Source organism: Pteropus alecto, unplaced genomic scaffold (genome assembly GCF_000325575.1).
Source record: "Pteropus alecto unplaced genomic scaffold, ASM32557v1 scaffold24, whole genome shotgun sequence".
NCBI classification, from domain to species: domain Eukaryota; kingdom Metazoa; phylum Chordata; class Mammalia; order Chiroptera; family Pteropodidae; genus Pteropus; species Pteropus alecto.
Genome location: NW_006439192.1, coordinates 14,002,184 through 14,074,272, shown reverse-complemented (window position 1 = coordinate 14,074,272; position 72,089 = coordinate 14,002,184). Strand labels below are relative to the sequence as shown.

General features: G+C 35.8%; 1 protein-coding gene across 3 annotated transcripts; it reads right to left on the bottom strand.

Annotated features, from left to right (window-relative positions):
- Positions 1-16,314: 16,314 nt before the first annotated feature.
- On the bottom strand, positions 16,315-60,045 carry NEIL3 (nei like DNA glycosylase 3). Of its 3 annotated transcripts, XM_025049929.1 has the most exons (11): positions 59,767-60,045; positions 48,056-48,180; positions 39,338-39,472; positions 38,757-38,970; positions 37,223-37,297; positions 35,535-35,701; positions 28,170-28,336; positions 26,289-26,709; positions 20,422-20,596; positions 18,963-19,071; positions 16,315-17,244 (listed from the first exon to the last, which is right to left on the bottom strand). In XM_025049929.1, exons 1-11 carry the CDS (start codon positions 59,920-59,922, stop codon positions 17,234-17,236), a joined length of 1,755 nt encoding a protein of 584 aa, XP_024905697.1. In that variant the 5' UTR covers positions 59,923-60,045; the 3' UTR covers positions 16,315-17,233. The 3 variants fall into 3 exon arrangements, with proteins under 3 accessions (XP_024905697.1, XP_006916422.1, XP_024905698.1); XM_006916360.3 differs by lacking the exon at positions 16,315-17,244 and having other exon boundaries at positions 18,626-19,071; XM_025049930.1 differs by lacking the exons at positions 16,315-17,244; positions 18,963-19,071; positions 20,422-20,596 and adding an exon at positions 23,397-24,353.
- Between the last annotated feature and the right edge of the window lie 12,044 nt (positions 60,046-72,089).

Genomic DNA, 72,089 nt, shown 5'->3' with positions numbered 1-72,089 from the left:
TTAAATAGAGAACTATAACAAATATCAAATTTTTAGGAAATCTCCAAATTATAAATGTGCTAATTATTTCTAATTCATCTAGAATGTTAATATGATATGATCGACTCTTAAAGGTTTTTTGGAGGAAAAAAAACTGAATAAAATAATTCCATAATTTATCTGGAAGAACCAAATGCAATAACATTAAAAGATTTAGATTTTTTAGTAATAGATATTTAATACATACCCTATAAAAACAGCAAGATATTTTTTAGAACTAGGAAATTGAATCCAAAATTTTATTGGAAAAATATATCAATGTTAAAATAATTAACATTTTTATATCAAGCATGAATAAATATTGAGATCACAGGAATAGAAAAAAATTCCACAAATATTTCAAAATATACTGAAACTTATTATGTGGTAACAATGGCATATCATTGAGGAAAAAGAAGAATAACCAATAAATGATGACCATCGAAGATCATCGCACCTTCAAATGAGTAGATTCCTAATTGATAAAATATTAATATATAAGTAATGAAACCGTATTATTAAAAATAATTTCAAAGGTCAAGGCTTTTCTAAATATGACACAAAAAAAGGTTATACATTATAAAGGGTTATATTTGAATACATTAAAGTAGAAAAGTGCTACATTACAAAAGCCTTATATGCAATAATGAAAGACACAGACAAAATTGGAGAATTTTTTTCCAACCCATAATAACACCATGGGCTAATTAATCTGATACAGAGAGAGCTTTTACATCAAAAGAAAATGCAAGTAAATAAATAAACAAGTATAGAAAATGGGTATAAAAACTCACCTAAAAGAATATATAAATTTTTATCATGGACAATAGACTAGTGGTTACCAGTGGATAGTGGGGAGTGGTGGGGAAAGTAGACAGGGTCATAGGGGTCAAATATGTGATGACAGAAAGAAATCTAACTATGGAAGGTGAACACACAATATAAATATATATATGCCTTATCGTTAAAATGTACAGCTGAGACTTATCAGATTTCGTTAACCAATATCACCATAAAAAATAAATTAATTAATTTAAAAAATGAATATATAAATTTTAAACATGAAAATACACTGAGCATTACGGATCATAAGAGAAATGCAAATTAAAATTAAACATCTATTAGATTGGCAATGATCAAAATGTTTGAAAACATGCTATTTTTATGAGGATGCAGGAAAAGTTGTCATTTTATTTTTGCTGGTAGAAGTGTAAATTGGTGTAACTTTTAAGGAAGGCTATATCGCAATCTCTATCTAAATTAAGAATATACACACATTAGATCGAATCATTCTACTTAAATTTATCCTACATTTATTTTCACTTGTACTTATGTAAAGGGTAATTCATTGCAAGCTTCATGTATATTAATAAGATATAGACTATACAAATCCCTACTATGGCATATTACATAGTTGCATAAAAATGATGGAGCAGAATAATGTATGCATATTTGCCTATGTATTTATAACATATTTTTGTAAGGATATACACACAAAAACATACACACACATCCCAAATACACACTGATTGTCTCTGAAAGAGGAAACTATCTGCTGGAAACCAATAGAGTGGAGACTTCTAACTGGATTTTTTAAAAATAAATACTGGAAATGTATTTTCCTTGCGATTTTTATAATATTTTCATTTTTCTAGGTTACTTTAAGAATACAGTATATAATACATATACAAAATATGTGTCAATTGACTGTTTATGTTACTGGTAAGCTTTTAGTCAACAGTTTATTTTTTAGCAGTTAAATTTTGTGGGTGTTAAAAGCTATATGAGAATTATTGACGTGAGGAGAGGAGGTCAGCACCCCTAACCCCCTGTGTTGTTTAAGGGTCATCTTTATTGGTCTTAAAACTCTTCTACCTATTTCTTTTATTCTTTAGTTTGACTCTGTTATCTTCTTGAACTTTAATGTCATTTCAGTCTTCATTCTTTAAAGAATGCAGTCTACTTTCTAGTCATGCAAGACAGTAATTTGGTTTTGCTCTGTTTCCTCCAAATTTTCTCATTTTATATTGTTCCCAAGGCCGCAAATAGTTCAGTTATCCTTGACTTGAACTTAGCATTTCCACTTCTGCCTTTTCATCTGCAATCCACTCCTGAACATTTCTAATGCATGCCCTTACCAGAGTCTTATCTACTCTGAGATTCTTATTTATATCTTTATCATTTTCTACATCAAATACCACTTCTACCTCATTTATAGCCTTCTTAAATCTTTAATCTGTGAGTTTCAGAAGATCTAGAATTCGGCAGCTACACCATGTTACCTCTGCATTTTTCAAAACTCTATATTCTTGACCTTTTTCTATAATCTTTGATGGCTTCTTTATCCATTTTTTTAAACTCTCAGTTACCAGCTCACTTGCTTTCTTCTTGATATCTTTTTAACTTTCTCATATTGTTCTCTTGAAATAGCTCTATTAAAAAAATCACAATCAATGTACCTAATTTCCAGTGTATTCTATGAAATTCATTTTCACAGTATCATTCGACATGTAACAGTTGAATTCTTGTAATCTGTGCCAGAAACTGTGTCGGGCACTGAATAGAGAATGTTATTCTGTCTACAGGGAATCTATCATTAAGTATTTACTGAATTGGTGACTCAGTGTCATCATTATGAACATAAATTACTCTTCTGTGCCATAATAGAGGATTTAATGAGATAGGACGGCCCCTTACATTTCGAATTATTGATCTCTACTTGATGCAGTTTCCTGCATGTCTGTGTTTTCTTACTTTCATCAGCGTGTATACCAATAAGCAACCTCTCTCCCTACCTGCTCTTTCTGCTTTTGTCTCCTGAGGTCTGGAATAATATGATTATTGTGGAAATAAGGCACAAGGAGTAAATAGGCTCACAACCTGATCCTCACCTTTAAAGTGGTAGTAGTTCATCCTGAGAATAAGTTGTGGAAACTTAGCGCCTGGACTCAGGGACCCGTATTTCATCTCCTCTAAAACATACTTTGCTTACCCCACAGTGTTCTACCTGTATGTGACTGTTGGATACATGGGTTCAAAGAAATGTGTTGTTAAACCTGTCGGTGAGGTATCTAAAGGTATGCTGAATTTTATTCCACCTCTAAAGAGCATGTAATGTGACCATGCATTTAGATGAAGAGAATAACTTGAAACTTTTTGAGAATGAAGATGTTCAATATCAGAAAAGTGATTTTTGAAATTAAAAAAAATATAGAGAGAGCTATTTGTAGTTCTGTTTTTCCCTTTCAAGTAAAATTCTTTAGGTTATGTGTTGAGAGATTACATTTCCTGTAGGTTGGATGTATAAGGAAATAAAACAAAAGTGTGTCTGTATATATTTAATTTTGTAAACTTGCATCTCTCTCGTCTCTTCAAAGTAATTCCAGGTAGGCCTGGAGACAGACATGGGGGTGGATCTGACTGTATAATGAGAGTGATACCAGAAATGCTGGAAAACTAGGACTCCCAAGCTTTATACTAATTTAACAGTGTGAAGGACTATAAGGCCTTCACAGACTAAAGGAATTTCAGCCAGTAATATTTACTACAAGGTCCTTCATACTCTATTGAATCTTTTGGGGTGGGGAGAGAGGGGAGGGAATTTTTTTTGACAATGCCTAACTAGAATATAATATTTCTGGAGGAGCCATAGGAAAGTCTCTGATATTTGATTTCTTGGAATACCAAGAGAAATCTTTCCACCGTTCATCCAAAGGAGAAGTTTCCATAAAATCATATATATAAATGAACACGACCTACTCCACTGCTCTGTTGACTTCCTGAAACGGCCTCAAACCGGAGGGCTGCTGAGCTCTGTCTCTGAACTGTTGTCTCCATGGTTCGGAGAGTTGGATGGAGATGTATTAAGAACGATCACCTGACCCCACCACACTTTGGAAAAAGTGAGGCTGAATGGGTTGGATAGAAACTTTTTTTTTTTTTAATGTGTAACACTGAGCAGTCAGAAACTTTTTATTATTATTATTTTTAACAAACTGTACTTCTGCCTGCTCTGCTCCTCTTATATATAAAAGACATTGACCTAAATTTAGATTCCAGTCTGCTAATGAAAAATTCATGACAAGCTTTCTTACATGTTTGGAGTTATACATGAGTCATTCTCCACCACCACTCCTCTGTGATGAAGGAACAGACATTAGGAAAGGAAAAGAAAGAGACTGGCTTATTGCCTCGACAAGCCGAAGGAGTTATAGACCAGTCTTAGTTAGTACTTGATGAGGGCAGGAGAGTTACCCCAAGATTTTGAAATAAAGTTGCTCCGAAAGAATAAAATCAGGAAGATTCAAAACCTAGTGGCTGAGATTAGTTATCCGTAGAAATGACATACCCCAAGGAAGAGCCAAAAAGATTATGTGAAGAAATTTAGAAACACCCTGAGGAATTTGACAATAGCTGAAGCTTGATTGTATCCATATATTTCCAGCAACAATCTAATCAAAGTAAATGGATGAAGCGGTAACACGATCAAGCGATAACTTAATCGGTTATAGTGAATAGATTAAGTACTTTAATCACAATCAATTGCATTGTAACCCACCTGAAGAAAGAATGTACTAACTGAAGGTGGGGTGTCTGTAAGGAAATGGGGAGTCAGAATTTGTCTTTGACTCCAGCTCCCCCCAGTGTGAGAAGCACAGCCTCAGAGCTCCACTTAGCAAACAGGTAGAACCTGGGTTGTTACCATGGTAATTTGGATCCAAAGGCTTATTCACATGTAGATTTGCCTAGGAGGAGAGCTGCACCTCTCTGCAAAGCAGCAACCCTTATCAGTTTTGAGGCCAAAGGACTGCATTTTTTGAATTATAATAACAGCCAAAGAGCAGTCTGTGAAATTAATAAGGTAGTAGGATAATATTAACGAGGATTTATGGAATTCCTGCTATATTCAAGCCACTGGCCCAGGAGCTGAGGATTCAGTGTCGAATAACAGAAAATCCATATCCATATGCAGCATTCATTTTAAAAGGGAGACAGATAAGCATTAAACAACAAATTGTACAATAAATTATTTTGTTACAATTGTAATTATTTCTAGGAAGAAAATACAAAGGATTTACATAAACAGAAAAAAAAAATCACAGAGGCCCCTGAACTGATTTGAGATTTAGAGAGCTTTTTGAGGGTTTCTTTGGTTGATTTTTATGCATATCTTATAAAAGGAAAAGAGATGGAGAAAGACAAAAATAAATACAAGTTGAGGGAGTAAAATTAGACTAATACTGTGAATAGTGGGCTGCAATAAGTAGCTCAAATATGGTCTGTGATGAAACCATTATCCACATAGACTAAAAAGACTATTACTAATGCTCCTTTAAAAGTGGCACCAAGAGACTTACATAGAAATTCATATTCCACAGATGATGTACTATTTAGAAATAAACTCCTTCCAATATTTTAGAACAGGAAACAGCTTTGAAGATTTTACCCCACTGAAGTTGATCATGGATCAAAGTTATCTACGTTCGCTCCCCAAACAAAATAAGAGTGCTGGATACGTGTTATGGCTGCAGCCCCATAGTAAAGCACTGGACTATGAGTTATAGCAGATCGGACCAATTTGGGGATGCAAGACCATTAGGCATGAAGGTGGAATGATTGTAAAGTGATGCTGAAATAGAGCATTCTCCTGTAATTTCCTATCCCAGGCAGAGAAGGGTTATTGAAAAGTTTTAGATCAACCATGCACATGCTCTAAGTGGGTCTCAAGGGCACTCAGGCAGAAGCTGCATTACCCAGGGCCGTGTTAGGAGTGGAGTGCCAGGACATAAAATATGGAGTGCTAAAACACCGCACCGTGTAAGATAGAAGGAAAGTGCTGGCATATGTTAGCTCCCCTGTCACAGATCATAACAGAAAGGGAGCAGGAGCAGTTGAAGCAGCAAATAGGTGAATTGGAAAACTGTACCTCCTTGCAAAACTACAGGTAAAATATTTTGGGAAGAAGCTCCTGTGATTGTAAAGAAAACCAATTTATTGACTGTGACCCAGGTTATAAGGCATTAAGCATTGATTCATTAAGCATGTATTCCTTAAGCTTTTACTGAGAAATTAATTGTTTGGGGTGTTATGCTAAATGCTACGGTGGGGGAGATGGAGGTTGGCCAAATCCTTCCTTTTGGAATTTTACAGTTTAACATATGCAAGATTTAATGACAAAGCAATCCAACAGAAAGAAAACGAGCACACAAAATCTCGATTAGAGGGAAAGGAGGAAGGAAGGTGAAGGAGAAAAATTCTACGGTACTGCGTACAGGAAGGGAAGGGTTAATACTTTTCCTGGGTCTCTTGCTTCTGAAATCTTAACTTCAGTGAAACGTAGTTTTCTTCTTAGTTCCCATCCCCTGTGAATTGTTCATTTGACATTCAAGACAGGATGTTTCACACTCTGAGATGAGTGCTATTTGTTTTGTTTTCATCTAAAAGTCTATTGGGGAGTTTTAATCAAGGAGTCTTCGCAGGAGTTAACATGTATAAAAAGTAAGAGTATCCCATTTTAAACAATTGTGTGTAGTGAACCAATCACTGACCCAAAAGAGGAAAGGAAGAAAGAAAAGCAGATTTAAAACTGATGAACAGCCAAGAGTGAAGGTAGGACCGCTTTCAAAAACAGAAGCAAAAACAATTGAAGGTAATTTGCTAAAGTAAGATGGGTAAATTCAAATAATTAATGTTATTTAATTAATGTTAAAATTTATTTTAGACTTGGAAAGGGGTTTTAGAAATCTCTCAATACATCTTCCTTATTTTATGACTGAAGACTCTGAAGTCCAAGAGAAGTGCAGTATCTCAGCAGAATGACAGTTTATTTAGTGGCAATTATTATTATTATTTAGTGGCAGGAATAGAATTAGATACCAAGTTGCCTAATTCCCAGTCCATTCATTGCTCTTTTCTCAACTTTACATTCCCATTTCACTTTGAATTGATTTACTTACTGTTGCAACACATTTCAAAAATATATATATATTTATTCTAATATAGTAGATTAAAATGATTTCTAAAACACATGCAAATGCTCTTCTCCAGAACAGTGGCTCACAAACTCCATTTTGCAGACGGGTTACCTGGAAGGGTTATTAAATCAACATTCCTGGTCTTTAATCCTGGAAAATCTACCAAGCTCCGATGTGATGCCAATTTGCTAGTCCATGTTTTTATTAGCACTTTTACTAGCAGCACTGCTCTAGGAAAGATAGTAGTTATAGTAAGCCCCTCTTGGAAATTTGAGTGAGAGCAATTAATAATTTGCAATGCATGAGAATGATTACCACTAAGCTGAGGTGGCTGATTTTAGCTCGTTATCTTTCATAGGTATAATGCAATAGCCTCCTTCCATGCCAAATAGCCTTTTACAAACCCCTCTCTACATATAGGCTCCTGCTAAACTCTACCTGGCAAACTCTTCATTTTCAGCCTTACCTCCTATGTGAACCCTTCCTGGTGTCTTTCAGGTGGCCTTTTCTTATTTTTCCTTTGCATCCTATATCTATTTCTCCACTACAGCTCTTGTCACATTGAACTGTAACTGTAATTGTTGTTTTAAATGCTTACTTCACCACAAATACTTTACATTCTTTGAGGCACTGTTCTTCATCTATACTTTTAGGCTAGCACAGCCACAGCAGGCACATAGATATCTGTTGAATGAATGCTTATAAAAACGAGGATAACTAGAGAGGAAACAATATAAAATACCTATAATAGAACTAATTCTCTGAGTGAAATTCATGGTTCTTAATTATATGTATATTTTCATCTAGCTATCTATCTATTGATCTATCATCTATCATCCATCCATCCATTTATCCATCCATCCATCCATCTATCCATCCATCCATCCATCCATCCATCCATCCATCCATCCATCCATCCATCCATCCATCCATCCTATCTACCTAGCTATCCATTTCCTCCTTGGTAGGTCCATAAATAAAATGAAAACTCACTTCTGTCCCTCTTTCATCCCCCTGCAAAATGTGTCAAATGTAATTTCACATGAAACAAAAATCTTCAGTGCAAGTATTGAGAAAGTACCACCCAAAAGTTTAGCACTATCAGTGATGCTTTATTCATTGTATGGCAGCATTTAAAAAGTTGTTTTCTGAACCATCTCCTTTAGAGGTTTAGTTTCTAGAATTTTACCACAGGGAGACTTTTGATAGAACTTGAGGTCTGTTCTAACCATATCCACCCTTGGAGGAGGTTGGTCACTGAATTTATTTGACGACATCCCTGGCAGGACCTAAGCACCTCACATTGTACCCATTTCGGTTTTAAGAACTCTAATTTTTGAATTTTTTTAAAAATTAAACCTATGTCTCTTAGTTCTGTTTTTCTGGACCTGTATAAAATAAATATAATTATTTCTTTTTCATATCAGCCCCCTCATATTTCTAAAGATCATCATGTTCTGTCCAGCATGTTTTCTTTAGTAAAAAAAAGGGATAGAAAAAAAGGAGGCTGTATTTTTTAATTTAAGAATTACTTATCAAGTACATTTATTAATTCAAATGCAACTATAAATTTACTATATATGTCATCATTCAGATATATGTCTGAATACAGACTCATTCAGAAGGGATATATGGGAATGTACAAATCAAATTTGAACTAAAAATACAAACAAGTATGAATGGTAAATATTCATTAAGGGAACTTTATTAACTGATTTCTGTATTATCTATTTCAATTTTCAAATTTACAAGAGATTTTTGGTCATTGGTAATATCCTTTGCTTTCGTATTTTCACTTATATTACTATATTTATGTGAACATTAGGAGTATTATCAGAAGAAAATTTATTGAACATTAGAATCTGTCCCTAAATTTGTTTCATGGTGACACTCACACCCGGTTCAAGACATAGCTGATAAACTTCCCTTCCACTTGGAGTCTCCATGTTTGACAAAAAAAAAAAAAAAAAATGGAATACTCGAGTTTATGCAGCTGTTCAAGAGCTAATTATCTGCAATCATTTCTGATTACTTAATAGGGCCATGGTAGGATGTGTATTCGCTGCTATGTTGAGTTTACACATTAGGCTTTAATGCGCTGATATGGTTAATTGTTGTCTCACTGCCGCCTGCTAATAGACCATTCCTGAAAATGAGACCATATCTCAACGGAATTTGCTTGTTTATTTTAAATAAGTAATAACTACCAACTCAGATCCTAGATCCAATGTTTACCATTTTAAGAATGCACTTTTTAATGCCGTATCATTTCTAATGCATTTAAATTATTCAAGTTTAGAGAAAACGAGTTATTAAACTAATGAGTCAATAACCAACTCAAATACTTAGATTTAACATTTTTCTTGCTCTGTACAGTTTTCTAAATTGTTTTCTGCCATTGATAGCAAAATAAATTCTTTTTAAATGCTGCCAAACAAGCTGAATGTAATAACATAATAATGAGAAAAATATACATGCATATTAAAAGCAGACAAGTATTTATTAATATGTAAACAAAGATGCCAAAACTAGTGCCTGGGAGTGACACAGGGATGTTAATATGGAAGGTAGATGTGGAATTGTTGTAATGAGACTGCTAATTTGCTTGGCAGTTTTGGATTTTATGATAGCATTTACTCCAAAAAGCTAGTGTGTAGCTTTAAAAATTTAGAAGGCTGGTCTTTTGTTGACTCTACATATATTTGTGTTTCTGGTGACCAAAAATGGATATAAAGTGTCCGTGTAGATACTTCAGGTGGTTCTCTTCATCTTTCCCTTTTTGTTCACATGATCTATTTTATTTTCTATCATCATTTTTCATTTCTTCATCTCTTTTAAACTTCTTGCCTTTTTTCTTCCTCGCCACCCTTTTATTATAGAAGCCAATAGGTTTTAAATAATAAATAGAAAATATTCGATCCCCCAAAAGCGTTGGCTTTCATTCTTCAACTTTTAAGAACAGTAGAGTTCTTGCATTCTCTGTGTGCTCCAAGCCTTGATCTGCCTTTTTTAAGCATTAGATTCACCCCTTTTAAGGTAGATTTTAAAGTAGATTTTAAGGTAGATTTCAATGAATGGGATCCTGTGGACTGCTTGGGCCCGTCACTCCAGGGGAAATTGTGCTTACCCAGAAACACTTTATATGCAGCGTTTCCATGCTCTTAAAGTCATAATCTCTTCTGCAGTCAAAGAAATAGGGAGGTTGTTGGGATTAGAGTAATTGTAATTAATACTAATTATACTCATTATTGGGAGAAATGATTTCTGTCTAGAATGTATGCCTAGATTACTCTGAATATTGGATCACTTAATTCTTCATGAATTAAGGCTTTTAGTAGTTCTTTCATGTTTCCTATTTCAAAGTTTTGAGGTGTCACTGGAAACATAAAACTCACCCCAGCATCTTCTTCCTAGTATCTTCTTTCTTAAAGTTCAGGGCTCTCTGTTCCCCAAACACAACATGTATTTCCTTATGCACCCATGTTTTCCTCATACTTTCCTCCTCAACCCTTCATCCTTTCTTTGTCTGTGGTGAAATTCAAGTCCTTCTTTAAGGTTGCTGCCATTGCTATCTCCTCTCTGAAACCTCACATGGTAACAGTTGTGACTGTAATAGGAGGAGGAGTACTATGAATAATAAAGATAACAAAAAACAACTCAAGTGTTTTAACTAACAGGGATTGTGCTAAGTCCTTTAAATGGATTCACTTTATGCTCACATCAGCGTTGTGAGATGGTACCACTGAACCAATGAAGTAACTAAGAGCATACAGCAGCCAAAGCTTAATAAAATATTGTGTCCAAGGTCACATCATCAAGGTCAAAGTAAGGGGTGGGGCAGGTCTTTGAACTAGCTGTCCAACTCCAGAACTCAATGTTATTCTAGAATCTGACCATTCTGACAACACTGGCAGAATAGATTCCTTTTTCCCTTTGTTCAAAAGACCTTTTGTTTGCATCATTAATCTAGTATAGATGCCCGTGTGCTTTGGCTTGCTTCTCTGCCTATGGGCTTTTTAAGGAGAAAGTGTGACTTATTTGCTTTTATATGCTCAGAACAAAGAACTGGCCTTTCTCAGGAACTCCATTTGTAGGAGCAAAATGAAATTGATTCTTCCTTTAGAGATTTTTCTTCCTATATTTTCTTTGATCTGGCTAAGCAGGACTATTAGCTATTCCCCACACATTGCCTACACTGTTGCTCTTAGATATCTTCACTTACACTGTGCCCACTGCCTGAAATGCCCTTTTACATATGTAAATTCATGCCAAGGTGAAATTCCAACTGCTATCTTTCCTGAATCTCTATTCACGAATCAAATATGAGCTCTCCTTCCTGTCACCTTCCACACTTCACTTATAGGGCTATTGTCCCTTATCATTTTCTACTTCATTTATATATTGTCAAGATCTTCTTTAAAAATACCTAGCATTGAATTTTTCATATGGTAGGTGCTCAATAGAGACTAAGTGAATGAAAAACCAAGAAGTTATTTAAACCTGTTGACTTGGTTTCTTATAAAATGAAGAAGTTCAAACTTGTGGAGGTTGTGAGGAATAGTTACATTTTCCCTTCTCTTTGTTATTAAACACAGAGTAGCAGTAAGGCAGAGTTATTTTTATAACTTCTTCCCTTTTCAGTGAAGGCATACTCTTTGATCTGATTAGTTTTGGCCTGTCCGTTTGTAAGCAAATTTCTGTAAAACTCCAAAAAGGAGACTTGAATTTAAATTACTAGAAAGATTTAACAGCTTTTAGACACGAAGCAATGTCTTTCTCTTTTATAACAAACCAGCAACACTCTTGCAATGACATTTAAGTACATTCATGTTTGAATAGTAGTAACAAGGTTAAAAATGTTCAATAGACTGATATTATATTAAATCTTCATCTATTAAATTCAACAAATGTTTACCAAGTTTCTACTATGTGCAAAGACACAATACTTGGTAAGATTCTATGAAGAACAAAGAAGAGTTCTCCACAATACCTTAAGGAGCTGAACATCAGGAAATGCAGATAGGATGAATAACATAAGGCAGACTATAGTATATGCTCTAGAAGAGCTGTAAAGATATAAAGAAAAAAAGGTTACATCTTTGGGGAAACTCATTAGAATATTTATTCTTTCATTTCACAAACTAACTTACTAGTAATAATGATCTAGAATATGCAATGACAGATATTGTTAGAAAGTACATGAAAATAATGGATTTAAAAATATTTATTGAAAGTTAAAAAGATAAAAGCAATGGAAAGTAATGGAAAGTTAAATTTATAGGAAATTTAACACTGCATAACTATGTATGGTATCAGATGGGTATTAGACTTGTTAGGGTGATCACTTCATAAGTTATATAAATGTGTAATCACTATGATGTACACCTGAAACTAATATAATATTGTATGTCAATTATAATTGAAAAAAATTTTTTTAATTTAACATGACAAATTTTAGAGAAAAAATTACCATAATCATATCAACATACCACAATTATTTTTATGTTTATGTTAGATATTTGTACATATCAAAGGCATACAATTTTGGGTACAGTCACTTTTCTTTCATACATGGAAAAGAGAACAGCTTATTCAAGTGTGGCCTTTAAAGCTATGCAAACTGAGTTCAAGCCATAGCCTATGTGACACAGGCATATTTCTTACCTAACCTACATAAAGGCAGGTTTCATAAACTGGAAAATTAGAAATAACAACAACAATAAAAATCCAATTTCATGGGCATTCAAGAGGATTAAATGCAATAACTATGAAAAGTGTCAGCAGGTGTCACTAAATAACAGCTCAAGAAACAATGGCTCAGAGACCAGTCAAAATGGCGTAGAAGGTAGAGCTGTGCACGCTTCCTCTTGTGACCACACCAAAATTATAATGAAACTATAGAGCAACCAGCACGCAGAGTCACTGAGGTCTGGCTGAAGAGAAGCCCTATAACTAGGGATAAAAATAACAGGTCACCTCAAACTGGTAGGAGGGGCAGAGATGTGAAACAGCCCAGTCCCACAATCACTATCGAGAATCAAGAGGGTTATTTGGCTGCAGAGCCCCCTCCTCTACCTGAGGAGCAAGTGGTTCCGGCCCCACACTGGGATCCCCAGCCCAGGGTTCCATTGCTGGGAAGAGAAGTCTCCACAACCTCTGGCTGTGAAAACCAGTGGAGGTTGCAACTGAGTAGGATGGAGGGCTGCAGAAGTTGCAGACGTTCCTCTTAAAGGGCCACACACAAACTTACTTGCTAATAGACTCGCTCATTCTGAGCTCCAGCCTTGGGGCAGCTGCTTGAGGAGCTCCAGGGACATATGGAGAGACACTGAGTTGTCAGGCTTCAGGGCGAGGGCTGGAGGGGCGGCTTTCTGCACCTTGAGGCAGAAGCTATTTTTCCTTTGTTGAGCCCTCTCCCCTCCCAGTGTGCAGACACAGGCGCTGCAATAGCTGAGTTGCCATCAAACTGGATAACACAGGTCACTCTGCCTCTCCCAACTTGTGGGCTCACCCAAGCTGCTTCTAATTGTTTATTCCATACAAATAGCCTATCTTGGTTGCTGCTGAGAAGTTTCCTAAAATCTCTGAAAGGCTCACAAAACCTAAAGAAGCAGTCTCTGGCCTCATCGTGTCCCGTACCTCTTGCTGAACAGCCCCAAGCCCTTCACTAGTGGCAGCCAGCCTTCGTTTTTTGCTTGGCCTCTGGAGGCATCTATAAGTCTAGCATGGATGGCAGCCATCTGTGGATTGTTTGGTGGCTTCTACCAGGTGGCCCCAGATATGCATAGGCTGCAGTTGAACTTGGCCTGCAGCTGAACTTGGCCTGCAGCTGGATCCCTTCTGGGACTGTACCACTGGGCCCCACAAGACACCTACTACATAAAGGCACTCTACTAAGACCAAGAGACTTAGGAGCCCTACCTAATACATAGAAACAGACACAGGGAGGCAGCCCAAGTGGGGAGACAAAGAAGCATGTCTCACATAAAAGAACAGAACAAAGCTCCAGAAAAAGAACTCAACAAAATGGAGACAAGCAATCTACCAGGTGCAGAGTTCAAATCACTGGTTATAAGGATGTTCAATGAACTTAGGGGAAGAGTAAATAAACTCATGAGAACTTTAACAAAGAGATAAAAAACATAAAAATGGAAATGGAAAACATAAAAAGGGACTAGTCAGAAATGAAGAACACAATAACTGAATTGAAGATAACATCACAAGGAATCAACAGTAGATTGGATAACAGAGGATCGAATCAGTGCTTTAGAAGATAAGGTAGTAGAAAACACCCAATCAGAACAGCAACGAGAAAAAAAAAAAAAACGAAAATAAATAAATAAATAAATGAGGATAGTTTAAGGGGCCTTTGGGACAACATCAAGCATACTAACATTTGCACATAGGGGTACCAGAATGAGAAGAGAGAGAGAGCAAGGAATTGAAAATCTATTTCAAGAAATAATGACTGAAGCTTTCCCTAACCTGGTGAAGGAACTAGACATATAAGCTCAGGAAGCACAGAGTCCCAAACAAGATGATCTCAAAGAGGCCCACACCAAGACACATCATAATTAAAATGCCAAGGTTTAAAGACAAAGAGAGAATCTTAAATGCAGCAAGGGAAAAACAATGTCACATACAAGGGAGCTCCCATAAAATTGTCAGCTGAATTCTCAACAGAAATTTTGCAGGTCAGAAGGGCTTAGCACAAAATATTCAAAGTGATGAAAAGCTAGGACTTACAACCAAGATTACTTTACCTAGCAAAGGTATCATTTAGAATTGAAGGACAGATAAAGAGCTTTCCAGACAAGAAAAACCTAAAGGAGTTCATCACCACCAAGCCAGGATTATAGGAAATGTTGGAGGGACTTTTTTAAAAAGAAAAACAATATATATCAAAAATATGAATAAAGAATGAAAATAACTACATATCTATCAAACAAATACTTCAAATGTAAAAGAATTAAATGCCCCAATCAAAAGATAGGGTGTCTGAATGGATAAGAAAATAAGACCGTTGCATAGGCTGCCTATAAGAAACTCCTTCAGGTTAAGACACACAGAGACTGAAAGTAAAGGGATGGAAAAAGATATTTCATGATGGACCTAGAGAGTATTGTGTTGAGCAGAGTAAGTCAGATAAAGACACATATGATTTCACATACATGTGGAATCTAAAGAACAAAACAAACAAACAAACAAACAAAAAACAGAAATAAACTCATAGATACAGAGAACATTTTGAGGGTTATCAGATGAAAGAGGGGCTGGCGGTCCAGTGAAAAAGGAGGAAGGGATAGTTACAAAATAGTCATGGAGATATAAAGTATAACATAAGGAATATAGTCAATAATATTGTAATAACTACGTATGGTGTCAGAGGGGTACTAGACTTATTGGGGCGATTATTTTGAGAGTTATATTGATGTCTAATCACTATGTTGTACACCTGAAACTAATGTAATATTGTATGGCAATTATAATTGAAAAATAATAAAATATTAGTTAAAAAAATAGTGGCTTTTAAAATCATCATCTTCCTAATTTCACTTTCTATCTCATTCTTGATTTTCCTCCCCATGATTAAAAGCCTTTATAGTCATATGATATTGGTTTGAAATATCAAGAAATAGGCAGATAAACTTCGAAGAGATGAATACTAGCAGACTACACAGCATCGTTAAAAAATTCAGTACAAAGATGAACAGATGACAGCCCTGTCCTGGTCCTGCTGCTGTGGGACGATGACAATACCTGCTTCCTTCTACTTAGTGTCAGAAGGAGACACAGGCACAGTAACTTCTGTCTACACTCCCTTGCACAAGGTGGTCTAGAGGCACCAGGAAGCCCAGGGAATCAACTTTGCTACCTGCAGACAGCTTAAGAGGGACTGACGAGGAGCCACGGCAAGACCAGAATGAAACAGACAGCAGCTGATTGCCAGGGCTCTGAAAACTAAACCCACTGGTACTAAAGCCCATAATGTAAGACAGAATCTATACCCTCAACCGAAACAGAGTGATTATTGCTAAACGGAAGATTTCGATAGGATCTAGAGTCTCATATCATAATAACCAAATATTCAGCGTATAATCAAAGATCACCCATCATGCTCTAAACCAGGAAAATCATAACTGAAGGAAAAAAAAAAAGACACTCAATTGATGACAGTACCGATATTAATCAAATATTAGAATTATCTGACCAGGATTTTGAAGCAGTCATCTTAAAAGTGCTTCCAGAATCAATTATAAATTCTCTCAAACCAATTAAAAAAATAGAAAATCTAAACAAAGAAATAGAAGTTATAATAAAAAAACAGGTGTTGATTATAGGACTGAAAAATACAAACAATAAAATTTAAAAAAAAGGCTAGATGGTCTCAATAGTAGAGTGAAGATGACAGAGAAGTCAGCAGTGAATGTAAAGGCAGATCAATAAAATTTACTCAATCTGAACTAGAGAGAGGTGGGGGAGGGGAAAAATGAATAGAGTTTCGGGATCTGTAGGACAATAACGATCTAATGATCTAATATTGTATCACTGGACTTTCATAAGGAGTGGAGGAAGAGTGTGAGACTGAGAAAATGTTTGAAGAAATAGTGGTTGAAAACTTCCAAATCTGGTAATAGGTGTTACACCTACATACTTAGCTCTGTTATAACTAGCATTCTTGAAGATTTGATTTTCAGTCTGCTACCATTTCCCTTTACCATTTACTTCAATGAACATAGCTATAGTAGCTGCTTTAAAATCCTTGTTTGCTAATTCCAACATCTTGGTCATCTTGGGGTGGGGTTTGGTTGTTTGTCTTTTCTCTGAAATTGGGCCACATTATTTTGGTTTTTCTTACATTGCATAATTTGCTATGACTCCTGAATGTTGTGGATATAATGTGGTAGAGACTGGATTTGGTATATTCCTCTAGAGTGTCAATGTTTTTGTCTTGGCAATTAATTTGGTTGGATTCAAACTGTGAATTTTGGGGACAGCGGGTCAAATCTGGGTTCAGTTCCTTTCTCTGGCTGCTTTGTGTTCAGTCTATCCCACCCATGTGTGTGTGGTTCAGGGGTCAGTCAAGACACAAGCAGTTTAAACACAGAACTTGGGACTCTTCCTTTTGGAATGCTTTTTGAGAATTCCCTCTTTCCAGTGGCTGGGTTTCCCAAGCTGCCTGCTGGCTCTTCAGGCCAGAAAGCCTGTGGGTTTTCTCCCAGAGTTCTGGCCATGCTGCTTCATACTGACTCTGTTCACAGGATAAAAACCGAAAAATAAGAAATCACTTCTAGTTGCTCCTTTCTCCCAGATCTTAGTCCCTCCAGAACCTGCCTGCTTTTCTTCACTCTCCAGTATTGTTTTTGATTTTATCCAGAATTTAAAGTTAGGTTCAGTGGGAGCTAACTCTATAATGGAATCAGAAACCCCCTTGAGATATTGAAGTGAAATTTTGTTAAAAATTTAGTTAGGCAGAATGCCATTTTTTTAAACACTCATCTTTTCTAAATAAGACTCTGTTTTGTCTATCCATCTAGTTCTTTGATACTTCTCAGCAAAATTTTCTCCATATGAATCCTGCACATTTCTTATTAGATAAGTATCTACATTTATCATATTGAAATCGAGTTTCATTTCCCCGTTTCCTTGTAATTAATTTGCTAATTTTTGGAGACCGGAATTTATGGAAGCCTGATTTGCAATAGGCCTTTCCCCTCCTTGTGACACAATTAACTTGCAATTTCCTTCTGAATACACTCCATAAACTTCATGTCTGGTCATTACGATTGTTCGTGGTCCAGTCCAGTTCCTGATCTGCCCAAGAGTCACTGCTCTGTTGAAATTTTTGGGTTAAAATCACTGATATTAGCTTGATTGTAATTCTGTCTCTTCAGTGTAGAGCTCAAACACATTTAAGACTACGAAATATGCTCAGTCCTTGCTGGTAACCTAATATGCTGTTAATTTCTAGAGCTCTGCATAGAAAATTCAGTGATAGAATTGGAAAGGGGTTCAAGCTATCCTCCGTGCTTTTTATTCAATAGATTGGACCAGCTCTGAATGGAATTTTCTATAAATACACAGAAATACCTTAAGACTGAGGTTTTTTTCTTTTGGGAAATAATCATACAGTTGCCTGAACTAAATTCAAAAAAAAGAAGAGTTAAGATAAAACTAAAAATTTAAAAAGTAGTACATAATTAAGCTTTTGAAATTATTTTAAACATTAATTAATAGATACTAAAATCAAGATCAGAAAAAAATTAAATCTACATCTCTTTAAAAGATATATAGACAACTTCTGTTCTTAAATGTTACTTTTATATTCTGAATCCCTATAGCTTTCCATGAAAATGCATCTGAAGTTATAGAAGGGTTGGCATGTCTCTAGCATCCAAGAGGAACTTGATGTTTGTTGAACAGAATTAAAAAAGCATTCTTTTCCATAAAGGAGATCTCATTTCTTAAATTTTATTTAAGAAAACAAAAAGTACCTTTAATCACATATTATGAATAGTGGCGATACCTGAAAAAATATTCATTTGAGAGAATACCTTCTTATTTTATTGTACTGCATAATCCCTTCCTAAAAAAAAATCATTGCTTTCCCAAAAAAGTTACAAGAGACCAAAAACATACTAAAAATACTTTATTGTCACTAATAAATGCATTAAATATATATACTAAATGGAAAACACTGTACATTTGATGAAATATACAGCATTCATCAAGGTAAAAAATATATACTCATAGAATGGAAAGATTGCACACATAAAAAAATAATTTCTCAAATGTTGCAATAGATATTCTGCAACTTTTCTCTTAAACAAAAGGGGACTAAATAATTATAGTCTGAAGGAATTAAAGGCTGGATATTCTACAGAAAGAGGAGATACTAACATCATGGAAGAATATTTATTCCTGGCCCATTTTCTGCCCACTGGAAAAAATTGCACTGTTTGTCCTTACCAAGAGGACACGCAAAAAAATTCTTTCCATTATTAGGTCCAATCTTCAACACTGTTCTCATGATGGAGCGTTTGCCATGGTTGCAGAATGGGAAGGACAGATCTGCCCACTATGGGAGAAAAACAGAAAGACTGTAAAGTTTAGATGGAAGTTAGGATGATGAGCAGGCTAAACCCAGGTGCGTCTGATTAGTGCCGTGTTGTCTTCATTGCTACTATTAATCTGACATTGTAAAACGGACATAAGTCATTAGTTGTTGCCCTCAAAAAAAGCTTATATACCATAAGCGTCTCTTACAATTTTTCTTGAATCACACAGAAAATTGCCGTAATTTTGAGCTTCCCTTTGCCTTGCTGTAAAGCAAACACCAATGTTTCTGCTATAGATTTTAGTTAAAACTATTATGATTCAAGATTTGTCCTTGATTCTAATACTAAATCTCTTTATTCTCTAATTTTTCTTAAATAATTCAATACAGAATTAAGTGAACTAATTTAGGCAGATTCCACTGTATTGTTCTTATCCTTATTAATTTTGGCCACAAGAGAGGTCTAAAGCAGGTTATGCTATTATTAATATTGCTAATATTTTCTCCATTACATCTATAAAAGCTTCTTAAGGAGACAATCTATAAGTTTTGTAAGATGGAGGCACATCTTGTGCTGGAGTTAACATCTAAAAATCATTATCACATTTTCCCTGGCAAATTCCCTAGAGAGATATACCCTGTCGAAGATAGGTATTTTCTCTCTCGATAAGACCAACCAGAAAATTTTTGCACCAGCACTGAAACAGATCATTTTTTTTTTTTTTCAATGTTGCACCAGATGAAGCAGTTGGGAAAATATGCATCTTTAACATTAGAAGCACACTCAGCATAGCCCGGTCCTCACACTCTGAGGAATGCAGATTCTTGGCTCCTAGTTCACATTCATTTTCAGGGTCAAACTCCCAGATCAAAAACATGTGAGGAATTATCTATATCTACATTGTTACCACGCCATATCTTTTGTTGGGCCAACTCATGTAGTAGGATTCACTGTTTACTGTAAATCCAAGGCATGAGAATTATTTTTTTCATGTACCTCTCTATCCAGCGCTTAAGTGGAAGGTTTTGATGTAGCCCTGACATTAGGAAGTGCAAATTTTTATCATCAACTATCTAGCTGTCTGGGAAAATTACTCACTACTTTTCTTACCTTTCTATAAACCAAGGGCAACACTTCTACACTGGTTACAAATATGATACACTCTACTAATCTAATAGCTATTATTTGATTAATTTTTTTTGATGAACCTCCTTGAATTTTAATTTATTCAACATTCAGGCTTTAGACCGAATGTCAATATGGCTATTTAAAATTTAAAGGTAAAACTGGAAAAGGATTGCTATTTATTACAACTTAATAACCGAAGCATTCAATTATACTATAGTAAGCTTGATAAATCTTACACTTACTTCAAAAAATCCACATTGTGCTTCTCTAGGTAGAGGACAAGCGTAAAACTGCCTGCCCTTGTTTTCGCCATCCTTCCTCACAACTCGGAGAACGCAGAGACGGTTGTGTTTACTGCAGCGAGGGCTGTGAGCAGTTAATGTACAAGTACCATCTGTCATATTAATTTGAAGTTCACTGAAATGACAGGTTATAAAATAACTAAAGCATAATAGTGCTAAAGGGATCATTCACCGCTCCTCAACCCCATGCTAGAATCCCACTTGTACAAAGAAATTGTCAACTTTAGGTAATTACACAAACTGCTAAGTCTTTTTAAACCTTGGTTTTTGCGGGTAATTCTAATTTTCTTCCAAAGTAACCTATGTATCTAAAGTACATGAAATTTCTAAGAATAACACACAGAGGAATTGTGCATCTAATATATCCATTTTTCTTAGTTTTCATTTGTGATACTTGATTCTTCTCTTATCAAACATTACAGTGTGGCCACGTTTAGTTCCTCTAAAATATGCTTCAAGTCCAGCTGTCCCCTTTCACCCCACAAAGTAACTAGAGTCACAGTCTTTAATTATTTTCTCATTGGTAGCCAACTCCTGTCAATGGCTCTGACTAGACCAAAGAGATCACTCTTTCTACTGTCCACTTTAAAAACAATTTTTGAATTTTTTCTTTGATCAAGACCACTATAACAGTTGCAATCATATTTCAGCAAGAACGGGCTGCCTGGCTGAGTAGAAATGTATATTTTGTAAAGCTAGTAGGGAAGCTTTATTCTCCCCCATGATAAGATCAAGAGGACCTGCGGGTTACTCCTGTACACAGTGCACAAATGCTAGAAGCTGGTCTTCTGCTGCAGCTGCATGAGAGGGATTTTCTCTTTAAAAAGGGGCTTCATGATGATTTTTGATTTTTTAAAATATTTTGCATATTTTTAATGATACCTTTATAAGAGTTAGTCTTTTTAATAAACTAGATGAAAAGAGCTCATATTAAAACCAGAAGTCCTTCTCCTTAATGGTCCCGCTTTTTAACTTTTTAATGATAAAAAGATTCATCTTTTCTATTATTTTAATTTCTAAAAAACAAAATATCAATCTTAAATAATTTTTTTAAATACTCATAAATCAAAGGTAGTTCTCCTTTATTTGCTTCCTAAACTAGGTGCTCTTCGACTGATGATGGGTTACGTCCCGATAAGCCACCATAACTGAAAATATTCTAAGTCAAAAATGCATTTAACATACCTAACTTAAAGAACATTATAGCTTAGCCTAGTCTACCTTAAATGCCCTCAGAACACTCACATTAGCCTACAGTTGGACAAAATCACCTAACACAAAGCCTAGTTTGTAATAAAGTGTTGACTATCTCATGTAACTATACGTATCTCTTCACCATCATAAAGTTGAAAAATTGTAAGTCAGACCATTGTAAGTCCGGGATTATCAGTACATTTTTCACGTACTTGTTCCCACAATGATGCCTGAAGGCACCATATCTAATTAAAACATTCAAAAGTCTTTCCCCTTATCCAGTTTTATTGAGATGTAACTGACATATAAGTGATCTTTTACTTGCATAAAATTCGTTTAAACTCATTTCTAAAACAGATGTTTAAATATATTGCTTTAAATGGACTCAAACTTTCTAATGTTTGGGATGGACTCACATTCTGAGGGGTTTCTGAAACTATGCAGCAGGCATTTGTAGGATGAAAGCAGCTGTAGGCATCACTAAGGAAATCATTACTGTGAAATATTTTGCTGGTAACTGTTTTGTTGGTTAAGTTTTTCAAGGTGGGGATGGTGGCTCATATTTTAGAATTGCGGGTAATACCAACTTGAAATAGAGAAGCTGAGAGGTTACAAGCCTGTTCTTTTCACAACTCCTCTCCATTTCACCAACCCTCCCACTGCCTCTGAAAAAGGCAATATTAAAACTTTAATTTTGAAGGAAGCTAAATATATGGATGGTCGTAGAGAAATCAAGAGATTTTACGATTGGAGCAAGTAGGTCATAAACAGTGCTTTTGAAATTTTTTTTTAAAGGAGAAAAAAGGTTAAGAATATTAACAGAAAGAAATGAAATGTTGCTCTCATTAAAAGAATGGACACAGGCAAAGATAGTTTTATATATTATTTTGAACGTGGCTGTCTGTGATAACAATTAAACATTTTCTAATCCATTTGCTTCAACCTAGAAACCTCCTAGTTCCACGTATCTAAGGAGAGGTTTAGATTCTCTTATTAGTAAAGCTCTTCTGAGAAGGTGACACAGTGGAAGGTAGGCTTAAGGAGAAAAGGAAAGACCCCAGTGTCTTCTATTGGTTTCTCTCTTCTGTCTTCCATTCCACCTCTTCCTCGGTATAAAGTTAAAAACAGCCATATGCTATCTAATCCCTATACTCAGAATGTCCACTGACAGGAAGTACCAGCATCAGGTAGAAACTCCTTAGAAACACAGATCACCTGCCCCTACCCCAGATTCCTGGCAGAATTAGAATTGCATGTTAACAAGATTCCCAGATAATTTATAAGCACATTAAGTTGCAAAGCACAGTTAATATAACGAAGATACTGATGACACCTGTGATAACGTTAGCTCTAAATATGCACAGCTAATCTTAATTTTATGATAGAAATCATTATCCAAGATAATTAATGTTCTAATTAATTGAGGACATCTTGGTTCCTCTTTGTTTCAATCATTTAAAATTTTGCTAAATCGTAGCAGAGCATTTCTTTAGGTAAACTTGGCATACAGAATAGTTTAACTTATTTTGATAATTAGGACCATCATTTTAAATATTAATACTGGGTTATAAATAGTCTATTAATATAATAGTTCAGAGGTCAGCAACTCTTTTCAGATAACATATTTTAGGTTTATGGCTATGACGGTCTCTTTTGCGACAAGTCAACTCTGCTGTTGGAGCACGAAAAGCCGCCATAGAAAATAGGTAAACCAATGGAAATGGGATGTGTTCCAATAAAACTTTATTTACAAAAACATGTGGCAGTCTGGATTTAGTCCTGCTAGCTGTAGTTTGCTGAGGTAGAGGTCATTAGAACCCAGAGAAATACCTGATGCCCAATGGCTTCTCAATAAATACTTATTAATTAATAAACAAATAAAATTGAATAGAGATCAGACAAAAACTATGATCAAGGACATTGCTAAGCACAGGTGTGTAATTTCAAAATAGATGTTATTTTTCAGTGATCAGTTTATCACAGTTTAACTCATTTTACACTGTCTAAAAGTTTTTTGAATGAATGTCTCATTGAATGTAAATTTTATAGTTCAGTGGTATTTGAAGGATTATAACAAACAGAGGTTAAATGACCTGTCATGGATGGTCCCAGGTAGTTCTGAAATCCTTGGGCACTGAAAACTCTAAAAGGTGACCCAGAAGCATGCCTAAGGTGTCAGTGCTTCATGGTAATTAGAGGAGGAACTCTGGGAACCCTGATGGCAGCAGCTATGAGAAAATATTAGTGATTCTGCTAGTTCTGTTTCACTTACCTACATGATGAGCCTTGCAACAGCTCAGGAAAAAGTTTAACCTGAAAGATATGTATTCTTTGAAAAATGTATCTCTGTGTTTTGCTCTCTATCTACAACGAGTGGAACAAAGACTTAAAACTGTATTTAGCAGTTATTCTTAACTTCTTAAGAATTGGTTCAACCATCTAATTTATAATCTAGTAGCTGGATAAAATTCAAGGATATCTAAAGACCAGTCTGAAAATATGCCTTATCAACATGTGGTGATGAGATCAGTAATTAAGAGAACAAAAGGCAAATTAATTACCATATAATTATTAAAGAAAAAACAACCTGGCTATAAATTCTGAGTGGACCACCTGCTTTAATCGTATTATGTTGTGAGCTTCTGCGTGGCATCTTGTCCACAAGATGAACACTGTAGCTGCCAGACAAGGAGAAAAATGAAAAAAATGACAGTAATTTGCAATTTATTCCTAGTAAAGTGGCTGGGTGCAGAAGGGCTGCTGGGTAAATGTATTTCACCACTTGACATTTATTTAGCTAGCTGATCTTGATTGATTTTAGTCTCAGTCCTTGGGTTTTTATATTCCACACATACACATGCTGCAGTGTTTCTAAGTAATGCCGTGTGCTGGGATTAATCATATGACCCTATTACTAATGGCTTATGAAGAAATCATTTAAATTTAAGGTTACATTAATGTTTTTTTAAATCCTTAATTCATTAGTTAAATTGTCTGAGATTTTCTATAAAGCACTAAGGAAATAAAAATATGCCAAGATATTTCATCTGGGTACAGTAAATGTTGCAATATTTTCAAACGATCACATCTGCTTCTTTCCACTTAAGCTAGAGAACAGAAAAGGCTGTACAAAAATGATTTTCTTACAGGATAGCCTCCCAACTTAAACACTCTTAACTAGCTCTTTCATGAAATTTCATCATGAGACATTAATTAGGGTTAGAGTAAAAAGGTAATATACTGATCCAGTCAGTTAAAGTTTGGCCCTCGTAATTTAATTCAAAAGGATATCATTTGGAAGTATTATGGAAAAAATTGAAAGCAGTTATTATAATATAAACAAATTCTTTTTAAAAATCAGTCAAGGATAAATCATCAAGATTAACTGATGGTAAATTTAAAGTTGGGATAGGAAACTTGAGAAAAAAAGCATCTATTGACCATTTATTCTGAAATAAACTTTAAGGATTCCCAGAGGTTGGTATGGGAGCATACACCAAGTGATCCCTCATCTCAACGAAGATCCCTCATCGAATGAAGACTCTTCGCATCAGCAAAGGCAGAGCTAATCAGAAGAGAAGCTAGCAATTAGAATCCTCTGAGATTACTTTAGATACCACCCACAGTAACCCCCTGCTTGTCTCCCATTGGCAAGACAAGACACATGAGAAGAAGGCTCTTTATCTTCACTCCACTTAAAATAATCTTCACTTCACTTAAAAATGCTAGATATACAGTACCTCCCTTCTGAAGAAAAGAAGAAAACCGACAAACAGCTTGAAAAGAAAACTGTGGAGAGATGTCTCTCTCTGATGGAGGCATCCCATCAGGTAGGGATAGTTAGGAGGCTCAGATAAAGGGCCTAGACAAGGTGAGAAGGGAGTATTGTGGACAGTTTCGGGAGCTGCTAATAATCATTAACGAACAAGGGATGACACTGTCATTAAACCTTCTGTATCTCTGATGTCGTCAGTTAGGGTTTTCCCCTGGATGTGTTTTTGGTAGTCTCATAAAATATATCTGGTTGGGTAGTTTATTAGGTGAAAGTGTAGCTCTTTAATTTCAGATGAAAATGTACCACACATGTTCTTTAGGCTGTTTTGGTTAAAACAAAGAACACGATCCCAGATGGCTATTTGATATACAGCCACTTTCTTTAGCAGAAATACCACTAAAGAATCTCAGATCTCTCTCTTTAGAAAAGAAACACTTAGTAAACTGTTATAAATGATAGTCTCCTTTTTAGATGAACTATCTTTCATGGGAAAGAAATTTTTAAAAAAAGGCTAACAGTGGTGATTGATAACTGGTAAGATTATGGGGGATTTAAACATTTTTCTTTATACTTTCCAAATATTCTGTACTGAGCATGTATATGGTTACAGTCAGAAAAAAATAACTTTTTACAGATGTAGGAGATTCTGCTTTTCATTCTCTCCTCCTCTCTTATATTATAAGCTGAAGAAGGCAAGGAAAGCACATGACTATAATCATCTCTCAGGGTTTGACTTACTTTACCACGACCAACCCAACTTCTTTAGCCATGGATAATTTTTCACTCTTCTTAAAATTTAATGCAAATACCTTAAATATCAAGGTTAGAAGCATCGTACCTGTTAGAGAGTCCCGGGTTGCAACTTTCAAGACCTGGTGATGAGTAATGGGTTCTTTTCAGTTTTTTATATGCTGAACTACATAATTTAGACTGAGAACAGACCATGGGTGATAGGTTTACTGTGTTAGATGGTTGAGCCATATTGTTTGCTCTCTCCTCTAAGGGGTCTGGTGTATCACTAAAACCAACGTTAGTGGGAGAAGAGTTCTGAAATTCTCCATTTGGTGTCTGGTTTTGGCTTTTTTTTCTTTTCGAAGTAATAGATTTATTGCTAAAATCGGTCAAGACGAGGGTTGTAGCTCCAAATGCAGTTTTCCTGTTGATCTTTATTTCTGTACTTGGTTTTCCAAAGCTATTATAAGGATACTTCACTAAGTTGTTACAGGCAATAGAACTTTCTGCATTCTCTAGTGTTGAATCTGGAAGGAGAAATAAGTAATTCTATAGCATTCCTATAAATTTCTATAATATTGACTATTTGAAACATCTTATTTGATTAAAATATTTAGTTCACTATTACAGTGAACTAATATAGAGAACTAATAACACAAAGTTAGCCTGGGCAATTCAAAATTAACAATCTTCTGGTTAAGACATGAAGTATTATATAAAGTGCAAAATTTCAACATCTTACAGGGACTCAGAGTTAGGTTTAACAAAGATTTATATTTGCTTCACATTATGTTTAAACATTTAAAGAATATTCAGCCATCACTTTTGTTACTATTAGGCAAAGTGTTAAGGAAGTGGTAATTGAGAGATGAAATCTCAAAAAGGTTTAGATCAGCATTAGAGGCCTACATCTAGATTGTCAGGAATGTTTCTCTGACAAGACAAAATGAAAGGCTTATTACAAATAAGAAAAGATGAATTACAAAGACTTGACATTTATTAAAAATGTTTCAGCAAAGCATCCTAGAATTTTGGAATCTGTACTGTAATATATTCCAAATTGTAGTTAAGATATATATATGTCTATCATACTCAGAAAAAAACCCAAAAAACAAAAACAAGCAAATAGTGAGATGTGTAAAGGCATTTCAGAAAGTTGAAATAAATGTGGAAACCTAAGACTGGTTTTCTGAGAGCTCTCTGTTGAATGACACTGGAGAGGGAGGGACTGAAATAGGGGAAGGGGTTCCTTCTCCCAGCAAAGCTGTGCAAGGGGCGATGCCAGATTCTCTGGCCCGGAGAACAAAACACGATATGACAGCCAACACAATGTGCGGGTCCATAAGTCAAGAATGAACTTTCCCATCTCTAATTGAAGAAAGAAATAACACTTTGAGAACACAATAGAAGCTGCATCAATGAGATGGTTCTTAATCACAGGTTTCCTCTGAGGTTTTACATTTTCTGAACCCATGAAATTGTGAGCTATAGAGAGTTATTTTGAAAGATTTCAATGAAATCAGTACAATTGTCTGGGTAAAGATTTTAATAACAAGGGGTAGGAAGGATAAAGAAGAGAAAAAATTCAGCATTTTTCTATTCCACCTGCAAAGATATTCTTACAGAAATCCTCCCTTTCAATTTATGAGACACTTGGACTGAATAACAAACTCAAAAGTTGCTGAAATCTGCATAAAACAAAGCTTTATTGAATAATTCATCAGAAACAGTAGAGAACAGATGTTATCGTCTCAGTTTTTTGAGATACAAAGGCACATACTCTTTTAGCACAAGCATGTTTTCCCTCCCTCTCAACAGAGTATTAGCATGGTTTACATGCAAAGGCTGGCAATTCTTTTTAAACCTTTCAGAAACGAAGCATTTCCCCTAGTTATAAAATACCCAGATAGAACAGGATACACACCTGACTTGGTATAATTAAACCTCTTTAAAATGAAATGACCTCAAAATCCAAATTCAGTCTTACCTATAGGCCTTGCAGTCAGGCAAGCATCACACGCCTTAGAAGAAGGTCTATTTATCAGTGTACAGACCAAACACGTCCACTGTTCTTCACATCTCCGAGCTACTTCATTTACATGATCTCCGCTGCTAGATGTCCAGCTGATTGTAGTGTTTCTGGTTGGCAGCTTCCTATAAAAGAATTTTTAAAAATAATCACTAACGCTGTTATTATTGCCTTGTTCTTATACATTTTGGGTATTTTAGAAACTATTACAGTACTCTTAATTTGCCCCAACACTATATATTTATTATTGTTTATAAGTTCTAACTATCTCAGAATAAAGTTTTCATTTGGGCCCTGCTGGTTGGTGTCAAAGACAGAAATATCAAATAAAAGATTTTATTCAGTCAGAGTTTGTGTGTGTGTTTTTAAAACCATTTAAAATACTTGACAAAACCACTAGGAAGCATTTCTCAAATAAGGTTTTAACTAAGTGGTACCCTTCCCAAAGCAAAACTAAAATATCCTTATTCAACCAAATTAGGGGGGAGAAAGAGTTATGCAGATATTAGAGCACTTAAAGTAAAATGAGTAAAGTTTTACATTTACTTCATGTGCCTTCAGAATTTCTCAGCAGTATTTACTATGCACTATATCAATTAGTTAATCTATACTGATGACAAGGATAACTATCTCCATGTTATTTCTCTTCAGGGAAAAATGTTTCATGTTAAATATCCAATTAACAGGTTACTGAGAAAACAATAAAACCAACCCTGATTTTTGGCCACAAACGAAAATCATGATTCTCTACTTGGAATTATTTACTGAGTACTTATTGTTACACAAAATGCTTTTATAAGCTCTGGGGTAGTCCTACTATTTAATACACAGCTGAGTCTATAAAACACGTCCCATGGTTAAGCAACCATGACAGTGTCATGGATTCTTTTCATGATTCCGATAATTAATATTTAAAAAAGTTCTTTTTTTAAAGGCTAAGTACTTTACATTTCAGAACATGAGTTCTTTGATTTTCAAAGATAGCCTTGCCTTCTGTAACATTTTGCTCCTTACGTGTAATTACACCAGTTTTAAAATTCAGGCTTGTCTGGTAAAATAATAAATAGCATAAGAAAATCTGAAAATAAGACATATCTCATTATGGTTCTTGTACCTTTATTTACCTTGACTTTTAATGGCATTCAATATTTCTTATTCGTGAGGACCCCCAGAGCTACTATAGTCTGTTTACTTGACCTTGTCCCCGCCCTCTTACTTTGAAAAGCAGCATGATGCTCTTAGTCACAATGGTTATACTTTAAATAACCTTCAGATTTTCAATGTGCTCCAACTTTTCACCATTTTCATCTTCTATAAATTTCACTAACTATAACATGATATTTATTGTTACATACAGAAGCTTTGAAAGCATTTTTTCTTTACTGCTCCATTTCTTAATCACCTACAAATAAATTCTTTCCAACCTCCACTTGGATGTATAGCAAGAAAATTTCAAAATGAGATGCCTATAGTAGGCTGAACAATGGCCTCTCAAAGATATCAGGTCACAATACCAGGAACCTGTAAATGTTACTTTACAAAGAAAAAGAATCTTTGGAGATGTAATCAAGGCTCTTGATAGGAGATCCTGGATTATCTGGGTAGTCCTGGATTATCTAGCTGGTCCCTTTATCCAAACACAAATATCCTTGTAAGAGAGAGGTAGAGGGAGATTTGACAGACACGAAAAAGAAGAGGAAGCAATGTAACTGCAGAGGCAAAGATTAGAGTGATGCAGCCACAGACGAAAGAACACTGGCAGCCACCAGAAGCTACAAAAGGTAAGGAATGGATTCTCCCCTAGATGTGCTGAGGGAGCACAGCCCTGCCCACACCTTGATTTTGGCCCAATGAAACTGATACTGAGCTTCTGCCATCCCGAACTATGAGAGATTGATTAAAATTCTGTCGTTTTAAGCTATCAAGTTTGTGGTACTTTGTTATGGCAGCCACAGAAACCAGTACAAATGAAATTCATCCGCATTCCTCCCAATCTGCAACTCTGCTTATTTGTCTCATTTCAGTAAATGGCATCACCGTGCATGTAATCAGGCCAAACACCTATGAGTCATCCTTGATTCTTCTTACTCTCACATCTACACGCAATCAGCAAATCCTGGGGGTTCTGCTGCAGAGGCAAATGTCCCAGCAGCTTAGGAAGCTTCCAGGGCTTGGTGCATTCTCCCTGATGAACCAGGGTGGGAGCACGGAGAACAGAAGCAGTATTCCAGCTGCATGCTGGAGGCTGACAGCAGTCTGTGGCCAGTCCTGGGCTCTCTCTAGGTGAGGCCCGTGTGCGGCCAGCACAATCTGACGTCTGCTCAGTGCCCAGGGACAATGTGGATTGGGGACATCAAGGAGTAGCAGGACGTTCTTTAACTTCCAGGATGAGGATCTAAACTAGATGCTGCTGCATTCAGTGTGTAGGGCCATTCTGACTCAGGCTGCAGGTTCTTAAACACTTGTACACCCCACTACCAACCCAGGAACAGGCTCGTAGGGGTGAGAAATTGGGGTAGCTGAGGGAGATCCAAGGGCTGGGGTTCTCTAGGGTGGTAGTTCTCAGGGTAAGGTCCTCAGGCTAGCAGTGTCAGCACCTCGTGGGAACTTGTTAGACATACGGATTCTCAGGCCCTTCGCTGGACTTTTGATTTAGAAACTTTGAGGCCCAGCAATCTGTGTTTTACCAAGCCCCCAGGGGATCCTGGTGCCCAGGGGAGTTTAAGAACCAGCACTCTAAGGGCTTCCTTACAGACAAGGAGTCGTGCTTGAGAAAAATACTGTAGGGAAGGGGAGCGCTGTGCCATTATTGATAGCCAACTGTGAAGCTAGAAGACAGTTTTCTAATTTATCTATAATACAAAATATAATAATATTGTTGATGGGCATATGATAAGACAAGGAGTATGCAGTCGAATATGGAAGAAAGCCATTACATAGTCATGTCAAGCAGTTAACTATTGTATTTTTCTGATGTCTGTGGTATTTAAAAATTGTAATTTGTTGTGATTTCTCATTTCTGAATAATCACAGTAGGACTAAATTTTGTACTCATAATTTTTATTCGTTTTTATAAAGAAGGTTCCCAAAATTATATGTTTTAGTGTTTAACCCTATCTCAACTTCAAAAATATCCTTAATTCAACTGTTTTTTACCACCCCCACTCTCTTTCGAGTCTCCATCATTTTACCATGGGCATACTGTTGAGGGCCCTGATGTCACACCTTCATTCTGGTTACACTGAAGTCACTTTTCCACACAGAGAGAAGTCACTTTATGTCATCACACTGCTCAAAAACTTCCCATGGCTTCCCAACCCATTCAACGTCAAAACTCCCCACGCTGGTGAGAGTGATCTTTTTCATATTGAAATCAATTATGTCCCTCTGGCTTTTCTTTAAAAAGTCTCCTCCCACTGGTATGTAGAATTGCATAAATATTCTATAAATATAGGTTTAAAGAATAAATGTTGCCCTTACATATCTATTAAAACTGCTTTCTGGAAAGTCACTCTGATTTCTCAGTTGTCATATACAGTGGCCGTCTCTCAAGCTTCCCCTCTGTAACTCCCTCAGATTCATCTCTCTCAATCACTCTTCACCCCTCTTTCATGGGGTCCTTTTCTTCTTTTGATCACTGAAGTGAAGTTAATCTCAAGGCTCCCTACTGGCTGGTCTCTGTGCACGCTCTCAGCGATTGCAAATACCATCACATTCCACTACAAACTCAGAAAATCCCAAGGTGGGTAACGCAGAGGGGCTTTATTCCCAGAAACTGAGGCATAAAAAACAGGTGGGGGCTGATAGTGTCTCTGAGGAAACTCTGCCCTTCTCAGTGGAGACAGTTACTGCATGGGAACAACGGATTTTTCTTTGATTAAACAAAACAGATTATTTTAAAAAAATACTAATGTCAAAACTAAAACTAAAAGAAAGTTATGCAAAAGAAAGCATTTAATGAAGGTATGAATAAAAAGAACTTCTAAGTTGCTTTCTAACTTCTATTTCAGTCGAATCAAATACTGTTGCAGGCTAGTGCGCCTTTCTCATGAACACCAGCACTCCCTGAAAGCCCTTCAGTGTTTCTTCCTCCAAACCAGAAAGAGTTTACTACCACGAGGCCTGAGATTAGAGGCTTAAGCAGGAAGCAACTTAGACTCACCTTTATTCTTCCCAATTGTCCTATCTGTGGAGAGCCTGGACAAGGTCTCCTTCATAGGTTCTAGCCCCCAAGACTCGTGTTTTTTTTTTTTAAATAACTTTTTCATTAAGTCTGTGAATTACCTCAGTGTTCATTTTGGCTACAAGACCCATAAATACCTATTTTAGTATAAGATAATACGAGATTGGTGTCTTTCATTGTAGTCAAAAGAACCCCTTTTAAATTATGTTTTTAAACATGACGGCTATGTCACCAAACCCTCTTCCCAAACAAGACTACCCTTTCAAGATGAGCCCATCACAGACTTTCTTCACAACTCCCAAATGCCCTGTAATTGTTCCATCCCCCTCGAAAATCTCTGCCAGGTCAGACCTGCCTTAACAACTGGTTTGCAAACATTGCTAAATTCTCTTTAACCAGCCACCAACTCTCCACACATTTCCAAATCAGATGGTTTTCAGAGACCTGGATATGTCTTCGTAGAGGAACAAAACATCCTCCCCTTCCTGCAATTCTCCCCCATGTACTTATCGGCTGCTGTTTTCTCTTCCAGGAAATCCCCTTCCTGCCTCTAGTCTTTGGTGAATTCCTATTTCCCTCACCCTAAGCACAATTGTCATCTCCTTCAGAAAAAAATGTCTTTCTTCTTTGCAGATAGATTTAAGTGTTTCCTCTTCTATACTTCCATTACCATTAGCACAAATGTGCCCCTTTACAACACTTCCATCCTGGGGTTTTAATGATCCATTTACTCATCTACTCCCCACATCAGAGCTTGAGCACTTTGAGTGGCTATATTCTATTTTGTTTTTGTAGTCCCAGTGCATGGCATATAGTAGATCCTAATAAAGAAAGTAAATAGAAATAAATTTAAAAACTTTTATAAAATAAAGATTCTAATAAGGAAAAAAGAAGGAATACTGCTTCTGTCCCCTCGTAGGTCTCTTTCAGGGAACACTTGAGCCTTTAAAATCTAGTTTCAAAAAAACTTGTAATTAAGAATTATCGTATTTATATGATAAATAACATTTGTTTGATGATTTGGAAGAATAAGAATTTTTTTTTTAAAGCTCAAAACTATCAATTCATTGAAAACAAATAGAACATTAATCATTTATTCAGTAGGCAAATATATACTGAATGGCTTTTATCTGCCTCATATTGTGTTACACACATTTGGTCAAATAAATGTACACCTATAATCTGTACAATATAATATCTAAACATATTTCAGAGCGCTATGACAGTAAAATAGGGTGAAGAAGTTGAAAGGAAGGGGATATGAAGCGCTTTGGAGAAAAGTAGTTCAGAACAAGAGGAGTGATAAAGAAAATGAAACACAAGGACAAGGAGGAAAAAAAAGACAACTGCAGACATATTTGTAAAGACATCAGTGGGGAATCTCTACCACGCACCGTCTCCATTCCATTGCCATGAGCTCACCAGGGATGACATGGTGTCTCCCTTCTCCCAGGCTTCCACAAGGCCAAGTACTTCCCTGCTTGTCCTCTATTTCCAACCATATCATTTCATTTCCTTTGCTTACTCTTTTCCTCCTACTGCATAGAAATGGATATTCCCTGAACTTCAGACCTTATTGTTTTCTCTACACTTTCTCATTGACTTGATCCCACTTAATACTTTAGCTGAAACACAGTGCTGATCACCCTCAGGCCATTATCTCCCAGCCTGTCCTATGGCTCAAAAGACCTCTCTTCCAGATCCTCCACATCTCCTAAACCCAATCTGTCCTTTCCACTCTATCCCAACTTTCCCCGGCCCGTAAAGTGAAAATTTCTATTATTTAGGTCTGAAACTTTTTGCATTATCCTACATATCAAATCTGCCACAATTCTTGTTGACTTTTTAACTTTTTAAATTGAGTAAATACCTACTTTCCTTTCCATTTCCGGTGTCTTGACCTCATGCTTAGTAACCATCTCTCACCCATTATACTGTGCTAGCTTCTTCATACGGGTTTAAATCTCTTCATTTTCCATCTTAACTAGGTTACGAGTAATTAAAACTCAATCCATTGATATAGGCAAGACATTAACCATTCTCGGTACTATTAATGATCTCTACTATTTGATCCCACCCTTCTTGTAAAACTAGCTTTTACCATTGACCAACTTAAGCCCTCGTTTGTCTTGGCCAGTGTTATCATCCTCCCTCCAACATGCCATGCTGATTCGTGATTCGTGGTTTGTGGCCAAGCTCCTTCTTTCCGATTAAATAATGTTTTCTCATTTATTTAAACAAAATTCTAACTATCTTTCAAAAGTAAACTTCAAATTACACTTTTTGTATGCGATCTTCCCAACCTTTTCTATTATTTATAAACTTCTAACATTCCTGGACTCTGGTAGCATTTAATGTGCTTCATGTCTATACTGGTTATTTTGGTTTATAATCACATATACTGCCCTGCAGCTACTTCATATTGTTAATATTTCTCCCAGCCTTCCCAAAGGGACATGTGGTCTTTTACCAGGGTAATTGTGCATTGGGGAAAAGGAAATAATCAAGTCTTTTGGGGACTACTATAAACTGGTTCTGAACTCACACTAATTCCAGGAGACCCAAAACGTCACTATGGTCCATCAATCAGAAAAGGGGCTTATGGAGGTCAGGTGATCGATGGAATTTAAGCTCAAGTTCATCTCACAGTAGGTCCTGTGTGTCCCTGAACCCATCATGTGGTTATTTCCCCAGTTCTGGAAAGCATAGTGGAATAGACATACTCAGCTACTGGCAGAATCACCACTACTTACTTAAGTGTTTAGTAAGTAGTCGGTAGTAAGTAGTTGTTTCACCAAGACATAAATTCTGTAAAGAGATTTTGCTCATATTTTTTCTAAGTAAAGCAACATGTTTTGAAGATAGTTACATTTTTCTAATTATTGACATATCTATACCTTCTTGTAATCACTTTACAAACGAGACTGAAGCCAAAGGCTGAATATTAACATCTGAGCTAGAGATTTTCTGCTGAATTCAGAAGTGATCTAAAAATCATCTTGGGTCATTCTGGTTTTTTAATGCTGTTATTTACTATTTCCTTCCAAGAGTTCAAATACTTTCTAGTTATATTCTCTTATTAATAGCCTTTTAGTTACAGAATTGAGGCAAAAAGTATACCTTAAAATTAGATATCTCACCGTACGTCAACATGTTGAGGATTTTCCTTTTGACAGTGAGGACAAAAGTATGTCATTCTGTTATTCTCCCCTAAGCGACACACGGTTATTTTGCAGCAGCACCGACCACAATTAGGGCGCTTGTAAACCTTAAAGTGTTTAGAGACAGTCGATCCTGCTTTACGACACTAAAAGCAAACAAACACATAACATAACATATCATGTTATCTACAAAACGGTGTTTCTAAGGAGCCAAAGATAAATTAAAAGTCATTTCTGAAAATAACTTTTTAAAAATTTATATGTTTATACATGTCCATATAATCTTTTCTTTCATCTGAAATAAAAATATTGACAAGATTCAGCAATATTTGTTAGATTTGTGTGACATAATTATTTAATAACTTATTAGTACTCAAAATTATTCTTTGCATAGCTTTACCCTCTTATCTAAATGAGATATAAGAGTTCTATAATTATCTTTTGTGCTTTTAAGTTTTTTAATTAAACATAATTATGTAGTTAAAACAAAAAGACTAGATTAGCTTTAAATCTGATTATTTTTAGAACACTGAGGCTGTTTATTTTGTTTTAACAGACAAAAAGTTTATTTCTAGGAAGAAAATTTAACAAGATCATCTTCTTTGTTGACCTGACAAAGGAGAGTTTTTAGTTTTTAATCTTATAGATTCACTAAAAAAGAAAATAAAAATTCAAATGTCATCCTAGCAAAGAACATGTTCCATTTTGGTATAAGTTCAATTTCAAAAGACATTTGATATTCTGTCTCAGTTTTATTCTGCTAACATACATTTAAAGCTTCTGCAAAGAGAATATTCTGAGTTTATATCAGTAGTGTAAAAACTTAAAAGCCCAGATATGGCTCACCATATATAAATTGAAAGTTACACAAACAGCTTACGTTAATTTAAACAAAGTACTGAAATAGCTAACTTAATCTGGGCAGAAAATGGGTAATTGTCTATAATTATCTTTCCTTGGAAGAATAAGCAAATACATGTAATATTAAGTAGCCATAAAAACTCAAGGCAGATATGTAAAGTAAGAGGTTCATTAACATATTTGGCCAATTAATGAATCCTACAATACCTGCCTTTCTAAACATAGTAAAAATAGAAATTTTGAATACAGAAAATGGACTGTGGAAAAAAAAATGTGTGATACTTTAAAAGATAAAATGTGTTCATCAAACTCTACATGTGCATATATATAACTTTCAAAATTTATGGTTTAGCAAGTGGTAGAAAATACTATTATTCCATTTTACGGATGAAGAAACTAAACCTAAAGTTATCTAAATAATCTAAACCACATAAATAGTAGTGGCAAAATCTGACTGAACTGATGTCTATTTAAAGTATTGAGTCTGTTCCTGTAGGCTTCCTATATTTTACTTTTACATGTCCACAAAAAGAACAAGAGCCTAAGTTAAACGTTATCATAGCTGTCCCCAATTGAGTATAAAGATAATTTAATATAATTATAGTTGGAGAAGTTTGGATGACCTCTGACTTCAAATTTCAAGATTTTAATTAAGCCCATAACATGTCACTCTCCCTTATTGTACTTCTATACTCTCACCACTAGATGGCTATACACAGCTTTTAACTTTTTTTTTTTTTTTTTTTTGGTATAATCCAAAGGGAAAGAATTGACATTTTACATAATTAGAAAATTTTTGCTCTTACCCTGTAAAAAAGAATGCTGAAATCATGTATCATTTTCACAAGGTGATGGATCTGTTCATCTGTTAACTGACAAACCTTAAAAGAGAAAAAAGACTGAGGAAAGTTTCATAATTGGTTCATTACTGTAGAAAAATACCACTTGCCAGTTCTAAGAGAATTGTAAATAGATTTAAAATATATTCATATCTTCTAGAACTCTATCATATATATACTTGGTGTGGTTTTATCTTTAAGTGATAGGATTATAGATAAAAAAAAATTCTTATTTATAAATTTTAATTCTAAACCCAAGCATTTATTAACTATTGCTTGTGTATCTGACATCTTCGAAGTCTGTCAGCCACCTTGAAAATCTTGCTAGGTTTGCAAAAAAAAAAAAAGATAAAAAAGAAAGAAAGAAAGGAAAAGAAAACAGAAAGAAGGAAAGAAGGAAAAAATAGGCAGAGGAGTAGATGATCATTAAGGTCTCTATCAAGCTTTAAAAAGATATGAAATACATGTATTAATATCAAAGTAATTGTTAACCTATGGAAGAATTTTTTGTGATACAGCCTGGCATAAATCTCAGTGTTACTCTTGCAGAGTTAATGATCATTTGGCACACGTGGTTTCAATAGCAATTTAGAAGAAATTCTGATGATTTATCCTTATGCTATGTATATGCACATACAAGAGAAACTAATTTATCAATTACTATAAAATCTAAAGTCATCTAAGCAACGAAATCACTCTAAAAGTATCATTACATATTTTTCAAATTATTTAAAGTTTAAAACTTATGTACTTCTAAAATACATTTATTTCTTTCCATATCTTATATATTATATTCAGTCACCTTGAAATGTTAAACTGCTTTTTAAATAATTGTGCATTGCTTTTAGAGGGCTAATAGCTAAGCTTTAAATCCCCAGACATTATGGACAAATGATCTTTTACTAGATGAATGAAAGGCTGGATGTACAGATAAAAAAGTAAATTATCAGTTTATCACAGATAATAATGATATTCTAGGTAATAATACTTTGAGTTCTTTTTTTAAAAAAAAAATTTCCATTGAGGTCTAGGTGATTTTAAAAAGCTTATTGTTAAAATTCTGTTTCATTTTTCCCATATTACAGAAATTTGACTAGCTTGTTCCAAGAGTCAAAAAGCAGAGGCTAATCTAGAACTATCATTAACTGCTCCTTTGAAAACTTACTTCCTACTGGTTTGGAATTTACGAAAACTAGGAAATAACTACACAAAATAAAAAGGTATCTTTGGATTCACGTAAAAACGTGATCAATGGTATAGAGAAAATAAAAAGCAAAGCAAGTTATGGAAGAGTAAGCATATGAAGGGGGAGGAGGGGATGCATGTAGCAATTTTAAACAGTGTGGTCAGGGTTGGCCTCACTGAAAAGTTGGCATGAGCAAAGACCCCTGAGGTCTGTTGGGGAGAATATGTTACTACGCTATAGATTTGAGTGCTCCATCTTGGTCTCTTAACAGTATTTAAAAATATAGATGTTGTTTTAAAAATACTTATAACCTACTTTAATTGCTGGGTGGAGACCACTGTCAAAGAGGGCTTCGTTTTTGATGATGTTGCCCACCCCAGGCAACACTTTTTGATCCATTAACACATCACAGAGCATCCGTCCTGTCTGCTTTTTAACTTCCCTTTCCGCACTTGAGAAACTAAATTTAGGTGAACATACATCTAATTCTTCCATCATTCTTATCCTCTGCTGGCTTTCTGTTGAGTTTCTAGAGAAAGGAATATAAAACACATTAATCCTAAGTCTGGTTACAACTTCACAAAGGGTCATTTAAAATGAGCTTTGATAGAAATATAAACACTTCATGCTATTCAGGGTATAAGAGTTATACAGCCAAACTGTGAAGACCCTAACAAACTATGCTAATTAAAGGCCCTTTTAAAATGAGATTTTCTCAATTATAAACTATTTTTAAATATTTCACTTATTTACTTATTTCCATGTGATATCCCAAACCAAAATGCAGATCTAACTTAAAGACTTGCAGCTGAAAGATTTTTATTTATCTCATATTTTATTTTATTATTTTATTACTTCTTATTATTATTATTATTTTTATTTATTTATTTTTTTACCTGAGTTCTACCGATGAGTCGAAGAAACAAATCAAATCCTTGGTGAGCTGCACTTTCAACACAGGAGAATTTCTATTTTTATTTTTATACTCAAGTGGATTAATCATGATGGAGCCTTTCATTCCAAAATGAATCCTGCAACAAAATCAAACCCCTTTCTGAATGGCAGAAAGTATATCATGTATCAAATTCTTGTTCTTTCTCTTTACTTTTTGGATTATAAGCAAACAAATGTCAGTCAGGATAGGCACATTTAAAGGGCAAATAATGGTAGCTAACATTATATATTTTTCTGTTATGGCTTTGTTATCTTCATAAAACTAGAAGATAGGACAATCAGTTTTTCGACCCACAAATAAAATAAGTTCTTAGAGAAATAATAAGGCCTCGAAAATAAGCCCAAGAAAATATACCCGTTCTTTTTTTCTTGTCATGTGAAATATCTTTTGTTCACAGAACAGTCTAGTGTCTCTTAGTTTTTTCTCAGATTTGAAAGCTTGAGATGAGATGAAGTTAAATTTAAATTGCCTATAGTTTGTGTTTTTATAAATTCTACAAAGCCACTAACATTCAAAGTCCTTATTTCTAGCCACAATGGATTAAAAATGTTTACTCCTTCCAAAACGGATATCTACAGTTTGAGACACTCTTTTCTTCTCCCTGCTTTGGGATACACAATGAAACAATGTTTTGCAAAATGTTATGCATCAAAAAAAAAAAAAAAAAAGACAAGTCAAAATGATATTGTCTTCAATTCTTTTAGTTTTCTTCTATCTTTCCATGTATTGAGAAAAAGGGATTTATAAATATTTACGGTTAAGTTGAAAGCCACAACACAGTGATAAAAAATTCATAACCTTTCAGTTTTTATAGGATTGATTACCATGTCCAGTTAAAAAAAAAAAAAGGAAAGAAAGTGGTTTTGTGAGACCTCTGATGATGAAGATCAAAAATGATTCTCAAGATGAAATACTGTGTTCTGCCTTTCAAATCTTTCTCCTTATAGCTTCGTTGAGTTAATAAATATGGCTCTTTTGGCAGCAAATGTTACTGCTCTGTGCTTCTAATTCCAAAGCACTATGTTATAGCATTGTACAAGGTTAACCAGTCTAACTTTAAAAATGTGGGTTTTAAACTCTGTGTGCCCTACTATCAATCATAAAAGCATTTTACATGCCCATAGTTCTTGACAGGAAAAATGTGTGCCTGTAAGTACTCCATAATTTAGTTTATGGAGGTTCAACCCCAGTGAAAGGTGTACAACTGTCATGCCCGAAAGCCATCATATCTAAAATCTTTTCAGCTGCATGGCTCATAAAATAGATTCTAAATCACTTTCTATAATGAAACTGCATCCACATAAAAAATCTCAAAGGTTAAGACCCAATTCAAATGTGGAAGTAACCCCAACAAGAACCCTGAATCAAATAAGGATGACTTTTTTGGTCTTATATATAAATCTATTCAATTTAGAAGAAAATGTCCGTAAAATAACTATTTTTATTTTATTTTTATTTAATTTTTATTCAATAGCTAAATGTTATGATAACTGAGTCCTGATAAACTAACAAATTTTGTGTTTATTGTTAAGTACCCTTTAGCGAAAACTCAGAAAAATATGTCAGTTTCATGAAAATTTTCGAGGCACAGTAAACACCTGTACTGTTACAACAATTGCCATACTGATCTTTATAGATCAGGACAGAGGCTCATATTACATTTACATATAAGAGTTAGATTTGCTTTTCAAGATTCCTCATTATAACAACTTAGTTTAGGAAAATTTTTGTTAGATCCTCATTTTTATCTCTTGATCCTCTTAAGCTCCCTCCATCCCCCAATCCAGTTGGCTATTGAGATCACTCACTCTACATATATGACTACTTGCCTATGGTGGGCATTAGGCCCAGCCTGGAGCAGTCTGTGTCCCTGCCTTAGACACAGCTGATTCAGGAACGAACACCTGAGTCACACTGGATCCATTAGAATTCCAGCTGGATTCATTGGAATTCTGATGAATTTATGGATTTCAGATACAGAGAAGTCAGTTTCTTGTAAGTTTTGAGAGATCTAATATGGGGGCTGTCTATGGAAATGTTTCCCAACTTAGACACCAGAGAAGCCATGAGTGAGGCCTGTCTGCAGAAAGGAAGATGACGGCAGATACCAGTGAGAAACAGTCAAGAAATGCAGAGTCTTCTGAACATTTAGTCTTTGCTCCCAGTTCCCCCTGAAGCCTGACTACAGTATCTTTGGGGATCATAAGACACCCCAAAGTCTTAAAATAAATAATTATTGAACTTTTTTGAATCGGGTTTCTGTCATTTGCAACCAAAATTCTAATATAAAAAATTGCGTCCAAATAAAAATTGAAGTGATATTAAGAAACTCCCTATAGTTAGAAATAACTTCCCCAAACAAAGCAATACTATTTGAAACATCAGTCACATTCTTCCAGGCTACCAGAACATTCTTAAGCAGGCATGGGAAGCATAAATGACAATATGGTCACAGGTATATGTTAATGACAACTGCACATTGGTAATAGGGCAACTGCTTATAAAAATTATCAAGTGATCAAAGTGTCCTAGGGATAATAAAGAGTGTAAAATAGTTGAATAGCATGATTGTAAAATTTATGCTAGGAATTCAAAGAAAGGTTATTCAAAGACATGGTCTTATGCTAAAAAGGAAAAAGAGTTCTACTTCTACTTAGAATATAGAAGCTAAAAGTGAATATAGCTCCCACCCTGACAAGGAGAAAAAAAATCACATTGTTTACAAAAACACTTAAGCCCATCAGAGACATGAGGTTGCAGGCAGCTAGGTGAGCTAAATTCCAATGAGTGACAAGGCTTCCATGGAAAGATAGACATACAAATTGTCACACCTGTGGCAGAGTACAGGAGGAAGAGACAACTATCGTAAAAATGGATAAGAAGAAAACAACTAAAATTCTCAACTAACTTTTAAATATTGAATGTGGCTTGCATGACAGTTCAGAATCCCTGGTGCCCCAGACACAAGGAGAGTATGCACTCACTATAAGCTCTTTTCACTGGGCGTCTACCAGTTAGTTGCACAAGAAAAAGATGAGTCATGACAGGGGACCTGAAAGAGCCATCCTTGGTGGCATGGTACCTGTCTACATAAAACCCTGTCTGCTCAAAGATGTCTCTCATGCGAGGCAAAAGTCTTGAAAAGTCTTAAGCTGCTGTAGCTGAGGGAGAGGTACAAACAAAAAGCCATCTGTCCCTGAAGGAGTAACAGGAAACCTCCTGCCCACACTGAAAGTTTTGCACCAAGTGACAAGCATAAGCAGTCTGCCACTCAGAAGGGCAGGAAACCCTTCGCCACCAGGCCCAAGCTAAGTGCACTGCTGCTGAGGATGAGCAGAGGCAGAAACCATCTGTACCCAGGGGTGAGGCAAGGACTCAGCTTTGGCGCAGAATCCTGCAGTGATGCAAGGACACATCTGTTCCCATTGGGAGACAGGAAAGGAGCTCGCTCTGACTTGAGAGTCCCTCCTACACATAAAAGGAAGAGTTTGGATGCCCAGGGGAGGAGAGTGGCACTAGCCCTGAGAAAATTGCCACCTGAGGTCCACGTGCACAGGGCTTGCCTGAGAATCAGGCTGCTAGAAGGGTCAAGAACCTCCATTTTCCCCATCATGAACCTCTCAGTGAGTAAAAGGCAACAGCAGTCTACCACTGTAGGGAGTGGAGGTGGCAAGAGTGTGGAAAGACGCCCTTATGACGCGAATGTGCAGGGGCTGCTGAGAGCTGAGAGTGGAGCAGAAACACAGAAAAATCACCTCAGCCTTACTAAGCCACACTCTAGCCATCAAGGAGCAGTAGCAGCTGGAGTTTTTGATGCCACTGATGCACTGAAGGCAACTATAACAACAAAACCCAAACCAAACTCAGCTACTTACTGGACTCACTCAGCCCCTACACTAATGTCCCTATAGAAGAAGCATTACGATTTTGGGGCTTAAATATTATTTACCTCAGTCTCTATTGTTCTTATAAATGTGATATTTGTAATTCAAAAAAATTATGAAATAAAAAAGATAAAAAAAATCAATGTGAAGAGATAAAGTAGTCAGCATAGCCAGATCCAAAGATCCCCCAGATGTGAGAACTACGAGGCAGGTAATATAAAATCAATTTAAACATTAAAATTATTAATTGAGAAAACCACGCCAGGTAAGCCGGCTATGATAAGGTCCCCAGCTTTCACAAGTATTATAGTGCTACGTGGATTTCACGTTAATGTGTTTCCAGGCTTTTATAACCTTGTATAGAGGTGTGAATAAACACTACATGATCAGAGCCAATGTAGGCCATGAACGGGTCATTCTCTTTTGCGTGACCAGGTGCAGATGCCTTTGCTTTCTATTCATGGTAGATTTCTGTATGCCTTTAAAGTGGATATTAAAAAGCGCCAGTAACCAAGACCTAGCAAATCTGCATCTAGGAATTTTTCTTAAGAAAACATCAAAATGGTAAAGGACGTGCACAAGGATGTTAACTGCAGAGTTATTTATTAGAGAGAAAGAAAAGGGACAATGTTAATCAGTGTTGGTTGATTTAAAATGACAGATTCATATATTGGAACACTGCACACATTAAAAATTATGATGAACATATATATTTTGACATTGACCAATACAATATGCATATTATGTAAAAAAAGCTAAATATAAATTAAAATTCCCATTCATATAAAAATTATAATATAAATATCATATATGTAATCCATGTATGTTTAATATAAACTATGTGTAAATATGTGGTATATATACAATATATTTTATCTATGATATTTACAAAAACTGTTAAGAGTGGGGTTTTTCTTTTTTTTTTGGTATAGAAATTATGGGTGGTACTTATTTTTTCCTTTAGACTTTTTGGAACTATCTTAATATTGTACAATTGGCTTATATAGTACTTTTAAAATAAGGACAAAATTGCAATAAAACGATGTGTATATCGAAAAGAAAGAAGAAAAAGATAATGGGAGAATGAGTGATCTCATAGGCTGCAAGTACAGAAGGGAAGTTAATGAATAAGGCAAAGATTTCCATAATATCTCCAGTTACATAGAGAAGCATATGGTTATTGACATAGAAAATAAAAGTTATTGTTTCAAAAGCTAAAAATGTTTAATTTTCTGCGTGTAGATGTGGTCAGATATATTTGTTTATTTAAAATTGAGGTATAATCAACATATAATATTACAGTAGTTTCAGGTGTACATCAAAATGGTTTGATTGAAATAATCATAATAAGTCTAGTTAACATCCATCACCTTACAGTTACAAAAAATTTTTTTTCTTGTGATGAAAACTTTTAAGATCTACATTCTTAGCAACTTTCAAATATGCAGTACAGTATTGTTAACTACACTCACCATGCTGTACATTATATCCTATGACATTTATTTTATAACTGGAAGTTTGTACCTTTTGATAATGGTCAGCTTTCTTAAGTTCCAAGTGACAGAGACTCAACCAAAAAGGTTAATGCACTAAGGAATATTTAGTAGCTCATGGAATCTTAGGAAGGGCTGAAGAATCTAACTGCAGGAAAGGCAGGAAAAAGTTGGATCTCAGGAATAGATAGAATAAAAAACTAAAATGATTCTGAGATCCTTTTTCTGCCATATGCAGGCTGATTTTATTTTCCAGCACCTCACGCTGTCTTAACATGGCCATCTGCCAATTCTAAAGGCCTCACATCTCCAGGTTTTCTCTATATCACAGAGAACCTAACTTTCCTCATTCTAGACAAGAAAGTCTCGTGAAAGAACTAAGATTGATTCAATGAACTGTGTATGAGAAAGTTAGTAAGATTATATTAAATTCAACTTGAACTCTGGATTATTGTGGCCAGAAAACCAGCTTCCAGAAGGAATGATGTCCCGAAGGGACAAGTAGGGCAGATAAACTGTAGGTACTTACTACTCTAAAGTATAGAATTTAGTTTAGAATTTTTAACACACTTCATATTTGCCTAATATGTTATATGACAGTACAAAAACCATGTCTAAACTCTAAACTGTAAAACCTTTTTGTAAGTAGCATCTAATGGATTCCATAAAGACTGTTTAGAAAACTAAAAAGAACTATCACACTATCTCTTGCATATCTGTTTAGAGGATCATATTTCTTAAATGCAATAAATTACAAAATTGGTAATATACAAAGCTTCTCTAAAATGTCAAAGCCTCTAAAATATTTCAGATATAGTTCCTTAGTATGTTTGATAATTGCAAAAAATTGGAGTCATATAAATCACAACTAGAAATAACAAAGTGATTTGGAAAGAAAGATTCATTAAAAATATATTCTTTTAAATGTTAGCCCAAGATGTAACAGCTGTGTTCATTTTGATTGAAAACGGCAGCTTGTAGGGTGGGTGTGTCTGGAATAGACTTGCACACACCACATAGCATTGGCAATGTATGCACACACAGTTCAAAGAGATTATATTTGGTATTCGTATTGTGAATGTATAAATTTATTTGTGTTTCTTTATTTTTCAGTTCACTCTAATGAGTATTTGTTACATAAATAACAAAAAATTAGAAATGGCTTTTGTTTTGTTATAGATGAAGAGCTTTTGTAAAGTGTTCAGAAGTAGTATAAGTACTAGTCATATATAACACCACAATCGTGCTCCTAAAATAAATGTCTATCAAATAATTTGTAGTATTCTATGGCACTATTATGAGCACTTGAGCACTATGATACATCTTTTGGTAATAGAAATAGTCACTCTCTAATTTGTGTCTTTCTGAAGTGTGGATTTTTAGGTGGCAGAGGCTCTTACAGAGGGATATCTTGTATTCTACTTTTATAACAAATGAACCCCAGGAAGATTCATGGCCTGCCTGGTAAGATACACTCAAAGCCACAAGCAATTTTAATTGTGAAAATCTTTGCCTTAAGGGAAAACTGTAAGCGATCATTAAGCACGTTTCCTGCTATATGCTTTCTAAATTGCAGTCAGGTCTGGTGGGTAGAAAACTGAAGTCAAAAGTAAAGACAACATTTCTATTTCACGCTCGCAGCCCTTCAGCCTTACACAACAATCACATTTCTTTGACAGAGTCATCCATTCTCCTAAGAAGCATTGGATGGGTGTGCATTTTTTTTTAACATATTAAATTGTGAAAGTTGCTGCTGTTGATTTTAGGTTGCTCAGTTCACATTCAAACAGCTGATCTGCCATTGACCTTGAATTGTTGTATCAAACAGTCGTTAAAGCTATACGAAATTGAAAGGAAGCAACCATTACACTTCCCTCCACCCATATACTGAGATACTCACTCTCCAGGGATGGCACCATTTTGCTTAGTTTGAAGAGGCAACTGCCCTTGTTCAGAACTTCACTTCCTCACTGCCCTGTACTGAGTGATGATTCCGCATTATCGGTCTGGTGGGGAACACTTGATAAAAACACCTGTCTCTCACCCTACAGAAATAAATCTGCAGCTAATACCAGAGAATCAATAACATATCAATGTTTTCAACTATCCTTACATGAATTCCATTATGTCCTACTCCGTTCAGAGTGAAGAGTTTTCAGTCACATCAATCTACTACAATAAGGCAACCTGCAGTAGGTCACCAACCACTGCATGAACTGGGAGATATACGTCAATGTTATCAACTCCAGACACGAAGTGACAGTGTTGTACGAGGACAGCAGGTACTGACAATGAAGAGAGAATGCCTCCAAGGAAAAACAATGATATAAACTCTGAAGTGTTCTAAACTTGAAGTAGATAAATAACAGCAATAAATAAAATCAAGTCATCTCTGATTATCTCATAATATAGTTACATATTATCTCTTTTGTGACCATTATTTACCTTCATTTAAAAGTATGGGGTCCAGTTGCAGGATTTTTTTTTTTTAATATCAATATCTTAAAAAAACCATTAAAGAGATTCAAAGAAGCAGTGCCAATCTTTATAGTTTGCAATAGCTTAGGCTAAACTCAGAGAAAGACTTAGATTTTATAGACATATTAATCCATGGGCCTTTTTCATTTGCCTGCAAAAATTAAATAGGTGATCTGACAATTACATACATTACGACATCTTTATCATTAAGTCAATTGAGGCAGCAGATTGCATGACCTTTTTTGCCAACACATTAGCAATGAATTTCCTTATATAAGCACTGTAAAAAAATGGAGAACCTGTTACTTCTGTGAAAAGTTTTTTAATTCTATAAATAAGTTCCAGTTCTGTCCAAGACTTCAGAGAAAAGAAGAAAGACAGAAAAATATAAACATCTAGAGATACATTTAAACCATGCTAGGAGCTGTCATAAATATAAAGAAACTGATGTCAATAATGCAATGAACATTTGGTGAAAACGAGAGGGGAGAATAGCTACATGGGGAGTTTAAAAAAGAGCAAAGCAGAGCTGTGTTACTCTAATATCTCTAGGAAAGCACTGAGAGCCTATCAAATTTTTTTTTAAAAGAAATAAATTGACTAGCCCTCCAAGTAACGATGACATCACAATTTATTCTTCTGCTTATTGCTTTCCATGATAGAATCTCAACCTCTTATACTAGAGCTCTCTTAAAAATGGAGTACTTTCTACATGATTAAATGTGACACCTGGCAAACTGCAGGAAAAGCCTTCTACTCATCTTTAAACATAGAGATAAGACGTATTGTACAGGCTTATCTTACCGTAAAGCTTTCGGCCCAAAGTACATAAAAAGCTCTTTCCCCAAAGTTTCCACGCCACTGTAAAGGTGTCCATTAAACAGTCTCAAAGAATTCTGGCTGGAGTCTTTATTATTATTCTGTGTAGCCTAGTAGAAAATACATACACACATGTAAACACACACAAACTTAAACAAAATTACAATTTAATTCTTAAACGTATTTATACGACTTCCTGTCCAGGTGCATCCCAATGAGAAGAATCATCTTCAACAAGTCAAGTAATATAATTAGCAGTTCAAATATATTTTGTCAAATTACTATGCAATCATTTAAGAAGAGAGGCTCCAAAAATACAATCAAAATGAGTTTCTTCCAGGACCATATAGCTCTGCACGTGTGAAAAGAAAGCACAGAAAAATGACGTGAATGTTTTAAAACCAACAACTAGGATACAGTCTTCCACTTCCAGAGTGTAGCCAAGGTTCCTGGAAGAGCTCTCAGATCACAACAGCTACAAGGGGTAGACAAAGTATGAAAACAAAATATTCTGACCTGCAATGATGAACTTAAAGCCAGTAAGAAATCATAAGAGGTTGAAAAGCGAGGAAAAGTGGGAGAGAATTGCAAGGGTAAGCAGTGCCCTGAAGCCAGCTCTTGTCAGAGAGGCATTTGCTGGACTTAAAGAATCAGTTTCAGTTTTCACGGTTTTGTGGTGTGTAGAGAATCAGATATAAAGCCTGAGACCCCACTAAGCAGAGGAACCAAATATCAGGCCTGCTCCTCTTTCCTCCCTAACATAATGTTAAGAATAAAAGAAAATGTAACCCACTACCTGTTCCCTGCATCGCCATGCAAAACCAAACGCCACATTGTTAGGATTACAATCAAGGTACCGAACACTGTAAAGAAGACCAAGGTTATTATAAACATCCAGTATCAGTCCCTCTGTGGCTGAAGGAGAGAAATGGGTTGGGTTTAGATACTGGTAATGCTCTTTTTCTCAAGCTAGGCAGTATGTACACAGGTGTTCTCCATACCATTTTTTATTCTTGAGATACATTTTATAAATATTTAATTTGCACTCAAAGTATAATAAAATTTAAAACTATTATAAATGTATAACTATTGTATAAGATACAGTAGGTATATATATTTACACATTAACTCTTAATCTAAGGTAATATCTGCACATACTTCTTTTATTTTCCTCAAATAGACCAAAGGATTCTCAGAAAATCTAGGATGAAATCTTGGTGGAGATGGGGTGATGGTCGGGTGTCAGGGAGATAATTATAAAACAGCTTTAGATATAGTTCAAGAGCAAATTCCAACTTTATCTCTACTTATAGTAGGATGATATTGTTCAGTGATACTCTAAGTTTTGGTTTACAGATACCTATCATTCTAAATATTTAAGATGCTATGTCCATCTACATATCATCAAAAGACATAACTATAGTATTTAGTTCAAAGGGATAATAGTTATTTAAAAAAGTGATAACTGCCAGGGACTGAATTGTATCCCCTGAACCATGCATATGTTAAAGCCATAACCCTAATGTGACTGTATTTGAAATAGGGACTTTAAGAGGTAATTAAGGTTCGATGAGATCATAGAGTGGGGCCCTGATCCAATAAGATTAGTAGTATCCTTTTAAGAGACACCAAAGAGCTTACTCTCTCCCTCCTGTATGCTCAGAGGAAAGGCCATGTGAGAAGAAAATGGACTTTTGCAAGCCAAAAAGAGAGCTTTACCAGAAACCAAATGGGCTGGAACCTTGATCTTGGACTGCTAGCCTACAGAACTGTGAGAAAATTAATTTTTAAGTGACCAAGTTTATAGTATTTTGTTATGGCAGCCCGAGCAGAGTAAAACAAGAACAGATACTATTCTTTCACTAAATTCATTTGCAGTTGAAATGGCTACAGTCAATGCCAGAATTTCCCTGAAGTTCAGGAAATTGGCTTTATGTCCCTCCTTTGCATAATAAGAACTGGGGAATCCATCTCAGGCCCAGAGTGACCAATAAACAAATAAACAGGAGTGATTATAAATGCCAGCCTTCCTGTTCTACACAAACCACAAAAAGAACCTGTGGGAGACCCTGACATCAGGAACTATAGATCCATGTCACCATGTCCTCAGAACAATTGCCTCCAGTTTCTCTTCTCTTCCTTGGATGAACTTGAGGGCTTATCAATGATTATCAAGCACTGGCATGGCAGGCTTGAGTATTCAGTTCAGTGAGAAGAAAATATTTCATATTTGCCTTGTTTTTATAAATGAATCTGTTAGAGCACATGTTCCCAAGCCCCAGGCCAAGGACCTAACAGTCCGTGGCCTGTTAGGAACCAGGTCACACAACAGGAGGTGAGAGATGGGCCAGTGAGCAAAGCTTCATCTGTTATTTGCACCTGCTCTGCCTCGCTAGCATCACCACCTCAGGTCCGCCTCAGATTATCAGGCATTAGATTCTCATAGGAGCACCGGTCGCTGGTGCTGAAAAGTTTGGGGACCGCTGTGTTAGAGCCTTGAATTGAGACGCAAAGAGAGTCTAGATGTTTTATTGCCTAACAAGACTTTACTCCATCACTTACATACACTTCAAGCCAAGTGTAAATTAAGATAGTAGGTTTCAATGTAGGTTTCCATAATAACCAACTAGGAGGTAAAACATTCTTATGAACGTCCCTGGTTACTTTTAAGATGATGATATACAAATCAGATATAGATGTTATGAATAAACTTTGCTTCAACATAGGTTAGGTTTTATGTTTTTCGGATCTCAAATTTAAGGTCTTGGGAAATTTAAAACCTTCATTTCTGAATTAGTGGTTCAGAGTCTTGTTTCCCCACCATGCCAACGTCAACAATTTCTTATCCTCTCCCAATAGTCTTTATAAGTGACTGGTTTTAACCATGCCTTCTGAGTCCTCTGGCTTCTGTTAGCGTTCTCAGCAGAGGCTGGGTGAGGAATCTGATCCCATTTCATATGGACTTTCCCAGCCACCATTGTAGCTTTGCCTCCTTCTTGAATGGGAGTATATTTGCCGCTACTGTCATTCTGGTGCTTTAATCTCCCTTAAATCTTTAAATCTCCCAAGTTAAATCTAAAACTCACTTCTACCAAAGTTGTTGAAAAAGGCCAGTATGTACACTCTGTCGGGCCTCTCAACCCTCCCCCTCCGGCCCTCAACCCCCTCCACACACAACCCCCTCACCTCATCCCCCACTTTCCAACACCGGGAACATTCCCCTTCTAGGAGATAAAGAGCCCTCACAGCCTGTGCTGGGTTTATTGCCTTGCAAGGGGATATCTTTCCCAGTTCCAGGCTTGATGCACACTTTTATGTTCTGTTTAAACACCTGCATGGCAATGGCCCTCGGGCATGTCCTCTGCTTTCAGACCGCAGTGGGAGGGCTAGGGTCTTTCTACTGCAGCACAAAGTGAGGTGCGTGCAGTCACACTGCTCATAGCCTCTGTGGATCAGACCCACTGGCCACGGGGAACTGATGCATTGTGAGGGCCCGGATCCAGGGCGCTCTCTCTCCTCTTGCTGTAAGTAAACGCTGTGTCCTTGAACCTGGTATGCATGTTGTCTTTCCTCAGCAACTTGGAATCGGGCACTGGCTTCTTCTAGTGGCTCTTATTTGCCTTTTAACCTCGGCCGCACTCACGTTACATTCTATTTTCTTAGGCACAGCCTCAGCACCAATGAATAGTGGATCGTAATACCTGACTGGCTGATTGAAAACATCTCTGTCAGTTGCCACATCACTGTTTCTCACTGAACTGTCCTAAATCTAAATGCTCCAACTTGCTACCTCCCAAAATGGGAAACCACATGACTAAGTTGCTCTCCCTCAAGACTTCTCTGTCCCTGGCCCAGACCTCTTTTCCTCTACTTAATTCTGACTTTACTGTGTCAGAAGAAGAGCTCCTGGCAAAAAGACAAAGGAGGTAACCTTGAATTAGACAGTGCTGTCACAACACCTAACAAAACAGTAAATGAGTCCCAATTGTCTTATGTGAAGTCTGCTCATATTGCTAAATTAACAGCTTTAACAAGAACTTATACCATTTAGTGTAAAACTCTCACAATTAACATCTATCATTGTTCATGTCATTCACTTGGCTGTGTCTACAATTTTGACATTCTCTGACAACAAAGGTGCTATATGCCACCTGGAAAGACACCCCTGCTCATTAAAAATGCACCATTCATGGTTGTGTGATTGGATCCACTCATTTTAGAAAAGTTTATTGACCTTCCACTGTGTTTGAGGCCTTGTTCGAGATTCTGGGGATATATCCATGAAAAAAAAAGCAATGAAAAACCCCCTGCCTTCATAGAGTTTACATTCCACTGTGTGTGTTGGGGTAGGGGAGAGCAAGCATTAAACGGCATAACAGTAATACGAGATCATTTTGAAAAGAAATTGAGGTGAGAGAGATCAAGATTAGGGGAGGGTATAGCAGGCTACAATTTTAAATGGGACAGTCGTAATCTCACTGAAAAATGATATTTGAGCAAGTCTAAAAAGTTGTGAGCGAACCACATCTAGGCAACAGAAAGGGTGATGCACATGCCGTCTGGTGGAGTGTCCTGTGTACCGAGGAACGGCAAGTGGGCCTGCAGCCAGAGAGCTCAGAGCACAGGGGAGACAGTAGACAGACGAAATTTAACACAGTAAGAATCAGACCATGTGGCCTATAACATCCACTCCAAGGACTGGCTTTCCTCTGACAGAAATGAGGTGGAGGAAAAACATGATCTAAATTACTTTTCAAAATGCTCTCTCTGGCTGCTGGGTAGAATTGTGGCTACAGGGATCAAGAGTGGAAGCTGGGAAAGACCTTAGAAGATTATGCAACAATCCAGAGATGGAGGAGATCTGGGCGACCACAGCTGAAACATCCTCTATAACCAATGCTGAGAGGTAGGTGAAAAAAAAAATTATTTCCAGGATTACTCCCTCAAGGCATCAAAATTATCTATATGCTCTCCAAATTATTGTCATCTATCAGAGGTTTTAGGAAGTCAAATAGATCTAACTAGAGGAAATTTGGCTACTTAGCAAGAGAAAACCTCAGTGGCTGATCTTCCAAAATTTTATGCTTACTGGATGGCTTATTAACAAGACAAAGAGTAGTACATGCCCTTGTAAACAAATTCTGTTGTGTATCGCAGGATGAATCCAAAAATACAAAGGCCAATACACTTAAAATGCATGAGACCATTAAATCTCATCCCATAGCTGTCAGTGAAAAGTGAAACTTGTCCTGGCTGACAGCCTCAAAGGGAACTGCAAACCAAACCCTTCAAGGTGTAATATATATATGTCTTACTTATTTAACTGGTGTTTTACCCTATTCTCCATAATTAAAAATAACATACAACATCAAAAAAAGAAATGTTAAAACAGCTAGGAAATTAAAGGCTCTACGAATATTGAAAAAAGATGTTTATAGACGGATGAAGGTGACCATTACAGCATAGATGTCGGCAGAAGGGCAAGTAGAGGAATGGTCACAGGTAGAGAAACACTCGATGGAAACTCACAGACCCGACACTTAATGACTTCAGTGCAGCAGAAACTGTTCGGCTACAGAAGCTGTTATGACCTTGGCTTGAATATGTTTGAGAATGAGTTTCTTAATACTCGATGAGGTGTTTGGAAATTAAAATGAAATGTTAGTATAACCTCTCCCTTGCTCACATATAGTTTGTAATTCTCATGGTACCAGAATTCCCTCACCTGAGAAGCAGAATGATCTTGAGGCTTTCTACCTAGCACAGGGTTTGCCACAACCGCTATCATAGAACTTACCATAATAAGTGACGCTTCTTTTTCTGTGACTTGTTTCTCACTTATTTGTCTATAAGCTTCTTGGGAACAGTAACTATGGTGTTCAACTAAAAGCCCTGCCTGAGAGCCTCAAACAATGCCTGGAAGTCAGTCAGCATTTGGGGGATTAATCAGATATTTCCTTCTTTACTTCCTAAAACTGAATGTGGCTTTAAAATACAAGCTCACTGTCTCCCCGTCCACCATTCCCATCTTGCTTTACCTTTCCCAAATTTCTTGGCAAAACCTTCTACTCTATCATCTGTTTCATTGGCTTTGAAAATTATTAACACCCCAGTCTCTTATTTTCTAATTATCTGCAATGGAGCGAGGTTTAAATATAAGAGGACAGAATTCTCATGACCACCAAAACCGAGATGGAAGAAATGCTATATTTACCAGAATGTCCCATAAAGTAAAATGAACTTTATGAGAAGGTTTAGAAAGGTATTTAGGAAGAGACTGATATATTTTCAGCAACCAGTCCTAGCATGCCATAGTTTTTATTAGAGATGTTTACTTAGCATTTAACATTTGCTTTAAAAACATCTATTCCAGTACTTCACTTTGGTTTTGAGGAAAATGACACATAAAGATCTTTTTATTCAGTTGTCTGTCATGCGGGCACTTGACCCAAGTCACCTGATTCCCAGTACACTATTATTTCTAAAATAAAATGCTCTGAATAATATATCTGAAATAAAACAGAATTTTCAACTTACGACTGACCATCTCAAGCACCTGCATATATTTTTAACTGATTTTTTTTTAAAAAAACCTCCATTTTAGGGGAAAATTCTGGTATATCAGTGATGGCTTGCTGTACTTATTTTGAGAGCTATTGTATATAAATTGATACGTGTGATGAAGTGGGCAAGGCTTTGAAATAAACCTAAGATTTATGAGATAGTCACTAGTCCTACTGTAGAATCATTTCTCTGCGTATAAGCTTTAGCTGCCCAAATTCAAAATTTCCACAAGCCTATTGTCTTTGCTATAACTATACGCAATTGCCCAATAAATACTTGACTTTCTCATGTTGACCCTTATAATCCTGTTACTATATTATTTGAACATTTCATCCTTTTTTTCCTCCTGAAATAGAGACGAAAATCTCCTTTGCCACAATTTTAAGTATGATTGAGAAGGGTTCACCTTCCCATTTTCAAGTGGCTTAATAATATGAAATCGTCAAAACAACATGGATCTTCAGAGACAGCACATGACTTACTGTGCTGACAACCATTTATCCTGCCTATCCATGGGTGAAAAGAAAGATAAACTCTTCAGAATAGAATAAGACTTTTCCATAGATAAATTTTTCAACTCTAGTTATGTATTTTCTCACAAAGGAAAAAAAAAAAAACCCACCAAGTTTACTTTTCATAGTCTCTTCTCTTTTTTTTTTCTTACATACTTTTTTATTTCCTAATACAATACTTTTCTTAATCAGAGGTCACTTACCTACCAATTTAAACCATCAAAGAACCTAATTTTAAAATGGTCTCTAAGCACCAAAATAGAGGTCTTTAGGTCCATTCATCAAAACATAGTCTACAATTTTGTAAGAGCAGAACCTTCAAGCACTTACCCAGAGGCTAAATGCCTTGTACATAATTTGAGGGCACAAATGATTACAAACCCCTTTTGAGGAAATAGGGCATTTCTTGGACTAATGGGTCTGGTGAGAAAGCCCTAATCTGGGAGAAAAAGGAACAATTACCAGGACATGTCCTTTGTTAGGCACTAATCTAAGAGTTTTAGATGACCTCTAATATAATCCTGAGCAAATAAGCAAAAATTTCAGTCTAAGCACCTCTAGGTAAGGAATTAACAAAAGAACTGGAATTCAAATTCAAGATGAACAGATAGCCATGGAAAAATCACCTCCCTTAGCTTCCTCATCTGCAAGACTTAACCTGTTGTTGGTTATCCCTTGTTCCATGAGTCCATATAATGCTAAATGCTGGTAATAATGATCCTGAGCCATTAGGGAAAATCATTACCAGCATCCATTTACTAAGGTAAGGAAGTACGTGGTGCATGTTCTATAAAATTTGAAAACACATTTGTATTTAAAGGAATAAGCTTCATTTCGCTAGAAAATGAATCTCTGTGGATTAGCTCATTCCTTCATATAATGGCAAGAACATGAGCTATGATTTTTTTTTTTCCTCTAAAAAGGGGAAGGAAAGAGGAAAACCTTTACTATGTGGCTTCCTTATTTCTTTATGGTAGGAATTTCCATGTAACATACATAACAAAATGCACATATTCATAATGACAGATTCTGAACTGAATTTATTTTTAAATCCTTAAGCATTTGTACTATTCAAAACTTTGCCTTTCTCCACTCATTCAAATGTTTATTAAATGCTCACTCTTGTCATGACACTGTGAAAGACATGTAAAGATGAATAAGAGTACCTAGCATATTAAATATATATATAAATTTTTAAGGAGTGATGGAATAGCCAGATGATTATGTTTCAAATGAAATGAATGCTTATAAATAAACGCTGTTTTACATCCTGTTTTGTGAAATGAGATTGAAAACATATGCAGATTACACACCGATTTCACTAAAATATTGTATCCACCCAATAATTAAAATGGGAGGATTGACTCTTCACAGCTTATTAACCAGGCATGTTCATTTATATTCTAGTATTGTTTCTTACCATAAGGTTCCAGAAGCTCAAGCAGAGTTTTATGCAATGTGCTTACCCATTTGTATCATTTTATGCTGACAAGACAGTGGATCAAAACTCAGAGAAATAATTTAGTGCATACATGACTAGCAGAAGCTGGGGTCTTCTATGGCTAGGCTTCTTTCTTCAAAATGAGCATCAGTTGTCACAAGGAGGCATGCATTAAAGTGTGTGCTCTGTGAACTTCAAACTAGAGCAAAGAACAAAGAGCAAAGAGGCTGAGGAACTGGTTCATTACAGCAGTAGCTACTTAGATGGGCTTTTTTTGGTTGGTTTTTCGGTACAATTATTATCTAAAGTTTAAATCATATATTTTAAATGCTCAATTAATATTCATCTTTACTTCAGTGTAAAGAATATAGTATGCAGTTATTAACTTATTTTTAAATGCTGCCTTGTGAAAACCAGTGATTTCAAGGCAGTAGCAGAAATATTTAAATAGCTTCGACTCTGGTATAAATGCCTAGGAAACATGGGATCACCTGTTACAGTAATGATCATGCTAGAGGTTTGGGACAACCTACCATGTTTTGATGAAATTTGCTACGAATCCAACAATCCAACAATCCTCTAAAATGCAAAGGACTCTTCATGTTTACAAAGATAATTACTTCTTTAGACCAAAGGCCCAGAAAGTAAAGCCATGGCAAATTATTTAGAACAAAGAGATTATTAATTCCACATTGATTTTCAAATCTAGTTCCTATATAATTGGTATGGACTAGGTCTAAGGTTCCAATAGACTTATTCCAATGTTTAATACCTCTTTACGTCAAGGTATTAAGCATAACAGCTTTAAGTGTAGGGCTTTTTCTTTAACGGGTATGGTTTACTTAGTATTGTTTCCAAGTGATGTTAATAATTGCTCAACCATTAATGAAGCATTTGTATGACATTATCAAATTGCACACTTCTGTGAATTCTTAACATGGGAACGGAAGCCATTAGAAGAGAATTATCAGAGTAGGTAAACTGAACAAAACTAAAAATGGTGGTAGATATAGCCAAACACCGGAGTCAAAAAAAACTCGAGTTAATAAATCATCACTACTACATACTGAGCAATGTGGTGTTTCTGTCATTGAATTAGCCACTTTCCTACTGAATATTTTATAACTGAGAGGAGCCATGGTTGAGAGTGTAGGCTTGGGAGTGTGAAAGGAAGATCAAACCCTAATCAATCCCTTACTAGTCATGTGATCTTGGGAAACATTTAAATTCATTCAGAGCCTCACATTCCTCATCTGTAGAATCAGGTTAATCTTTTATTCTTTCTCATTAACCAGATAATATGTGAAAGTTCTTCAAAGGCACTTTATGCCTTGCCACTAGAGATAATCACAACAAATTTATTTTGGCCTAAATACCAATGAGATGATATCTATTTAATACATTAAATTGGATTCTCATAGCAGGAAATTTATCTTATTCATCTTTGTATCCCCAGGAACTAGCGTAAAACCTAACACGAACAATATTATTGTTGAATAATGTAATTTTGATATCCATAAATATATTCACGTCATATCCATTGCCATACCCTACTGCCTCTATGTCCTAAGTAGCTATTCCATTCCCTTCTCTTCATCTCCACCACTGAACTCTTGTCTACTCCTGCAGTCCTCTCCTGAGGGAGCAGTATCTGCTCTGGCTTTCCTCCAGTCTTTTATTTTTTTCTTTTCAAGGTAAAGTGAACTCTTCAAAGAGTAAATGGATCTTACCACATTTCAAAGACTTCCACCACTCCTAAGAAAAATACAAAGTCCTAACCAGGCTAAAAGATCTCTCCAATCTACCAATCCCAGTTCTGTCTTATTTCAGACTACCTGTTCCATCTCATTCTCCCTTTTCCAGCCACACTGATTTTCTTTTAATCCCTCATATATTTGAAGCTCTCTTCCTTTGCTCTCATTTTGCCTGAAGTATCCTTCTGCCAGCCAACCTCATGCACAGATGTTGCATATCCCCTCCCAGTCCTTCTTCATACCTCAGCCTGTTACTTTACCATCAAAGCTTTCCTTGACCTTCCTGTAACTCATCACAGAACCATGTTTCTCTCCTTTAGAGAACTTTTTAATTTACATGTCTTTATGTTGCTATTTAATGAATATCTGTGTATCTTCCTAACTAAAGTATAGGCTCCACAAGACCTGTTTGTTTTTGTTCCCCTGGTGCCTTAAGTATTCAAAATTTTGTTGAGTGATTTTTACAAACATTAATATTCTTAAAAGGCCACCCAAGATCCATCTCTGCAATATCCTGAAGAGATTCTGAGAAGCACTCTAATAAGAGAATAGGTACAGAATACCTACTGGCATATAAAATCAAAATAATAAAACACAAGGGCAACTGGAAGGAGATGCAAACTTATTATTTATCCAAGTTTGAAAAATTTTCTCAGACTTAGAACCTCATTTCTTTCAAGTTGTAAGCATATGTTAATTTTATAGCAGGCAACTTTTTCTTGCAGAACCAAAGGCTATGAGGAAGTTTTGCGGGAGAAATCGTAGTACAGCATAATATTGCGTGCATCCATGAAATACAATCATCCATACTTCTAAAGGGCTTTTAAAGCATGATGGCTTAATCAGAATATTTTTAGTACAAGTTATAAACTCTTACCAAATGAATATCACGCCATCTGCAATGAACGCCTGAATGGCAAGAAGCTGTGCTGCAATTTACTTTAAAAAGAAATAAATTCACTTAGGAGAACCAGAATTGGGTTTCACTTATCAATGGCAGCATATTTGGCAAGTGAGAAGCTAGAATTTCACGCTAAAAGCTTACTGTCTTAAAACTGTGAAGAAGAAAAAAAGTCAGAGGTTGCAGAGACTTGATAATATTAAGAGCAGAAAATGCAGCTATAGACCTAAGGAAACCATGTTTTGCTGGGTTGTAAAGAAGTTAGGCAAGGTGACATGAAATAAAATACCTTCGATCAATTCCTGCCTGGGCATCTGTGTGGCAGCCTTAGCCCTCAGCAGTTCTCTACTACGCAGGCGCGCTATCTCTCCTGTATAGTCAAGATAAACTTTTGGGGGAAAAAAAGAGCCCCAGGGAGGCTGGACCAGAGCAAAGAGATGACAATTTGGACCCGGGAAACCTGACGGGGACTTTAATTCCATTTTCCCCTGCTAACCCCATAGCAAGTTATAGGAGCGACTCACCTGGGAAGAGAAAGCAGCCACAGAGGCTGCGTGAGGAAAGCCAGGCACCCCAAGGCTCTGCAGAGCGCTTCCCTGCACGTCCGTCACCGCCTGGCCCGGGCGGACCCGCGCTCGAATTTTCTCTCCATTTAGAGTACAACCTGGTCCTTCCACCATCTCTCCAGGCGGAACTGCGGCCCACTAGTTTCAGGGCCGCTAGGAGAAATCTCATGAGTAACAACCTCTGCGCGGGCACTGGACTCTGCAGAGAGGACGTTCAAATCTCCCGCGCGGCCAGCCCCGCCTAGGCCCTGCCCAGGCCCCGCCCCGCCAGCTCCTGGCCTGTGAGGGCCCGGCCCCTGCAGCGCAGGCGCAATGCCTCACCCTTCGGGCTCCGGGTGTGGGATAAGTATGGTTGAAACGCTAGAGATGGTTAGGTAGAGCCCATCCAACCCTCTAAACTTTGAGAACAGAGGCCGTTGGGGCTTGAGGTACTCCAACTTTATTTTCTTTGCTCTGAGGTTATGTCCTTGTTTTTGAGCTAGTCAATACATGCACATTTTGTAAACTTGTCTTCTTCTGTCTTCAAATCCAAGATTGTCGCAATCTGGCAGGTCTCTGGTTTTTGAATGCCCTATTTGGACGTGGGTGAGAGGAGAGGGACTCAGAGAAGGGTTTTAGAACGAGAAGCTTTAATTTTTTCTCTTATAGGTTTAGCATGTCTTAGAAAATGTGACTTTATATGCCAAATATATTTTAGTTCTGTATTAAAAACCCCTTCATTTTTTAGATAATTAAGTGAGCCCTACCCAGATTCATGTAACCATTCTGATAGGGGATGGCCCGAGGTGAAGGCTATTTGAAATTGCTTTGTAAAAGACAGCGCTCTATATAAATTGGAGGGAAACGCATAGCTTTTCACATTTTCACAAAAATACATACATATAAATAAATGAAGCCAGTAATATTGTTTTGTAAATAATGACAAATCTATTCCTTTTTTAAAATTAAAATATGGCACATTAAAATAGAATGCCAATTTACGAGTGATTTAATAAGTATATCACAGTGCTGTAGTTAAACCAGAAGAATACACCAAAAAATTGAATTAGAATATACTAAAGACTTGAATTCAAAATTTGAAAAGTATTAAATCTTTCTCTTTGTGGTGAGAAATTAGTGGTTAAAAGTTAGTTGGATTAGGTTCAGGATTCTTTGTACTTTACTCCTTTGTTTAATTGTGATTTACTCTTCTATGTCGTTATTAAATATTCAATGAAGAGAGAATCCTAGTCCTTACAACACAAATTCAGTCATAATCTCTGCCCTTTGATGAAAGAAAGCTCACCACATCTTATTCAATTGTACCTTCTTAATTATTTTTTGCTGCCTGACAAATTATCTGATTTGTTATTTCAAAGATTCTGCAGGTCAGGAACTTGGCAGTGGTCTGACTGGGTGGTTCTGGGTCAGCGTTTCTCAGTCAAGATGTTGGTCAGGGTGCAGTCACCTAAAGGCTTGATTGTAGCTGGAAGATTCAGTTCTGAGATGACTTGTATAGCTGTTGATAGGAGGCCTTGGTTTCTCATCCGTGAGTCTCTCTATAGGGCTGCTTAACTGTTATCAGGACATTGCTGCTGACTTCCCTGAGAGTGTGTGATCCAAGAGAGAAGGAGGAGAAAGTTCTAATGCCCTTTATTACCTTGTCTCTGAAGGGACACACCCTCCCCTCACTACTTCCATTCATTAGAATTCAGTCATTCAGTATAGCCCAAAAGGGGTTAGGGGTAGGGAATTAAGCTTTATCCCTTGAAGAGAGGAGTATCCAATAATTTGTGAACATATTTTAAAACCATCACAATATTCATTAATTTGATTGATTCATCATGGACTTCCCATTTCTCTTTAAGTGTTGTCTACTGGTGTAAATCTGGATCAAATGTAATCTTTAAGTAGGTTTACTATTCCCTAGAGAGCTAAGTAAGAGTTGAAAAGTACCACTGAAGACATTAAGAGACTTCACTGATGTGCCCACCAGGCCAAGCCAGAATTTGTTTATATGGGACTAGCTTCTTGGTCTTTTGATACTTGTCTTTGTTATCTTTTGTTACTTCCAATTAAGAGCAAAATCACATGCATTGTGCCTCTGCCCTATCTAAAAAAAATTCCCTTTCCACTGCAAGCAAACCTACCTTGGTGTGGACTCTTGGTACTTTTCACCTAGGCTTATACCAAGAAACAAAAATTGTCACCTTTTTTTAACCTCCTCTTCATCATATTTTACTGAAATTCTCTCAACTTTTCAGTCCTAATTGAATACATATCCTCTAAGAAACCTTCCAGATACAGTCAGAATTAATTGCTCATTTTCTGGAGTTGGTTCTTCCATAGATTTTACCAAACTTATCTTGTGTTAGAGTTAATTGGTACATACTGAGTTCCTACTAGACTAGATTTGTTCCTTGAAGACAGAAGAGTGAGTGACCTGTTTATACTTCCCATAGTAGCCAGGAGACTCCTTGCACATAATAGATATTCAACAAATATTTGTTGAATTGTGATTATTAACTTAAGATTAAAAAATTGGACCTGTCTGTCTCTTTTCTCATATCTTTAATATCATTCTTATGTATTGAGATTTTATGTTTTCAGAAGTCTCTTCTAAAATAAACTTTAGCAAAAGTAAGTAATACGTTATGTTACCCTGTGGCATGCTTTCTTTATCAGATCAACAAGCCAGTAATTTCAGTGTATTCCTGAGGACATCAGACCAACCATATGTGCAGTCATTTGTGCACATTAATTTGTATTTATCTTCACAATAACCCTGTATAGTAAGAATAGATAATACCATTAGTATTTTATAGATTAAGAAATCGAGTTTCAGACTAGTTATTATTTTCCATGATTACATGTAGGGACCAACAAAGACAAAGAAATGTAACCCAAACTTTCTTTCTTCTAGACCAGTATTCTTTTCACTAACACGTGACCATAGATGAAATAAAAATGCCTAAAACATTGGAAAAGATAGCTTTCCTAAGGACCTCAAGTAGCCACATAACACTAGTGGAAAAAATGTTGAAAGCGGTAAGAAATTGCTAAAAAGATATGGGGTGAGAGTTAAAAATGAACATGAATTTTACTTCCAAAGATTTTTATTAATAAAAACATAGTTAATTCTTGCTCTGTGGTACAAAGGAACATAGTGGAGCCTTTGCATACAAAATTACAATGTAGTTAGAGATACTGACATTAAAAAATGTAATGAAAGGAAAAGAGATCTCATGCTGGGCACAGAAAAGGATATAGATACTATAGGAATCTGTTGAAGTAACACATAACTCAGAAGCAATATAGAATGGGACATGCTCAGAGAAGACACAGGATCTGAGCTGATTCTTTAAGAAGTTAGGGCCCTAGGCAAGTAGAAAGATCAATTAAAGGAATTCTAAGCAAGAGGAATACAGTAAAATATGTGATGTATTTGAGGCATGGTGATTAAAGCAGACATGTCAGGGAAATAGTGGTGGATAATATTGGAAAGATATCTAGGATAACCAAGGATAAGGAAGAGTAGATTTCACTTTCCTGGGGAAATAGGCAGCCAATGAAACTTTTGAGCAAGTGTTCCCGAAGTTCCCAAGTTCCCAAGTTCCCAAATCCATACTACTTATTTACTAAAACTTGAAATCCAGAACTTCATTCAAATTATGGCGAGAAACCCATAATTTGAGTTTAGATCCTTTATGTGCTCACTCTTTAATAAGAAATAAGTGGATACCCCTTGCTCATAGAAGGTAGAGTTTCTTACACAATGCTGAGCTCAGAACACTGAAGATTCCTTAGTTTGAAATTTCTCTGTTTTCATTAAAAATAATCTCAGATACTTACTTAGCGCTTCTGTGTGCCAGGCAGTATTCAAAGCAATTTTGCAAATACAAACTCTTTTAATCCTTACGATAATCCTCTGATGTTAGTACTATTCTTATTTTCATTTTACAGAGGAACTGGGACACAGAGAGGTTAGGTAATTTGCTCAATGTCAAAGAGTTGGGATTCAATCAGGCATGCTTTGATTTTAGCCAAATATTTTCAGCAACATCAATTATGTTATACTGGCCCTCAACCAAATATTTTTAGCAGCAACTTAAGAAGTGGTGGTTTAGAGAGAAGCAACCTTTCAGTCAGCCTTATATGGAATTAAAGGATCTAACAACCTTTTAGCATATTAAGTTTTGACATATTTTGGATAGTGAAACTTTGTTTTTATCCCTCTTCTTACAAGGACTGTAGACAGATTTTTAGCTGGAATAACAAAAACGTAGCATGGGGGAAATTTCTTTAATTTTCGTGTTTTACATAAATTACCTGAATATATTTAACAAGTAGAGAGAGAACATCCATCCTCTCTCAACGTCCTCTTAATTTGAGCTCTGAGTAGAGGAAACGGTCATTAGTGAACATTACGTGCAGGTGTTTTCTGTGGTATTTACTAAAGAGTCTCCAGTTTCTACCCATTAAGAGAAACTTTTTAACATTAGACCACCAGAAGAAGAATAAAATGCACAGCAACAGAAACCATTTTGACACTGTTATTGTTTGACACATATACCAAATATTAGGACTTTGCAAAGCAGTAGAATTCGTTCCATTGTGAAGGCTGAAAGTGCCAGCTGACAGTTTTCTGCCTGCAAAGTCAACATCTTAAATCACAGTGTTGACCCGTAGCCTCCTAGGTGAGACACAACTGCTCTGATGTTCCTAGCCTTTTCAGAGTGAGTGCTGTAAAATCTAGGATCTTGCTTTAATTCTAGCAGTGTTTTCGCCAAATCCTCTGTGGAAGGAAGTTTTCTGATTTACTTTTAACTTCAGCATATTAAGTAAGTACAGATAGTTTCTGAGCAAGAAAATAATGACTAAATAGTTATCAGGCACTCACAAAAGATCCAAAAGAATCTCTTTGAATCTCTTTGTGAGGATTCTCTCCATGAGAGAGGATGGGAGAATTAATTTATTTTCTATGTTGAAAAAGAAAAGCAAGTTATTTTTTGTTCATATCTTGGAACGGTGTTTTTCATCAGTCTCATTCATGTTGAGTCATGAAATCCACCATTTACTCATTCATTCAGAAATCTGAATTAACAACTGATACATTACAGGAAGGGTGCTAGATCCATGGATACAGATAAAAGAGATAAAATAGCTCACAGACTAGTGCAGGGAAAAGGGAGAATAAATACCAGCACTATGTCAGAGATAACAGCATGCTCTGAGCAGACCCAAGGAGGAGACCCTGGTTCCCAGACATCGTAACTAAATTTTGAGGAGAAATAAATAAAAGTTCATCACATGAAGAATAGAAGAGAATTTTCTGGCAGATGGGGGAAAAATATTTACAAAGTGAGGAAGTGTGAGAGAACTTCATATTCTGGGGAACTGAAAGAATATCTGGAGGACAAGAGGCTAGAAAGTGAGGGCCGTTGGGGCCAAGAGAAGTAGATAAGCCAAGTTATGAAAAATCTAAGATGATATGTTAAGAAATATGGATATTATGTTGAAAGTAATGGGATAATAAATAAAGAATTGTGTGTAGGAGAGTGACATGTTTAGATTTGCTTTATTAAATGGTCATCAGAACAGTGTGAAGTGGTTCTCAACCAGTGCGATTTTGCCCTTCTGGTGACATTTGGTCACAACTAGGTGAAAGGGGGTGCTACTGGCATCTAATGGGTGGACAGGTCAGGAATGCTACTAAATATCTTACCATGCATGGGACACGCCACCACAACAAATCGTTCAGATATAAGTGTCAATAGTATAAAGTTGAGAAATCCGGCTAAATAACAGCCCCCCCAAATATCTTTGCACTCTAATCCCTGGAATTCGTGAATATGTTATCTTGCACATCAAAAAGGACCCTGCAGGTGTGATGAAATTAAGGATTAGTAGGTAGGGGTATTATCCTGGATTATTTCAGTGGGCCCAATGTAATTGTAAGGGTCCTGATATGAGAGAGGTAGGAGGGCCAGAGACAGAAAAGGCAATATGAGGACAGAAGCAGGGTCAGTGAAGGAAACGTGATGAAGTTACACCGATGCCTTTGAAGATGGAAGAAGGAACCACAAGCCAAGGATTGTAGGTGGCCTCCAGAAGCTGGAAGAGGCAAGGAAACAGATCCTCCCCTTAGAGTTCTAGGAGCCAGCCCTGGTCAGTAAGCCTCATTTGAGACTTTGACCTTCAGAACAGTTAGAGAATAAATTTGTGTTTTAAGCCACTAAATGTGTAGTGTTTTGTTACAGCAGCAGTAGGAAATGAACATATCTATTTTGGAGGATGGGATACATGGGAAGCAAATCTTGAGGCAAACTAAATAGTAAGGAAGTGTCAAGATTCTCAGGCACTTATCTGAGCGCTGGAAATTACAATAGAAATCAAGACAGAAAAAAAAAATCCTGTTCTCTTGAAATTTATAATCTAATGATCTGTATTAGTTCTTGTTATATTCCAAAAAATAATCCCTTGTATAATGCTGATTTCCTTTCCCAATCCATCATACATCAGGTGACCTTTTTCTATCTTGAATAGAAAGTTTTACCTTTGGTTTATTCAAATTTATCAATATTTTACATTGTGATTTGTATCCCCCCCCCAAAAATATCCAAGATCACCTCGTCATAAAAATATCTCCATACTTTTTTCCTATTAATTTTATTTATTTATTATTAACTTTATTAGTTTAGGTTGAGATTTTGAGTGGCATAATATCTCCTATTATATATTTAGATATTTTTTACTATGTAATGCGCTGATTTCGATGCGAAATATGTACACTCAACTGGGGAAGAGAAGAAAATATTAGTACTTCTACATGTGCTTATTTTTTACTTTATTTTAACATTTTTACTTTTAAGCAGATAGCACTTAATGTAGTAATACATTAGTTCTATAATAATACTAATAGCTACTTTTTATGAGACACCAACTCTGTGCTAGGCACTATTCAAGTACTTTCCAAGTTTTAATTGACTTAAACCTCACAATATCCCAAGTGGTATCAACACCATCATCATCATCATCATCATTCTCATTTTACAGATAAGAAAAACGAGGCAGAGAGTGATTATGTAACTTGCCTACATTCATGCAGGTATTAAGTGACCGTACCAAGACTGGAATCCCAGGCAGTCTTTTACTGTCGTATGCAACACACATAATTGCAGTTTATAAATAAATTTTGAGATCATACTAGATTCATAAAATGAGTTGGCTTGCTTTTTAATGATAAGGATTCTATGTGTTTTTAAGTTTTTTATTTATCAACTTTTAGAGGAACCAATATTTTGAGACTAGTAGTGTAGAAAAATGCTATTAATCTTTAAAGTTTATCTCGTATCTGGCAATTTCTTTTAATACTTTTATTAGCTACACTGTTATATTAATTTGTTCATCCTCTTGGATTATCTATGTAAATAACCTTATCATTTACAAGTAATGACAGTTTGAGCTCTTCCTTTTCAATTCTTATCATTGATAATTATTTTCCTTGTCTTATTGTTATTGGCTAGGCCATTCAGTACTATATTGAATAGTAATGGTAATAAAAGGTATCTTTGCCTTGTTGAATTCAAAATTTCTTCAATAAACACTATTCAGATGTCTCTTTTAAGTAAACAATTTTTATCAAGTTAAAGACACCATATTCTCTCCCAGTTTTCTTAGTGTTTCTTTTGTTTTATCATTAAATAAGTGTAAAATTTATTAAATGCTCTTTCCATATTTATTGAGATAATTTATTTTTATTTAGTCCACTATTATTATGAATTACACTGATAAAGTTTTGATCAGTAAACCATTGTAGCATTCCTGAGATCATCCTTACCAATTGGTACAGTATTATTATTAATAGATTTTCAGTTTATTTGGCTATATTAAGCATTTTCTCACCTGCGTTCTGAAGCAGACTAAGACTATATATATATATATATGCCTTTTTGTTTTATATTGTCCTTCCTTATCTAATTTTAATGTCAACATAAAAACCTCTTATAATGATTTGTGCAAGCTTTGTTTTTTTTTCTGGAAAAGCTTTTGTAAGATAAAATTATCTGTCTTTTAAAGTTTCATTTCTCAGCCTCTAAAGGACCCTATTTCAACTAACTCTGAGGTATTTAATTTTCAAGGAAGAACAAAGCTATGTATGGAATTTTCTAAAGAAAGTTGATTTAGTCAGTTAAATATTTTCTGTAAGTCATCAGAAGATAAGTGAGCTTTAAAGTTCCACAGAAGAATATTAAAATTTGTAGTGCTTGGCAATTTTGAAAGGCTTAAGAATATTAGCACTTTAGTATATTTACTTCATGTGTTGTTATTTTAGTTACCAATCATTTTTGAAGACAGTTTCCTCCACAATTCCTGTCAGTTATTAATGCAATGAATAAAAATGACTATGTCAACATAAACTATGTTTAATTGGGCAAATTCAAAGTCAAAAAGGAATCAGGTCTCAGAAAGTTTATTACTATAAACATTAGATTTCTGGTGAGGACCACATTTGTTCCAGTGAGAAGATACGTCAGGTAATCATTCTTCAGAAATGTAGAATTCCCACTTGAGGCAAAGGGGCAACTATTATCTGCCTTGATTGGGTCAGTATGTTGGGGTTGGGTTTAGTGAGGACCTCCCCTTAAGAAATAAAAGCTGAGAACAGAAATCTTAATCGCTTCAGTGAGCATCTCAGGCAGGGACCTAGTCGTTTTAAACCAAGGACCAAGACTCTAATAAGTTGCAAATGTTTTTACTTGCAGATTCTTTGTTAATTTTAATGAGTGCCAGTTTCACATAATGAGTAACTGGAAAACTCTTAAGAAGTTAACAACCTGTGTGCTTGTTTTTAGGGACAGCAAGACATTTGGAGAAGTGGAAGCAAAGGACAGTGAGAGGTGGCAGATGATAAGAAGAGTGGCCACGAAGGCAATTCTTTCTGGCCACTACAAAAAAGAAAAGAGTTCACAAGATAACTCTTGAGCCTGAGAATGGACCTACAGTTTAAAACAGAAATGTATAAATTATATTATTATGCCATTTATGTACTTTGTAGAATTCTAGCGTGGATTGGTTGTGTTCAGGCAGTTTGAAGTAAGGTAACACTGACATTGATAGCTGTAAAATGACAGCAACAGATGGACCTTGCTAGCATGAAGCAATCAAAGGTGTGCAAAGTTTAGGCAAAAATACTCAATCCTGAGCTTGACAGACCATATAGAGCAGATTATATCATTAACTAAAGGTCAGATATAAATATAGTGAGCTTGTTTAAGACAGCTGGGCATGCTCTGGCCTTCTCAATCACATTTACATACCTGGAAGATAACTTGTCAGCTCTATGTGTATTATCCATCTCTATGTAATAGACCAAGTAGAAATCTAGGCTGTAATTGAGTCCAATCTATTATATTTGATGTCTTACTGAGAACACAATGGTTATAATATACTAAAATGATTTACTAACAGAACACAAGTGTCTGTTTCAGCAGCCAAAATCTTTTGATCTTATGATCACTTCTTGCCCAGACTTTTAGGACATAATTTTAATCAGCTACTGAAGTCAACAGAAAATCTCAGTCTTATGTAATTTATAGATGTCTTGAAACCCATTAATAAAAACAAGAATAATATTTTGATATTGTTCATTTTATGCAGACAGGGATCAGAGTTTATCTGTTAAGCCTCAAGAAGGATTCTTTGGCATTTCTGATCTAATTATTACTGGCTTCGACCCAATTTGGACTAGTGATTAAACCACAATACGCTCCATTTTCCATTATTAATCTCTTAGACTTGATAGGTTTATCAGACCCAAAGCTATTACACGTTTAAAATTCTGGACTTTTTGCTTACTTGCTAAATACGGAAACTTGGGGATTTTTTTGTTCCACTGTTTTCATTTGTGAAGCAATTGGAAAATGCTAAGGGTATTTCTGTGTGTGTGTGTGTGTGTGTGTGTGTGTGTGTGTGTGTTCATGCCTATGCACTTGCACACTCACATGTGTATGCACGTGTACATGTTCTATAGTCTTTCAGAGATAAGCACTCACTTTTAATTCTAATTTAGATTAGTTAAGCTGAGAAACACTGCATTCTATTCACTCAGCAAGGGCATCCAGAGCTGTATCCTAAGTGCTGACTGGAATTACTGTTTATTTTAGATATGGAAGTTTGCTTCAGTAGATGTTTATGTGACAGCCTGATTGTAACTGGTTTTGATTAATTTTTCAGCACATGCAAGTTAGAACTTGTTTCTGAGTTGGAGTGCTAATGTGAAAGGGATTAGCACTGCACATTGGGAACACAACACTTCCCAAAAGGAAAGGGGTAAGCATGACTTCAATTCAGGAAAATCAAGGCAGTTACAGAAACGCATTGGCAGAGATTCCAGATATGAAGATAATTTTGTACAAGTTTCACCTTGTAATAACATTCAAACTGTGTAGGAAGTCGAAATGTTTTACAGACAGGCAGTCAACAATCTTCCTCAGTACAACCGGGGCTTAATGTTTCATTTTAGTAAAAGTAGTGATATTTCCGAGAGAAAAACACTACTTTGGAGGACTTCTGATTACCAAAATGGTGCATAATGGGGGAGAGTCTGCACTGAGTTCTTTGCATGATAATATAGAAAGTTTTTATAGAATATATTGTTTTTTATAGAATATATTCTAGAAGAGTAAAAAATGTGAAAGTGTAACTCTCAGGCAGAAGTTTGGGTTTGGCCTCTATGGAGTTATGAATTTCTTAAGACTTTCTCTTTTGGTATTAATCAGAGATTACATTCAGCTGCATATAATGGAAACAAAATTACAGTGGCTTAACCAAATAGGGATTTCTTTTTCTCATACATTAAGTCTGGACCTCAGTAGGCAAGGTTGGTGTAGTGGCCTCATGATGTCAGCAACATCATGGACTTATTTTGTCTTTTTGTTCCTTCACCTTCCGGGGTACTTCATGGTTACTAGATAATATTCTTAACCTCTAACCTCTCTTTTGTATTCCAGAAAGGAAAATGAGAAAGCTACAAGTGTCAAAAGCAAAACTACATAGGAATTCTTGGTAGATTCAAACTAATCTTATTGACCCAACCATGTCATGTGGTCAGCCTTTGCTGTACTAGAGTCTGAGAAATGGTGGGTTTTTTTGTTTGTTTGTTTTGTTTTTGTTTCTGACTTCATTGCCATTAAAAATTAAATGAGAGTTCTTTTAGTAAAAACAAAGAAGAGAATGAATATTGGGTAGACAGGCAGCATGTTCCGCTATATATTGCTTCTGATTTGGCAGTACCATGACATTCTGACTGTTATTTGGTATACTAGGCTTCCTTGTCCTTCTTTTGCATGATTACATTTAAAAATTAAAAAATAAATTAAAAATTTAAATTAAACAAATTTGCTTGATTTGTTTAAAATAGCTTTAGTGCACAGAGTTGATATTCTCAGGAAATAATGACACCCTGAGAGCTTGTTGCTCAAGAGTTCACTCCTCCACAGTGCTCAAAACAACAACAGGGACCAACAGCACCACCACCCAATTATCTCTGCATGTAGGAAGGCTAGGTATGTTAGGCTGGCAACACTGGATACAAAATGTGTATGTTGTATATGGTGGCCGTAAAGGATAAACTATGTTGATATCAAAAGCCCAGATCTAACACTGGTAGAACAAATAGGAGAAATAGACTAATGCAGTGGAGATTTTAATAACTCTTATCAAATGTATATAATAAAATCTCCAAGATAAGCCACATGTTATGTTTGGAAATGAAATATGTTTAGTAAATTTAAAAGGCTTGATTTTTAAAGCTTAACTGATAATAACAGACTTAAATAAGAAATTAATAACATAAGATATCTAGCTAAGCCCAAACACTTGAAAATTTAAAAACTCCCTTCTACGTGTCAAAGAAGTCAAAGAAAAAATCACAAAGAAAGAGAAAACTTAATTTGAATAAAGTTATAATGAAAATATAGCCTATGAAAAATTAAATGTTGCTAAAGCAGTATTTAAAGAAAACTTTAGGAAAGAAAAGATTTAAAAGCACTAAATTTTCACCTTAAGAAACCAGAAAAAGGCAAGGAATTTAAAGCCAAATATATGAAAATACAAAAAAGAGTGGAAACCAAGAAATATAAAGCAAACAATGGAAAGAATCAACAAAACCAAAAGTAAGTTACCCGAGAAAATTCATAAAGTTGATCAAACTATAGCTACATTGAAATGAAAAAGAAAACTAGAACTATTACTTTCAGGAATAAAGTGAGAGGTTTTTTTAAATTATATTTTATAGATAT

Coding starts and splice junctions, on each gene's coding strand:
- NEIL3 (XM_006916360.3), bottom strand. CDS start 59,922: ATGGTGGAAGGACCAGGTTGTACTCTAAATGGAGAGAAAATTCGAGCG. Junction 48,181..59,766: donor TGGCTGCTTTCTCTTCCCAG/GTGAGTCGCTCC, acceptor ATTTTCTACTAG/GCTACACAGAATAATAATAA. Junction 26,710..28,169: donor CCTGACTGCAAGGCCTATAG/GTAAGACTGAAT, acceptor TTCTCCTTCCAG/ATTCAACACTAGAGAATGCA.